At 34.6% G+C, this 72,089-nt stretch overlaps 1 pseudogene; it reads left to right on the top strand.

The window, feature by feature from the left end:
- Positions 1–49,525: 49,525 nt before the first annotated feature.
- Positions 49,526–50,445, top strand: LOC147820590 (high mobility group protein B1 pseudogene; annotated as a pseudogene).
- The last annotated feature ends 21,644 nt before the right edge of the window (positions 50,446–72,089 follow it).

Genomic DNA, 72,089 nt, shown 5'->3' with positions numbered 1-72,089 from the left:
TGGTGTGTTAATAAGCTTTCGGCCACTATACAAATACCTCAGGTAATGAATTTATAAGGAGAAAAAGTTCATTTTCACTCACTGTTTTTGAGGTTCTTACTCATGGTGGATTGGCCCTGTTTTGGGGGAATTCTGGTAAGGCACTACATCTTGGTGGAAGCATATAGTGCACTCAAACCACTCACCTGAAGGCTGGGGAGCCAAAGACAGTGACTAAGGGGAGAAGGTCCAACTCTACTCTTCAAAGAAACACCCCAAATGGTTTGAGTATCCCCATTAGCTCCTATCTCTTAAAGGTTCCAGCACCTTCCAGTAGTGCCAAGCTAGGGACCAAGTTTTTAGCAATAGGCCTTTGAGGGCACATTCCAGATCCAAAGTGTAAGACATGGTGAAGATAGACCTTCCTAGTAAAAAGTTTGTTCTAAAGGGATGGTAAGAATAACCAATAACTAGAGAAAGAAAAAAAGAACATGAGAAGGTGGTTTTTGTTTTTTTTTCAAATTGTAAGTTAAATAACAGTTTATTGGTATGTTTATGGGATATTTTTCAATATAAGGTGTAAAATGACAATGCAAGATGTGAGACTTCTAGTGCAATGTCTTTGAGAAGCAAAAAGAGACAATCTAATGGGAAGTTTGCCTTTTTCTTGGTTCATCAAGAATTTATCCTTAATATTAGAAGAAACTGCAGGTGAGCAGGCAGATGGTAATGAAAGTAGATAAAAATTAATTTCTAATTGAATTGATTTTCTATGTAAATTGACATGCAGTATTAAGAATGGAGCATGAAAATGAGGGAGAAGTTACTGGAGATTTGAAAATGGAAGAGCAATAGAAATAATTACCTTTCAGAATTAGGGTAATGGTTCAGAATTCTGGCTGGTTGAAAAAATAGGATTACTGGTGAAGATGTCTGAGACATAAAATTTAATCTAGATGCCTTTAAGAAGAGAGAAAAAAATATAAAAGTGGTATTAGGTTCAAGGTCATCTTTGCCATATGAGATATCTGGAAAGAAAACATCCACCATTTGACAAGCCTGCAGGGTCTTCAGGAGATAGCCATACAAGAGACAGTTATTTCATTAAAAATTTTGAAAAAAATCTAGTTAGCTATTTACTTTTACTATGTTAGCAAATAAACTTTATAGAAATAAGTGAATGAAAAATCTCCAAGAACATAAATATAGTTTAATTTTTAGCTAAGGTTTCAATAGGTAAGAACTTTCCTAGAGAAAAAGCAATGAAAATAAATACACAGAAAACATTAACATGATTATCTAAAAGACCCAGAACTAATATTTACTATAGGAATGGCAATGGATTAATACTCATAACATATATAAAATCCTTATATATCAATACAAAAGAACAAGTCCTCATAGAAAATTTTTACAGAAAATTTCAAGGATTTTTCCAAAGTATTTCATTTTTTTAAAGTAGAGCTGCAGTGTTATAGCTAATTTAAAACTTTAAAGTAAATAACATAAAGTTAAGAGTATGGTTTTGGAATCAAACTTACAATGAGTAAAAGTACCAATCTGCTACTTATCTTTCAAATAATTACAGGCAACTTTTTAAATTTTTCTCATTTTATTTTATTTTTAAATTTTTTTCAGTTTTTATTTTTATTAACATATATGGAGTACATAATGGTTATATTCCTCCTGGCAAGTTGGTACCTGTGCCCACCTCTTAACTCTTCTTCATGCCCTTCCCCTCCTCCCTCCTCCCTTCCCACTTACAAAAGATCTATCTCTCCTTTGTCTATTATCTGTCTATTATTTTACACTTTATATATACTCTCATTTTCTCATGTAGGAGAAACCCTGTGATATTTAAGCTTTTCTGGCTAATTTATTTCATTATTAATTTCTCAAAATGCATCCATTATGCTACAAATGACTCAAGTTCAAATGCCTTATCAAAGAAAGATAACATATGAATATGTTATGTACAAATAAGCTTAAAGCACAATACTTGGCACAAAGAAAAAATGTGGTGTTAGCTGTGATTCTTATAATAGTTGTTGATGTTATCATTATTATTATAAGTAGATGTGTTGATATTAGATACCTAAGCACCTTACTCATCTAGAGTCCTTATGTGATGTTTTATTACTGTAGTTATTAAGGTTTTGTTAATTGAATAAAATGGTGTCCTATTCAATTGTGAAGTACAGTAGATTAAACAGTGTGATTATTCAACTCTATTCATTGCTTAGTCAGGTATTGATGGCTCCTAACCTAAACACTATGCAATTGTGACTAAAGTAGTTCACTATCAACCATACAAAGTTAGAACAAGGATGACAATTATAATCCAAACATGCACTAGACATACAGAAATAAAATAATTTGAAATATAACATCATAAATGTTTATCATTTGTTTCAGAGAAATCTAAAATGTAAAGACAAATGAAACAAATCTAAAGAAGCAAACAGGAGATGCTGAAGCCCCTCCAGATTCGTGGCCAAAGGAAACTGATCTTACTCTCAGGGTTTAGAGGACAAGAAAAAAAGTGGTCCTCAAACCCAAAAAGAGTTGGGTCACAGAAGGGTTGTGCACTCATGCAGAGACAGGGCACAAGTTATGGTGTGAAAACAGCAAGGGAGTGGAGAAAAACAACTTCAATTTCCCTTTCCCTCCTTATATTTTGCCAGTATTTTTTATTGACTACACCTAACTGTATGTCAACCACCAAGGTTATTCCTCTGGAGCTAAAAAGAGAATGGGAAGGCCAGAGAGTGGTCTGGGAGTATGAATGTATTGGGATGGAGTAGGAAGAAGAGCATAACAGATGAACAACACTTAACATTTATTGTTTCCACTATGTTTGTTTTCTTTTCCTATGTTTTTCATTCATTCAGCTTAACCTCAGCACATGGATATTTTTCTGTTATTTTGGAAATATGAAGAATGGTAACTTGAGATGTAAATAAACAGTAACTCAGGTCATATTGAGTGGGACTAATACAAATTTATATTTATTCCAAATTTTAAGACATCAAAATTATGTTGACTTCATTTTTCAGGGTGTTGAATTTTAATATTCAACTTTATCAGGCATGGTCAGTAATGATGTGTTCATATCTGACATGAAAAATCCTCTGTCAGTCATATAACTTCTGTTTCTAATCATCTTGAATGCATTTAACAATGTTAGAATTCATGGAAGGGAAACAGACTCAATAACATTTATACTCGCATATTCTGAGCAAATTATGGGGAAAAATTATCTGCTTCTAACTTTCCAAGGTAGACAAAAAAAAAGACTGGACATAAGATCTGGGTATTTGTACCAGCACTTTATTCTCTTGGAATAGATGTAGACAAATCACTGTAGATGCTTCAGGTCCTGGGCCTGTCTGATTGAGAGACAGACAGAGGAGGGTTGTATGTTTTTAAATGTTTTCTGTGGATATTTTATATTTTTGACTAAAGTGGGTAATGACTATACAGTCCACACACCACTGTCTAATATATGTTTAATTAATATTACATAAAAGGATTATTGTGGTTTTTTATGCAAATAGGACTACAAGTATATCTGTAGGTTTTCTTTTCTTTTTTACCTCTCTCTTCTGGAGTTTTGCTCTCCTGAGGTAAAAAACCAAGCAACAAAATTACCGTAAAGAGGGTTTATGAATCACAAAGGAGAATTCTTTATGTACCTTGTTTCCATATGAAAGTAGCAACATTTGTGCATAAATGGCTTGCATCATTTTTTTTATGAATTGGGCCTTAAGTGCTCATAATGGTCCTTGGTATTCATTTTTTAGTCATTAGGTAGTGTTGAAACAACAGGAGGAGAAAAAAGGAAACATTTTGTACCTGTGGTACACACTTGGACAACACAGCTTTAGGAAAATGGCTACACTCTTATCCTTTTATATGTAAAAATTATGCAGGGACAAAGACAAGTATGAATTGATGAAAAGGCAAATAATATATTTCTGAAGCATTAATAGTCAAAGCCATACTCAGGATGAAAAATGCATTGATTTTCTTATTTGATTCAAGTGCACTCTCATATTTTGCCAATCTATATAGATCTGTTGACAGATCAGGTTGCTCTGGATAAAGAAAGGCATAAATCTCTTCCTAACTGTAGGTTAATGTGTCACCTCTCTTACAATATTACATAATAATCACCTTTAGTGACTGAACAAGGGTATGATGTGCAGATGTTTTTAAGGTTAGTTTTTTTGTGTTTTATTATTTTATATTACAGACAAAGCATGACAGCCTGGAAACAAGAGGGATATTTCTTCAGAACATTGGCAAAAACATTTAGAGATTTTTCTGTCTCTACTATGGGCTCAACTACATCCCCTCAAAATTCACATGTTGAAGTTTTAACCCTCAGTATCTCAACATGTGACTGTATTTGGAGATAAGGCTTTTAAAGCAATAACTAAGATAAATAAAATCATAGGAGTGGGTTCTAATCTGCCTCCTGCCCTTATAAGAAGAGATTATGACACATATACAAAGGCAAATATTTAAAGATATGGGAAATTGATAAGAAGAAATTTGCCTTCTTGAAACATTGATGTCAGATTTCTAGCCTATAGAATTGTGAGGAAACAAATTTATGTTGCTTACGGTACTCATTATGTTTATTTGTTATGACAATCCTAGAAAGCACATTCAGTCTCCAATTCTATTTAACAGGATACTGCTATGAGTAACATTTCTTCTTCTCCATTGAGGTTAATGGAGGAACATGAGTTGGTGAAGGAGGAAACTTACCACTGACATCTACTGAATATTGAGCCCAGTTCTAACACACTCTAAACTTTCAGCTTGTATATTACAGTTTATTAAAACATTTTCTTATTATTCTACCTGCTATCACTAATAGTCTTACTTAGGTTTATTGTGTAAGGCTTTATTTTTATTTTAAAAGTATTAAAGCAAAAGTATAAATACTCATCTCTATTAAAGTCAAAATATCCACATTTGACATGTTTCCCCTTAGATCTGGCTGCTTCTTCATTACCTCAAACAAATGTTAGGAAAAGTCCAATTCTGTAAATATCAAACTGCCTTACTGCTTGCATTGAACTCCTTGCTGAAGTCTAGAAGACAATAACTAGGATACAATATGCATTTAATATATATTTGAAGAACACATGAGTGGAAGACTGGTTTTTCTATCAAGAAGATCCCAAATAAACAAAGCAGAAAATAAATTTAAGGGCACAATGCCAATGAATACTAAAGGGTGAACCTGTTCCCTGAAGAAAATTGTTTTGCAGTGTGAGGTGACCCAATTAGCTTTTGGACTTCATCTCCACTCCAGTTAATTTTCTGACTCTATCTTCACACTAAATTATCAGCACCAAATACATGTATAATCAACTCTATATTATTACATTTCCAACCTAGGGCCTCCTACATGCTAGGCAAATGCTCTACCACTGAGACCCCCATCCCTCAGTTTTTCCTATTAATTGATGTGAACAAATGTAGTAGTGGGTGATGAGAAACTGTTCTTGTACTTTCTCAACTACAAATAAAGCATGGGACTCCCAGAATCTGCCACACTGTCTAAGAAATGAAACACTAATAATATTTCAAATACTATAAAAATGTGTGGAAAACTTCAACCCATACCACAGAGATGGCTGCCAGCATACAGCCTCTGGAAAGGAGCCATTGTGTATGCAACAATGGACTAATAATGTCTATAATAATAATATAGTGGTCTCTAAGATTTTTTCCCAACTATGAAAAGAGGAAAAGTTAAGAAAATCATGCAATCTGGAGGTAATAAATAATGTAAATTAATTGCTAAAATTTAATAAAGCTGATTTAAACTTAAAAGTTCAGAAAAGGGTTGATTTTCACTAGATTTTTGAAAATTGAAGGGATGAGAAGTAGAAAAAAAGAGAAGCAAGATAATATCTGGGATATAACAAGGGTATTTTTCTCAAAAGTGTTTATTAGGAGTTCTTGATACATCTTTTCTATGTGTTTTAAATAAGGGCTAATATGTGGGTGCATGTTTGAGTTTTGGTATTCTATTATATGGAATAATCAGAAATATAGAATCAGAAACTAATTTTTGTGATCTTAATTATGGTTAACCTGTCACTATCTTTTATTATGAAATCATTTTTTGAATTTAAAATGTCTCTCCTGGAACTGTGACCAATAATAGTAGCACTAGTAACAAAAATAAGAATCCATAATGGCTTAATTTTACAGAGAAGTTACTCTAGGTTGCATGCTAATGCAAATTCTGCACATGTTATGTCTTAATTTTCACAAATGCTATTATTTTCTTTGCTTTACATATGGGCATGATTACACATGTAACATACAGCTTGCTTTTGTTATGTGATGTAGCTAAATTTCACATTTTATGTTGAAAATGTAGAAGAGCTGCAGTAGATAAAAAACAACTTGTGTTAGAAAAGTGGACATTGGGCCAGGGATTTAGCTCAGTGGTTCCGGTGCCTGCCTTGCAAGTGAAAGGTCCCGAGTTTGATCCCCGGTACCCCCCGCCAAATAAAAAAAGAAAAGTGGACTCATTTTTAGATTTCACCATAAACATAGGGAATAAAGAGATTAGTTTTCATATTTTGAGTATGTTCTTTCTGAAATTTCTTTTAGGAAGAAATTCCGCAAAGTGACAAAACTAATAAAAACCAGACCCATGACTTAGATCAAATTATTCAATTTCAAATATAACTAATTTTCCCATTTCATGATCCATGGCAATAGAAAAGGCTTGGAGAAAACCATAGTCAATGACAAAAAAATTAGGTCATACAATTAATGAGATAAATTAGTCAAAACATTGATAACAAAACGAGTTAATACAAACATTGTGTTTAATTAGTTGAAGATTGAACTTCTATGCTAAATATCCCAAACTGTATATTCCTATCATACTTAGTTCTATATTGTTCCTTCAAGTTGACAACAAATAGATCTGCAAGACTTCAAATAGTAATTGTTTTAAGAAGAGCCTTCTTTTGGTAGATGATTTTAATTGACATACTTTTCATTAAAATGTCAATGAATCTTGTGTTTCAACTTTTATTATTTAAAATAGATACTGAATGATTTTGTTGCAGATATAAAACTGTCAAACTTTAATGAGGTAAATTGCTTATGGAGCTCCTGCTTAATTAGTTCAGTCACTTGCTGTCACTTCTAATTAGATAACTAAATTTCCTACATTTGTAAAATATTATACTTAGTACAAACCTAACACTGACAGCCATTAGTTTAATGATATAACATAGCTACAGTTGTGGGTTCATTTGTGAAAATGCAGTTTTGTAAACATTTATATTTTACTCGCATTTTAATTTTAATATGTATTGCATTATTTTTCTTTATATTTTTGTTAACTTAGAGCTTATTTAAAATAATGATTTTGAAATATGATTTTCTAAAAAATAAATACAATTGAGGGTTATGAGTGTTATTTTGATTTATCATGCAATCAAAAAGCTTATAGAATCTTATACATTTTTTAAGAAATCTGAGATGTTCATATCATCCTTGTTAAGCAAATCTCCTGCCCATTTCCTCTGGTTTCTCCCCAGCAAGTTGTTTCTCTCTCCTTTGTATGTGGACTAGATTGATTCCAATCTGAGCCTACCAGCTCTCTTCAACTTCTTACTCCATAACCTACTCCAATGTTGTGTGTGTATATATATACATATATATACACATATATATGTATATATATTTCACATTTTAAATAAAATTTATTTTCTAGTACCAGAGATCGAACTCAGGACCTTGCATTTGTCATGCAGGCATGGTGCAACTGAGCTAAATCCATGGCCACATATTTTACATTTTAGATCCAAAAGGAAGAAGAGCTACAGTGAATTAAAAACAACTCATTAGGAAGTATAGATGTTACTCTCATATTTTTAATCTTTGGATTAAATCATCAGCATCAGGAATAAAAAGATTTCTTTTCATACTTTGAGGGTTTTTTTCTTACACAAACAAAAAATGTAGCCTAAGGATAATGCTTTTATTCACATGATATAATTAGGAGTTCTGAAGATTCAGCCTATTCTCTGGCTGTCACTGGTTCTTGAGACCTTAAAACACTATTCCTATTCACTGTAATATTAAAAAATCAACCATTTACTTAGATGTTTGACCTTTGATGCTATGCCATTTATCTACTTAGAAAAACAAAAGGCATGTTTCATTGCTTAGAAATCCTCATTCCCCCATTACCATGCAGATATAATAGAGAATGGAAAATATTCTGCAACATGAATATGATGCATAGCTTATAAATTAGATAACAAATTTTATTTATTTATTTATTTTTAAATATTATTTTATTGGTACATATTAGGTATAAAACATAATGACATTCATCATTGGAAATTTGCACCTTTACATAATCTCTCTTGGTTCTTATTTTCCCCCTTCCCCTGCCCTCCTGACAACCCCTCCATCCCTCCCTATTTACAAAAACATTGGATCCTTTTTTCCATTTGTTCATATTAATTCCATTCCCTTCTTTCCTTTCCCCTACCCCTCCAACTTCCCCTTCCCCTTTGCCCCTTTTCTTCCTATTTCACATTATCAATTATACCTTTTAGTCCTTATTTACACTTTTGGTTTCTCACACTAGAGAAACCATTTGGTATTTATGCATATGTGTCCTATTTATTTCTCTTAAGAGGATCGCCTCAAAGTACATCCATTCAGCTATAAATACCTCTAATTTCTCATTTTTTATGGCTGAGTAGTACTCCTTTTTATTTAAAAAAAATACACATTTTCTTTATCCAGTGTCCAGTTGACGGGCAATTGGGCTGTTTCCAAGTATTAGCTATTACAAATTGCACTGCTATGAACATGGGTGCACATATATCACTGTGGCATGATTCTTTTAATTCTTTGAAGAAGATACCCAGAAGGGGAAGAGCTGGATCAAATGAAACTTCTGTTCCTATTTCTTTGAGGTATCTCCATACTGATTTCTACAGTGGTTGTACAAGTCTACACTCCCACCAGCAGTGGAGCAGGGCTCCTCTTTCCCAAAAGCCCCCCCTAGCATTTGTTATTGGTTGATTTCATGTTAGCAGCCATTCTTTCTGGAGTGAGGTGGAATCTCAGTGTTGTTTTTCATTTGCATCTCTCGAATGACCAGTGATGTTGAACATTTTTTCATATGTTTATTTGCTATACCTATTTCTTTGTCTGAGAAATATCTGTTCATTTCAGATGCCCATTTTTGGATTGGGTCTTTAAATTTGGGAGGTCTGATTTTTTTAAGTTCTTTGTACATTCTAGATAGTAGACCTTTGTCTGAGGAACAGCAGGTGAGGATATTTTCCCACATTGTGGGTTGTCTCTTCACACTGCTGGTAGTTTCTCACTGTCCAGAAGCTTTTTAATAAGAAGAGATCCTATTTGTTGATTGTTTGTGTTACTTCACGGGCAACTAAGGTTTTGTTCAAAAAATCTTTTCCCACAAAACTGGCTTCAAGAGTTCTACCTAACCTATCTTCCAGCTGGTACAGTGTTTCTATTTTAATATTTGGAACTTTAATCCATTTCTATTTTAGTTTAGTGCATGGTGAGAGATATAGGTCTAGTTTGAATCTTTGACAAGTTGAAAGCCAATTTTTCCAGCACCATTTATTAAAGAGGCTATCTTTCCTCCAGTGAGAGTGTTTGGCTCCTTTGTCGAAGATGAGATGGCTGAGTGTGTCTGGCATTGTTTCTGCATCTTCTAATCTGTTCCACTGCTCCTCAGGTCTGTTTCTTTGCCAGTACCATAATGTTTTTATCACAGTGACTTTGTAGTACAGTTTCAAGTTGGGGATTGTGATATTCCCTGCCATATCTCTGTTACCTAGAATTGCTTTTGCTATTCTGAGTTTCTTCTTGTTGAAAATGAATTTTTGGATTGTTTTCTCAAGGTCTGTGAAAAATGGTGCTCGCATTTCAATTGGGATTCCATTGAATCTATACAGCAGTTTTGGAAGTATGACCATTTTCACTATGTTGATTCTTCCTACACAGGAGCAGGGAATGTCTTTCCATTTTCTCAAATCATCTTTAATCTCTCTTTTGAGAGTGCTATAGTTTTCAGACAAGGGGTCTTTGATTTCTTTTGTTAGGTTGATTCCAAGGCATTTCAGTTTTTTGGATGCTATTATGAAAGGAATTGTTTGCCCTATTTCTGTCTCAGTCAGTCTATTGTTCATGTAGAGGAAAGCTATTGCTTTTTGTGTGTTGATCATGTATCCAGCTACTATACTAATAATTTGGTTATTAAGTCTAGAAGACTTTTGGTGGCGTTCTTGAGGTCTTCTATATAAAGTATCATGTCATCTGGAAATAATGACAATTTGACTTCTTCATTTCCTATCTTTATTCCTTTTATTTGTTACTCTTGTCTAATTGCTGTGGCTAATGTTTCCAAAACTATATTGAACAGGAGTGGTGATAGTGGACATCCTTGTCTTGTTCCTGATTTTAGTGTGAAAGATTTCAGTTTTTGACCATTCAGTATGATATTGGCTGTTGGTTTCTCATAGATGGCTTTTATCAGATTGAGGTAGAGACCATCTATTCCAATTATTGTAGGGATTTTTGTCATCAGTGTGTGTTGGATTTTGTCAAATGCTTTTTCTGTATCTATTGAGATGATCATATGGTTTTTGTCCTTGGCTCTTTTGATATAATGGATTACATTGATTGATTTGCATATGTTGAACCATCCCTGCATCCCTGGGATGAATCTCACTTGGTCAGGGTATATGATATTCTTGATGATCTTCTTCATCCTATTTGCCAGTATCTTATTAAGGATTTTTGCATCTATGTTCATTAGGGAGATTGGCCTATAGTTCTCTTTTTCATTTGGGTTTTTCTCTGCTTTGGGGATCAAGGTGATGCTTGCTTCCTGGAATGAATTTGGGAGTATTGCTTCCCTTTCAATTTCATTGAAGAGTTTAAACAGTAGTGGCAGTAGTTCCTCTCTAAATGTCTTGTAGAATTCAGCAGTGAAGCCATCAGAACTCGGGCTTTTCTTAGTTGGTAAGCTTTTAACTACGTTTTCAATTTCATTGATTGATATTGTGTTGTTTAGAATTTTTAGGTCTACTTCATTCAACTTTGGTAATTCATATGTATCTAGGAATCTGTCCATTTCTTCTGTGTTTTCCATCTTATTGGCATATAGGTTCTGGCAGTAGGTATTGATGATTCTCTGGATTTCTGCTGGTTCTGTTGTAATTTCACCCTTTTCATTACTAATTGCATGGTTTGGGGCCTTTTCTTTCCTTTTTCTAATAAGGTTGACTAAGTGTTTGTCAATTTTGGCTATTCTTTCTAAGAACAAACTCTTGTCTTCATTAATTTATTTTATCATTCTCTTAGTCTCCATTGAATTGATTTCTGCTCTTATCTTTATAATTTCCTCCCTTGTATGAGCTTTGGGTTTGTTCTGCTCTTCTTTTTCTAGAAGCTTGAGGTTCAGCAACAGATTGTTTAATTGGGCTCACTCTGTTTTTCTACTACGAGTGTTCAGTGTTATGAATTTCCCTTGTAAGATTGCTTTCATTGTTTCCCATAGATTCTGATATGTTGTATTGTCATTTTAATTTAATTGAAGGAACTGTCTGATTTCTTTTTTAGTTTCTTCTGTGACCCATTGGTTATTCAGAAGTGTATTGTTCAATTTCTGTGTGTTTATGATGTTTTGAGGTTCCTTTTGCTGTTGAGCTCCAATTTCATCACACTATGGTCTGATAATATACAGATGATTACTTCAATTCCTTTGCACTTAAGCACATTCTATGAGTAAATATGTGGCTATTTTGGAGAATGACCCGTGTACAGCTGAAAAGAATGTGTATTCTGATTTTGTGTGGTGGAACACTCTGTAAACAACTGTTAAGTTCATTTGTTCAAGAGGTTGGTTGAGTTCTAGTATTTCATTACTTATTTTTTGTCTAGTTGATCTATCTATTTATGACAGTGGGGTATTGAGGTCTCCCACTACTATTATATTGTACATATGACTTTTCATGTCTGTTAGTATTTGTATTATATAGTTGGGCACACTATTGTTTGGTTCATATATATTTATGATTGTCATCTCTTCCTCCTGGATTGTTCCCTTTACAAGTATGTAGTGTCCTTCTTTGTCTCTCTTAATCAGTGTTGGTTTGAAATCCACTTGATCTGCAAAGAGGATAGCTACTCCTGCTTTTTTTGTGGGTTCCTGTCACATGGAATATTGTTTTCCACCCTTTAACTTTCAGTCTTTGAGTTTTCTTTTGAATTAAGTATGTTTCTTGTGTGCAACATATTGTTGGATCTTGCTTCTTGACCCATTCTGCCAGTCTATTTCTTATGATTGGTGAATTGAGACCATTAACATTGATGGTTATAACTGAAACATATTGACTTATCATTGTCATGCCTTTTTCTTTTTGTTGCATCCCCCATTTACATTTAATTTCTTGTCGCTCCTGACAGATTCATTCTCCTGTGCTTCCTGGGCTTGTAATCCTTATTTTCTTTTCCTAGGATATTGTCTAAAATTTTTTGGAGTGTTGGTTTTGTATTCATGAAGTTCCTAAGGTGCTGTTTGTCATGAAAGTATCTTACTTCTCCATCAATTTTGAAAGATAGTTTTGCAGGGTACATCTACCTGGGTTGGAGGCTGTTTTCCTTTAGGGCTTGGAATATATCACTCCAAGCTCTTCTTGCCTTGAGGGTTTATGTTGAGAAGTCTGGTGTGATTCTGATGGGCTTTCCTTTGTGTGTGATTTGTTTCTTTTGTCTAACTGCTTGTAGAACTTTGTCTTCTGTTGGGTTTCTGGAATCTTAACAATTATAAGCCTAGCTGGAGATTTTTTTGATCAAGGCTATTTGGAATCCTATGTCGCTCACTTATCTTTATGTCAAGTTTTTTTTTCCCTGGTTGGTAGGTTTTCTGCCATTAATTCTGCGAAAAGTGTTTTTATGTCATCTGTATTCTCTCCTGTTTCTTCATTGACTCCAATCAACCTTATGTTGCTCTTCTTTGCATTGTCTAGTAGCTGCTGGATTGATTTCTCATGGTCCCTTACAATTTTGAAGCAATTTTTCTTTCCCTGGTCACCAATTGCAATCTTATCTTCTGTATCTGAAATTCTGTCCTCACATTGGCTCATTCTGCTGTGTAGACTTTCAATGGAGTTTTTAATCTCTTGGAAATCTGTTTGCATCTGTTTTATGGATTTTATTTGTTTCCTATGTTGGGATTACATCATGTTCCTCAGCTCCTCTCTAGATTTATTAATCAAGTCTTGCACTATGAGCACAATCTCTGTTGTTATCTGAGAAATTACTTCTGATTTCATATTTTCCAGATCCTCTTTTGTTGCCAGTTCAGGGAGTCAAGGTGGTTGAGTTTCAGAGTGTTCCATCCCATTTCCTTTTCGGGTTGCTGTAGATGATCTGGAAATTTGGTTTTGAGACTTGTTTATGTGTCTTTTCATTTTGACAGAGGGGGGCAAGGGGGGTTGTCTGCTGTTGGCGCCCACATGGCTCACCTTCTCTGCTCTGGTAGCCATGGTATGGCTGCTGGGAAGCCCCTTTCTATGCACTGGGAGCAGTGGTACCGTGGCCTGGAAGCCTCTTCCTCTTCACTAGGAGTGGTGGTATGGCCAAAAAATTTCATTTAATGTTCTTAATTATTGGTCTTTTAGACTGTTTGGCATCGTTATTTATTTAAGGGGAAATAGTAAAGATTTATTTCAGAATTAAATTTGCAAGTTTTCAGATAAAGAACAAATACACATTCTTTTTATTCCACATCATATAATGTCATAAAAATTCAAATTCATGTGTGTCAAGAATGTGACATATTGACTTTTAAAGTAAATAAAGAAATACCTTAATATGATGTAAACTGATGCCATTTGTATTTCTTAGTACAATTCGAAACAGAAAAGAATATTCAAAATTACTTGGATGGATTGTTTATAATGAAAGCACAGAAATTAAAATTTAATTTTACTTTTCTATGTAAAACAGAGTCTTATCAATTTTTGCATATTGTATTTGCCCCTGCACATTCATACTTACAATTAATCCTTTGGTTAACTATATCTCCCTCTGTAATTGCATCAGGATGACCACTGTCTAATATTAGCATGAAATGCCATTAGATTCAGAATTATAGACTGTTCCCAGGAAAAATATTCACTATGCTTGGATCAACCATTAGTAAAAATGAAGGATAAAACTTCTGACTTAGGAAACAATATTTTTACATAACATCACATATGTGCATATAAATTTTGTTATAGATTTTCCCCCAAATAATAAACTCTAATCAGGAATATTGGTAAGCACACATGGAAAGAACTGAATTATGTTATGAAATTGTTTTTGAGGACAAAAAGAAGCCAGGTTAGAGTCATGTTTATGAGGAAAGTGTACTGTAAAAGTTACTTGATAAAAGAAAGGGACTGATGATATTGGTCAACAGTTTCCATTAGAAGATTTTTCATAAGAGTTGCTAAAAAAAGTATTTAAAACAATAATAATTTTTAAAAGGAAATAATGAAAACATAACCAGCTATTCTTAGAATTTCACACACCATGTCTGTGGCAGCATTTTCTTTGAAAGTTATGTGTGAAACAACCACAATCTTGTATCTTGACCGACCATTACCTGTCAGGCTCCATTCCAAGATCAGCCACTTACACCTGGTTTTTATAAGAACAAAAAGATTCATTATGAGCATTTCTTCCCCCTGTCCTTGGTTTTATGCTCCCTTTTCTTATAAATGGAACTCCTCAGTAAATAGATTGATTTTACAGAAACAATGGGTATTCAATGGACTCAGATTTTAATCCAAGTATGAGAAAATAAAAATACAATTACAAATAATGATTATCCTGATATGTGAAATAAAATTTCTGTAAGAGAAGACAACATACAGCCCTTTTATTTTCAGAAATTGTTCTGATAATATGTCTTTACCTTCTTCATGATTATTTTTCAAAAAAAATCATGCATATTTTTGAAACATTTGTGCAAAAGCAACACTATCAGTTAGAGTATATAATGTACATAAAATATCTATAGACTTTACATAAAAATACCTAAGGCACATTTTTTAATATTAGTGTCAATGAAAACTACTGATAATCGGCCTAATATTTAAAGTGAACATAATAAAGTCATACGGTATTGGTATCAGAATTTTGATTATGATCCCTACTAGATGAAGGTGATTGCCATTCTATCTTATTTCTAACCACCTTCAGATCTCTTTGGGCCACACTGGTGCACTACAAAACAATTGGTTTATTTTAAATAAAAGTTTTGTCTTTTTATTTAAAAAATAATTTAGCCATATTTTTTCCTCAATCTACAATACCATTAAGGTTTTCTCATTTTAAAAAGATAATAGTCTTTATAAATTAGAACTACTCAGCACCTATCATATTCTAAATATTTTTACATATCATTTGGCATCTTTAAAAAAAGCCTTTTAGGTAAGTGTTAAACTGTTTTTCTTAGACACTTCTACAAAAGAACAGAACATATTTGACAATAGTAAATTACTTGTGTAAGTTTAAAATGTCTAAAGAACTTTCATGCATGCATATGTATGCCATATATGACAAATATCTTGTCATTTTTGTTAAATGAGAAAAATGTTTTGAAAAGAAACTGTGTATGAAAAGATGCACATTGAAATGTTACAAATCATTATTTGGGGCCATATAATTATAGAAAATATTTATTTACATCCCTGCTTCTTTGTACTTTGAATATTTCTCATATTTTGTGAACTACTCTTCTTGGAGAAAAAGATTGGAAAGCACATAACTAGAGCATAAATGGTTGTGAAAAGGGCAGCACAGGATTACTATTATGGGATGAGGGACAAGTGACTTTTCTGGGATATTGAGGCTCTTGCCATGAACTACAGAATTTATTATAACACCACAATGCTGAAGGCAAGATAGAATTGAAAGATCCCAAAAGTGAGGAAGCGAGATGAGAACTGAATTCCCATGAGATATATTGGGAGCTTTGCTTGATGACCATGCATAACAGGGTTTCCTCCAAAGGTCTATGAATGCACCATGGGAAATGCATTTCAGTTTCACACTGGGAGGTTTTGGCTTAAGAATGTGGTTGTTGTGGTTATTTTGTATCCCCATGTGTGGTAAAACACCTATGTGGAAGTATAGTACATTTGTACTTCTACAGGTCCTCAATGGTACTTGAATATGGCGGGAAGAGAATAACAAGGCAAAACGTAAGTTTTAATTCCTTAAATTATTTAAATAATTGTGCAGGAATTTCTTACCAATTTGACATTATTACAGCTATGAAAAACAGACACAGTTTTCTTACTTTAATGAAAATTCACTACAGGTTTACTATGAAATAAAAATATAAGATAACAATGCCTAATTGACAGAGTTCTATAGTATGATTAGTGTGTTATTTTGTTTGTCATCTCCAGCATCACAAAAAGATAAAGTCTAATTTAAACATTTATTAAGTTATTTATAAAATGACCTTTTAATGCTTTGGAGAACACCTTTTTCTTCTATTTTAAAGAGAAAATTCAGAAATTTAGTGTTACAACTTTTAGAAAAATGCATACATCATGTATATTTAAGATGTTTTCAGGCATGTGTAAACTACTTCAACATAAAATGACCATGACAAGACTGAAAGTAAATTGATGGCATAAAGGGAAGGCTATTCTGAGTTCTGCAAATATGTACCATGTGTCTGAGCTCAACTTTTGATCTAGTTTCTCTATACAAGTTGTATTTAACATCTTTGATCTCTGAGTTAGTGATCTAATCTGCTGTATAACAGCTCTTATTGATCTGTTCTCATGCTAAGCAAATCAAGTCTCACTTTTATGGGGTAGATTGAAAAACATAGCAAAACTGCCTCTAAGACAGCAGTTTAAATCTGTGCAATAACAGTGAAACCAAGAGATAAGACTTTTATTACACTGCCAAACTTCACATGAATGCAAAGTGTCATTAAATAGGTATGTGTCATTTGACACAGATATTTATTTTACTAGAGAGCATGGTTACTACCCATTTGGAAGAAATGTGGTATATTTTCTACTGCCACAGAATATATTATTTGTCCAGGTACTTACATTTATAGTGGCATTTGGTGCATAACAGCATTCTTTTGAATGAATTATTTATTCTGACAGAGGACTGTCTGCATATACTTGTTTTTTGTTCCTTTCAATGTGGAATGAACAACAACAATAAAGAGGTTTATGTTGGGTTGCCTTTGAAATATTGTATTTTAAAAAACCATATTCAAAAGAATAAAGCCAATAACATGCACTATCTACTTGTCACCTATAATATTATATTCTTGCTGTACCAGGTGATATTTTATTGCAAAATTGGGAGGAGTTGATGCAAATATTGAGGCTCAAGTAATACTGCCACATGACCCTGGTGCTGTAAAGGATACATTTTCCATAGGACCTGAAACTAAGAATTCAGAAAATGTGGATGAATCAGTTGTAGAAGTGTGAAGATATCATGGGCTATAATCATAGCAAAATAGGCATATTTAGATAACATGTTACATATGAGAATATTATAATGTGACATTAAATTATTTTTAAAAGTTTGTATATAAGTACCTGGTGTTCTATTGTATATGGAAAATTGCAAAAAAGAATAATTTTTTACTCTAGTTCCAAATTCTCAGTAAGCCATCCTTAATTTTAACATTTCAATTTCAGATAATTTCCCATAGATTTTTAAGATTAAAATTATCAGTGATAATAATATTAAATGTATCATACTTTCCAGTTTAATCTTTACTTCTTTAAGTTTATAACTTTTAATGCTCCATAATGTTCTATTACACAGACACTAAAATTTATCATTCACCCTTGTTAGACATGATAATTACTTTTTAAAAGTTAAATATTGCTACAAAAATATTGTCTTTTCAAAAATCTTTAGCTTGTACTTTTGGTTGTTACCTTAGCATAGATGGGTTTTTTTTAAAGAAATAATGTTATTGAACTGTGAAGTATAAACATTCTGATATATTTTTGCCAAACTGTTTCCCAAAAATGTTACATCAATTTTTAATACTTTCACCATTTTATGAGTGTCTGATTACCTTTTCCTGCACTATAGACAATTATTTAAGCTTTCTTAAGTTTCTTTCTACAGTTACTATTTATTAAATAAAATATTTAGCAGAACTTCAGTTGTAACATAGTAAAAGTATAATTTGTATATACCATTTGTGCATTACTTTTCCATTTACTATTATATCAAAAATTTCCATAGTTTAGTAGTCTTTGAAGCAACCAATTACACTCTTCAAGGTAGTATTGTAGAGGCTGTAACATGATTTTGATGTCTGAATATTTTTGTTCCTTTTTCTTTTTGGTGATACAAAGGTAGAACCTCAAGGCCTTTGCACTGAGCTACATCTCCAGCTATTTTCTTTTTCTTTTAAAAACTTATTTATTTATTTATTATTTGTTTTTGTTTTTGTTTTGAGCAGCGTCTTGCTAAGTCACTAAATTGTTCAACCTAGGCTCAACCTTGAAATCCTCTGTCTTCACCCTCCTAGCATATTAGGAATACAGGCATGGACCAGCATGTCTGGAACATTGCTTTTACAATTTTAACATTAAAAAAATGATTGATATTGGCGACTTTTAAATGTTCTTTTTACTCATGTTCTATTAGATTTGAATACAAGATTTCCAGAGATAGTTCAATAAGAATAAAGTAAAAGAAATATTTTTAGTATTGGAAAGATATTGATAAAATGTTCTTATAAAATGTTATATATATTGACAATGCCATCAACAGTAAGAGAAAATACTTTTCACTGTAACCTTTTGTTTTTCTTTCTAGGTTAAGTATATGGGTAAAACCTTGTGATTCCTTTTACTGTCTTCTTTCAATTATTAATGAGGGTTATAATTTTTTGGTACTTTCATTTTTGTTGCTGGCTGTGCTGAAAATGTAAAAAGTAATTATTTTTATTTTAAAGTGTTTTATTATATATTTTATTCAGGTATGTACATAATCTAGTTATTACTTATTTGATTATAATAGTTATAGTATGTTACACATACATTTTCCTTTTAGGTGATTAATTATAAAGATATATTCATTTTTGCATTTTCAAATATGTTTATCACTCTTTTGTATAGACTTTGACAATCTTCCAAAAAGGTTTAATAAATTCCATTTTCCATCTGTATTTCACAGATGGTTATTTAATTGTGTATTTTAAATTAATTTTTACTGTTAATTAAAAGTCAGCTTTAATACAAACTTTAAGCAGTGTTTATAATGTCTTTGATATGACAATAGTCATTTTTCAATCTTTGTGTTTAATTTTATGGTAACTAATTTTTAAAAACTGGTTTTATTTCAAAACTAATTTATACACACTCCTTTGTAGTTTAAAAGTTTTAAAGATAATTTATAGTTAATATAATTAGAAAGTCCAAAGGAATCAACTTGGATCCATGGCTGGATGCAACATTTAAACAAGGTTGTTCTCTAGCTCTTGAGTGGGCTTTTCTCTGTTTCTAAGGCACAGGACTATCCCGGGAAGATAACTGTACCCCGAAGGTAATAGCAACTCTCCTGCCCAACTAAGTAAAGTGTCTACATCTGTGGAAAGGAAGCAGATCACCTGATCCTTAGGGAAGGAGCAGTTTTGATAAGGACTCCCAAATACAGGATGTCTGCTTCCATTCCACATCTCAAGTTAAGTATCACTGCATTTCTCCAAGACAGTAAGAATTTAACTCCCTTGTTTCAGGTTGATGAAATAGTAAGTTTCACCACATTGACATGCCTTAGGAAACAGAATTCAAATTCCAGTTTACATTGTAAGCTTAAGCAGAAATAGCTGTCAAAATAATTTTGTGTTGTTTTTAGTAAAAGAACATTTCTGCATACCAATAAGTTAATTAGGCATTTCTATTTGAAAAATACTTAGTTTTATGTTAAAATTTCAAAAGTAGAAGTTTTCTCAAAATAACTTGTAGCTTAACACCAGTGTCCATAATGTTAAGGATGAGGCCTCAAAAGGGGTCTCTCTCTACGGTGAAAAATCCAATAATCCAACCTAAATAAATTCTTCTCCATCAATGAATGAAGTCCTGGTTCTCAATTTTTAAAAAAAAAATGCTTCAGATTTAGTCAAAATAACTTGGTTTTAGGTTTTTTTGTAAAGAAAATAGTATTCGAATATAAGAGTAAAAAGTGTAAATCACATTCAATTGTCCTACAGTATGTACAATCAAAAGAAATTAAGAGCTGACCAAACTGAGAAAGAGTAGTTGATGAGAAATGAAATTTTCTACTTTGAAGTATTAAAGGACATCAGAAATGGCGGAATATATACATTAGTATCATTTTACAAAGAAATTACTTTGATATTTTTTCCAATTATGTTAAAAACATTAATTACCTCTACTTCCTATGAAAAATGAAATCTATCCTCACTCCTTGAATCTGGTTTAACCATGAGACTTGTTTTGGAATAGCTAAACCAACAAATATTTGAAACAGCCCATTGGAGTTCCATTTTTTTCTCTTCAAATTCTGCTGCTTCTACACAGAGATTCTTAGCCTATTTACGGTTGATGCCTGAGTCAAAAGTGAGACAACTCCCAGACAAGTAAGTAGGCCCTATCTTACATTTTAGGTTTCCTAAGCCCTAAGTTGCCACTGGCCTGCAGATACATGAAGTAACCCAGCTAAAATGAGCTTCGTAGTCTTAGAAAATGTATTTCATTAAATTTTGGATACTTTGATATATATTTTCAAATAATTGATAAAATCCATCCTCTGCTTTGAGAAGTAATCCAGAACTATATTGCAACCAGGAATGTCTTTTCAATCATGAGGGGCTTCTTTACTCATTTGGAGACTAAATAAGTGCACAGAACTCCAGGGCAGAAATAATTTAATTTCCATTTCAGTAACTTTTAGTAAGATCTTACCTTCTAGGAAATGATCTACCTATTCCTATGGAAAGAATAATTTGCTTTTTCTACCAAATTTTCAAACATTTTCCTGTAATATTAATAATTTTTGTACCTTTGTGTTTAGTAACTACAGACTCATCTGTAGTTACAGGGTAAGACAGACAATATTTATAGCATATGAGTGCCATATATATATATATATATATAGAGAGAGAGAGAGAGAGAGAGAGAGAGAGTATGAGTAACCGTCTATTTCATACCTATGAAATATACCAAGGAAAGAGGCATTTATACCTAACAATAGAAAAAAGTAAAGAGGGAGGGTGAGTACTAATGACCGTTCACCTATTTGCAACATTGCCTAGTCCTGCAAGCAAAATACCTATATACACTTTAAACATGTTTTGTGATGACTGTTCAATTATAGAACACAGAAGTTTGAGGCTATGAAAGGACAACCAAGCAATATTTAAATTACTGAAGTGTGCTTATTATCTTCCCATTACTAACACTTCCAGCATACAATGGCACAGGGTAACATTTCCATTCCAAAAGGCAGAAATAGGGGATAGAAGGAAATTGAACCAAAGAAAGATGAAAGCCAGCAGCACAACTATTAAATCCTCTAGCTCCATATGCATCACCCAGGGCAAGCTGTGGTGAGATGTATGATCCAAAAAGCATGAGAAGCCCTACTTGTACAGCATTGCTGGATGTAGACCTCAGGAGCTCTCTCTTTAGTGGCTCCACTCACTGCCTGTGGCTTTTCTCAGCAGACATCCCACATTTCTGTCATCTTCAATTCCCTGAGGTCTACAAAGGATTTGGGGGTTCCTTCTCACAACTTCACAATTGCCCTGTCAGGGCCACATTGCCTCGCTTTCCAGGTCTTTCTCTGAAATCTGGGTGGGAGAGTCCATGACCTCATGACACTTGCATTCTGTATGCCTGTAAAACCAGCACCACGTGGACGATGCCAACATCTAGTGCCAGTTTGAGCAGTAGCCTGTCTCCCTTGGGCATTGGCTGCAATGGCCATTGAGTGCTGAATGACTGAGAAACGTGAAACAAGTCCTGGGGAGCAAATTCCCCACACAGCTGTTTTTGAGCAAGGGAGCCTGAGACCATCTTCTCAGATGAACACTTTACAGTTCTGTTCCTTTGAGCCTGTGAGTGTTGGCGTCTTGCTGATTCCTGAGATGTCTTCAAATCATCTTTAATATTATCCTGATGCAAAGTGCTTGCCTTCTTTTTGATGCTATTCTTTTCACCAACTACCCTTTCTGTTGTCCAAACTTTGTAGGCAATTTCTTTCTGATGAAAGAGCACACTTTCCACATTTGTCATTTGCTCCTGAGTTTTGCTGTAGATCTGGATAAAAGTTGCCTATATGACCCATGCTACACCCTGAATGTTGGTTGTCTTGAAATCTCTGCCAGATTAATTGGCCCACTGCCCTTAATCTCATTCTCCTGCAAAGTCTCGGGAGATGAGTAAAATTAAGACATTTTCTGCCAGAGTGTAACAGACATGGCCCCTAGTCCCACTGTCAATTGATTTCTTTTTCCCAAGTGAAATCTGCTGAGTCTGGCCTTTACTCTTTGCATGTCTTCTGGGATCTGACCAGTAGCACACATCAAACACTGTTCACAGCAGTCTAGGGCTTTTGTAGCCCGCTTCTTCAAATGTTTCTAAACACCTCCCACATACTGGTCCCCAAGGCTTGTAAGTCACATTGTCAGATACAGTAGCAGTAATGGCCCCACTCTGAGTAACTACTTCTATCTTAGTTATTTTCTTATTTCTTGGGTAAAATATAATACACCTGCAATTTAAAGGAGGAAAGGTACATTTTGACTCATGAATTCAGTCCGTGGTCAGCTGGCTCCAAAGCAGAAACAGGATGGGGAAGGTGTTGATCTGATGGCTGCTAGGAAGCAGAGAGAAAAGGGAGGAGCTAAGAATGAGAATACTCCCTTCCACATTGTATACCCACTGACCTGCCCCTTCCAACCACTCCCCATCTCATAACATGAAAATCTGGGGGGATATTTTAGATCTATACCATAACATATATTATGTCTTTACCCATTTGTTCACACCTAAGCATGAATGCCTGAAAATAGAAAGATTTTCTGTCTAATTCAATTCTGAAAGTGAATATCCAGTACATGGGTATCCAAAGCATGAAAGGAAAATGTTTCCATACGTTGAAAGTATAAATTATTTCTTTTTATTTGTCTGCTACTGTTAGCCAATAAAAGTGTATGATAATGGAATATAGCTACTAGTATTAATCAATCATGAAATATCTTTGGTGCCTTTGGAATTTTACAAAGCACTTATAGGCTATAAACTTAATTATACTTCATACTTTTCAAAGCAAATATTGTGTATTGTAAGACCCTATAAGTAGTTCAATTCCATAATTACTAAAATAGTAAGGTATAGATATGGCATAAAAGGCTGCATAATTTAAGACAAAAATGAAAATAATTCATTTTAATTGGGAAGTGGTGTTTGATTTCACATTTACAAAAGTTTTGAAAATAGCTACAGCTAGACTAATATAATAATATTAAGTACACATTAGGGTTCTTAATGAATTAATTGTCAAATCATTCTTCTGAAGCATAAAAACTACAATCAAGTTCCCAGGCACTGACAGAATACAATTACTTTAAACATGAAAACTGTACAATTTTCTCAAAATCTAGAATATTTATTAATTTATTTTTAACATTATTTTGTGATGACTTATAACCATCACTAACAAAGTATCTCAAAACTGGTAAGCTAACAAAGGACCAAGAATCTCTACACGAAGCACTGACAAATGAGAGGAAATGATTGTCCTTTCATCCACCCATCTACCCCCTATTGATCCATTCATCAATCATCTTTCTATCTCTGAAATAGGAAGACAAAATTCAAGTTAAAATTAACAGTCTTTTACCAAAATTGTATACACAGGAAACAAAAATAATCAATGTAATTTTCTCAACATTCGCCTAGTATATGGGTAAAGGCCGATAATCCCTGCTCAGTTATTTGATACCGATTCTAACTGACTCACATTCTTCATTGCAGGTGCCAGTGATCTTATTCACAGAGTGTGCAGCTATCCTACTCTTTTCCATCTCTATTCCATCTAGTATATTTTCCTATTCACCTCAACAATCTTTCTCTGGACATTTTTTATTTTATTTTATTTTATTTTGTTTTATTTTATTTTATTAGTACGTTTGCCATACATGAAATTTACATTCCCCTCGGGGAGTAGTTACGTGTATCTAAGACAGCTTGCTTCTTTTTAAAATCCCTTTTCCCTTCTCTCCCTCCACCTCTAATTCCTCTTCCCCATTTTCATTCTTGTTGTTATTATTAGTCTTAGCGCATGTTTATGACATATAATCTTTATATTCATTGAGGTTATTAGGTTCCTGTACCTAGCACAGGTCAATTCTTACTTCCTCTTCTCCCCCTCCTTGCACCCTCAGTCTCTTGGAAACATTCTCATTTGCAAAGATCTATTCCCTTGTTTACATATTTTAAGTGAAGTAGAATTCATATTTAGAAACATGCATGGATTCTAATAAGTATGCAATTTGCGTCTTAAATAATTAAATGTTTGGCTAAGCAAAAACTAAATCATTTTCTACATCAGGTTTATAATACTCATGAATTTTAAAATGCCTTCTTTCATAGACTGTTCTAATTTGGATCATCATAGGCAATTTTGCCTGATTTGATTTTATTTACATGAAATCAATCAGTATGTACAGTTTGGAGTTTGTCTTCTTTCATTAGTCATAAATTTTTGGAAATTTTTTCATGATGTTATGTGTATCTGGAGTTAATTGTTTTAATTTTAGAAAAGTATTTCATGATATATATATATATATGTATATATTGCTTTTTTTCATTTTTATACCGCCATTTGGGTTTTTTATGGACACTTGAGTTCTAAATTCTGTATATTGCACACAAAACTGTTATAAATATTCTTGTACAAATCTATTTTTAATGAGGATATATTTTGATTTTTCTTGATAAATAGGAGTAGAATTGCTAACCCACTTATGTTATCTTAAAGTATTGTATCAGTCACTGATCCTTAGAGAAATAGATTTAATGCAAGATATATATATATATGCCCCAGGATTTACAAGGTAGGCTTACCATGCCCACCCACAGTCAGTTGTGGGAGAGTGCAAAGGGGCTGTGTGCATATTAGAGATCTGTATGATCCAGTCGGAGGCCTAGAGCTCACTGTAGTTTCCTATGCAAGTCCGCGTCAGGAGGCCGAAGGATCTGCTATGAAGGTCAGAGTGTCAGAGCTGGAAGCGGGGAGAATACATCCAAGGTGAGGGTGAAGTCTGGCCCTCCTCCATACAGACAAAAGTGAGCCTTGCTTCTTCAATTTCCTTTTATTCCATTCCGGCGACAAGCCAATTGGTTGGTTTCATTCACACCCAGAGTGGCTCTTCTGTCTTTAGTAAATCCCTTCAGCCACAACCAGAACTATGTGGATCCAGTTTAGCTGGGTGTTTCTTAGTAAAGTTGACGCAAGAGTTAACTATCACAACTAAGAAGTTCTACTGAGTGGATGTACCATTCACACTACCATCAAAAATGCACAAAATTATCAGTTTTCCACGTAGCATCGTTTCATGGCAGTCTTTTTAAAAAATTTTATTTTAGCCATTGATGATGCATGCATAGAGGCCAAAGGTAACTTGTATGAATCTCAGGATGTCTCAATAACTATAGTATTAAAATATATTTTGTTTTCCTGAAATGTATATACATGTTTTGGTGGACTCCCTACATTTAAATATATATATATATAAACCCTCAAATGATATGATTGGGGATTTTTTGGACTCTTGTAACTGATTTAAAAGTTAAATCATAAATGAAATTGGTCCAATATTAATCTTTCACTACATATTGTACCTTTGTAAATGGCTATCATATACTCTAAGAGTGATTGAATTTTTACATTTTAAGAAAGTATATTCTTCATTTAGGGATGCAATATTTTATAACTTTTATTGTGCTAGGTCGGTTGATACAGTTGTTCAAATGTTTCAATTCTTATTTTTTTTGTATGTAAAGTTTCTCTCAATTACTAAGGTGTAGGGGACAGGGGAAGGGGACGTTACCAGAACCTCTGCAGTGAGTCCTGGTCTCCTGCGAGCCACGGCAGCACACGGCGAATGACAGGAAAGGTAGAAAAATGAGACCGAGAAGAAGCTGAGCTTTGGGTCTGATCAGTGCTGCTCTGGGCAGCAAAGACAAAGCCCCCAGCTTACCACACCTTTTATTCAGTACATCGGGAGAAACAAATGTAACAAATGACTTGCAGAGCGTTCAATAGTTCACATTGGGATAAACAAGGTGTAACGGAAGGCTTGCAGAGAGTTCAGTACATCTCCGGCAAACAAGATGTTAATCAGTCCTAGAACAGTGAGGAACTGAGCAGATGTTTGTTCTCCCAGGATGTTTCTTGTCCTGGAGAATCACAGCATCACTGGATCACTGAAGTCTCAGTTGTGACCGGAGGCCAAACTGGAGTTATTCTGTAGCTGGGCTGTAGGCAAGAGAACTAGGCTAACCAAATGATTTTTCCCTAGAATTATGTAGCATTGCTCCCAACACTAAGGGAGGATGTAAAAATCTCTATTTTTGACTTATGTTTCATTATTTTGAGGTTTTTTTAATGGATAAAAAATTAGGATTATTATATTTCCCAAATAATGATTATTTTTAATTGAGAGACTTTTTAAAAATATGTTTGCATGTGATGAGTTCCTGATATGTTGCCCTGGTTGGCCTGAAACTTCTGATCCTCTTGCCTTGCCCTTATGAGTTGCTGGGATTATAGACCCGAGGCAGCAAGCCCAGCTGAGATTTTGCTTCTCCAGTAATTCCTGTTCTCTTGTTCTCTTGATGTTCTCTCGGCCATTGTGTGTGTCTCTGTCTTTGTCTTTGTCTCTGTCTCTCTCTGTCTCACTGTCTCTCTCATTAATGTAGTCATGCTAGCTTTGTTAAACTTACTGATTATACATGATACCTTTTAAATATTAATATTTATTTTTAATTTTTAACGTGTTTTATATTTCGAGTTTATCTCTTACAAGAGTCATATACTTGCCGAGCGTGGTGGCACATGCCTGTAATCCCAGCACTCTGGAAGCTGAGGCAAAAGGATTGCTGTGCATTTGATGCCAGCCTAAAGTACAATGACACCTTGTCTGAGAAAAAACAAGACAAAACAAAAAAAGAAACTTGTACTTGGTCTTGTTCTTATATTTAATCTGATAATCTTTGCCACTTAATTGGAATGTTAAGTCATTTGCATTTAATTCATTTGTTGATATAATTGAGTCCCAGAGGCACGAATGTTCTGAGTAGAGGGTGTAGTGTAGCATAGATGCTTAGTTAATGGCAGCAATCACAGAGAGATATGGCCATGATAGATTCTTTGTCCAGGTCTCTATGAGCTACCAAGAAATGTATGCCAAAATCCCCAGGGCTGGTTTCAAAGTCAAGCAAGTTGAAGTGCTATGCTAGCTGCCATGATAATCTGTCAACCTATAATTAGAAATAAACTAATTTAAAAGCTGCCATTTATTCTCCCATCCATTGTGCCATAAATGATGTTATTATATAGCTGTATTTCTACCTGTTATCATTTAACTAATTTTAAAGAAGTTATAGAAAATTAAACTTAAATCTTATTTTCACAGACATATTTGCCTTTCTTTTATTTAATCTTTTGATTGATCCTAACATTTTTGTTAGTACATGTTTACAGCACATGATTGTATTTATTGTAGTTTTTATGTGGTATGTTTTCTACTTTAGCTTACAGATCTGTAGCATTTCTTATAGTTTGAGTCTTTTACTGATGATTCCCACCACTTTAATTATGAGACATATTTTCACCTAGTATTCAATATTATACTGTCAATTGTACTAGCTTTACATTAAGGCAGTTAGCATAAGTTTTCCATGTTGTTGCTCTTCTTGAATATCATGTTAGTTATTTCAGATCTTTTGTCTCAATATATGAACTCTAAAATCAACATAACTTGTACAACATAGTTTGCTAGGCTTTTGACCTGGATTGAATGAAATTTATACATAAAGTTGGAAAGAAGTGACACACTGACAAGATTTGATCTTCCTATACATGATCATGGTAATTCCACTTATTTAGTTCATATATGATTTTTGTCAGAATTTTGTAGTTTCCCTTGTATATACGTCTTATGCGCACATGCTTACATTTATTCATGTTTTGTATATCTAGCGGGTTCTAATGTAAATGGTATTGTGTTTTTAATTTCAAATCCCTTTTTTTCATAGCTGGTGAACAGAAAAGTGACCAACTGTTGTATATTAACTTCTTATTCCTCAATAATTTTATAAATTTTTTTGTTTAAGGTATTTTTCAGATCTTTTATATGGATAAACATCATTTTGAACAAAGTTTTATTTTTTCCTTCCCAACATATGTGTATTTTATTTTATTAACATATGTTAATTTTTATTTTTTTGGTTCCGGGGATCAAACACAGGACCTTGTGCTTATGAGGCAGGCAGCGGCACCACTGAGCTAAATCCCCAGCCCTAACATATGTTATTTTATTAGGTAGGATTTTCAATACAATGTTGAAAAGTTGTTGTAAAGAAGGTATCTTTGTCTTGTTATCAAAGCAGGAAAATTTCAAGTTTCTCACTATTAAGTATGTTGTAAACCATACATTTTTATAGATATTCTTTATCAAATAGAAGTTCTACCTCTATTCCTTGTTTACTGTCATTTTTTTTAAAAAAGTTTAAATGTCATGAATGGGTGTTATATTTTGTCAAATGCTTTTTGTGCATCTATAGATATGATGATGTTTCTTTATTAGCTTGTTGATGTAATCAACAATTGATTTTTAAATGTAAAACTAGGCTTGCAGGTCTGATATAAAGCCTATTTTGTTGATATATATGCTTTTTTATATGTTGCTGAATTTCATTTGCTAATACTTTGTTGCAGACTCACATGTATATTCATGAATGATGAAAGTCTGTACTTATCTTGATTGTTTTTCATGTCTGAGTACAAGCATAGTGCTGGTCCCATAGCACAAGTTAAAAAGTGTTTCTTATATTTCTAGTCTCAGTAAGGTGATGGTAGAGAGTTGGTATAATTTCTTTCTTAGGTGATCAGTAGAATTCATCAGTGAATCCATCTGGACCTGGTGTAGATTGTGTCTTTTAAGGGATTAGCCCATTTCATTAAATTTATAAAATGTATGGAACAAACTTATTTATACAATTATTAATTATTGTTTTAATATCCATAGTATAGTGATCCATTGTATAGTAATCCATTGTATAGTGATCTTCTTATTTCTGATATTAGTAATTTGTAAACTTTTTTATTATTTTTATTTAGCCTAGCTAGAAATATTGATTTTATTGCTTCTTTTTAAAAAGCATCTTTGACTTTTGTTGTTTTTTGTTATTGATGTATTCTATAATTTTATTGATTTCTAGTCTAATTTTAAAATTTATTTTACTGTGTGTTTTTAGGATGTAATTTGATCTCTCTTTTCTTGTTTCCTAAGGTGAAAGCAGATGATTCACTTGAGTTTTTTTCTTTTCTAATATATACATCTAAATAGTATAATTTTTCTTCTACATTTTCTGCATACTACAAATTTTGTAAATTATGTTTATATTTTTATTTGCTTCAAAATAGTTTTAGCTTTTCTTAAGCTTTTTTTCTGGCTCATATGTTATTTACATGTTTAGATCTCTAATTCTGTATTGATACTTTATTATTTTGTGAGTTTTCTTGGTTTCCAGAAAGCCATTTAAACATGTAATACTATTTTAAGGCTTTCATTGCTTCAGATGAGAAGTCAGCTTTTATTTGTGCTCTTTATTTTCTTTATATAACGTGCCATTTCTTCCTGCTCTTTTAAGGCATCTCTTATTATATTTTTCATCTATTTTACTCTGATACATTAGGTGTATACCTTCTTTGTATTTATATTGCTTCATGTTTCCTCAGTTTGTTGCATCTATGAATTGACATGTTGTATACCATTATTGCTTCAAATATTGTTTCCTGCACAAATGGTTTTTTTCCTCTGATATTTCAATTAATAATACACATACTATATACCGATTATATATGCAACCGCCATCAATATTACACATTTGTTCTAAGGCTCTGTTGATTTTCCTCAATCTTCTACAACTGTTATTCAGCAGTATATTTCAAAGGTATCTTTCGGTTCTCTAAATCTTTAGTAAAGTTTAATTTGTTAAGCTTATAAACCGGTTTTTTTAATAAATAGATTTTACTTTTCAGTTTTTATGTTTTCCATTACACTGTAGCTATCTCTTAATTGATCATCAAAGAATAACATGGGTCATATTACAAGCTTTCAGTGAGCTACTATTTTGGGCTTGGTTTAGTCAAATTCTTCTTTTCGTAGTATGTTGTTATATTTTGGTGTGTGCATTATATTGTATTAAGTGATTAAAAAAAACTTTTGCTTGTGTTATGTTCCTTTACATATATCTACTAATACACTCTAGAATACACTAAACAACATTCTTGCTCTACTATTTGAAAAGTAGAATTGTTTATTCCTTAACTGCATTTGGATGACTATGAGATGATGGACTTATATGTATATAAATGTGTATACTGTATCTGTACACATGTGTGTATTTTTGTGGAACGTACAGTGACCCCATTCGATGTTATTTTTGACTAAAATTAGTTCATATTATATTTATCTCCACAGTTAGTACTAATATAACTGATTATTTTCTTGGAAGCAACATATATTACTTAAACATTAAGGAGAATAAAACACAAAGGAAAAACATGTGCCCTCAATAGAGGTAGCTGCGTGGAAAAGAAATCATCATATTTAAAATGTATATTTATTGATTTTGTCCCTATAAATATTGGTATCAACAGGAAGGAATTACATGTTTTTAAAAGTTTTCATCTCAACCCATTTGAATAAAATAAAATGAAACTATTAAGGCTACTTCATGTTTTACCACCTGGTCTCATTAAAGAACCCCATGTAGAGTATGGCAATGGAAACTTTAAAAGGTTTTGAGATTACTTAGTTTAACCTCTCAAAATATTTTTTTAAATGGGATGCCTGATGACCGAAGTGTTTAGTGACATGTCTTAAACCATACACTAGCTAAATATTCTGAGTTCATTCAACAGTTCTAATTCATTAATTCTATTCAAAATATATTCTAAGGTACATAATAAAACACATAATATAAAATGGATTTACTGATGAGTGGGAAGTATAAATCAGTATTTAATAATCTTTCTTCTTTTCATGTGGCAAACCTGAATAAAATGATCTGGGACTATCTGTTATAATTAAGTTTATAATTTGTTGACCTCTTTTCTTCAGGCTTATTTTTTAAAACAATTGTTTCTTCTGTGTTAGGGGAAAGAGAGGAAGACTCAGGTCTGGAACAGAAAAGAGGGCGCTGTTAAATGTTCATTTGCTAAATTAAGCACAAGAAATATTTCAAGTCTTAAATAGATAACCTCTTTACTTAAAATCACAATTATCTCAGATAATGTAAATCAACTAATTCCTATTCTGAATGAAACCTTATTTATTTATTTTGTTCACCTATAAGCTAATCTCTCTTCATGAATGGGAGTTTGAGAATGGCATTATTAATGTATGGTTAGGATCATTTGAGCTAGGAGTTTATACTTCAAGAAAATCATAGATGAATGGCATACTTTGGAGATACATGCAAGTTTCAGAGTTTAAGAAATGTCTGTAGTCATACTTGTTTTAGGGATCTTATGATAAGGTGGCTGCAGCCATTTTTGTTATTGTTGTTCAATCTCCAGAGAAAACCATACTATTAAGTCCATTAATACTGAGAATGTTACAAGCTGAAAGCTTTCTCAGAAACAACATATTATTCACAGTAAGTAATCTGCTACATTTCATTTATAAATTCTGATTAATTTACAACCTTGAGTCAGTTATTATTGCTAAATTGATTTCTTGTAACATTGCTGTGCCTAAAGGAGTTCTTCTTTATTTATTAAAAAAAAGTTTGTAAGTTTCAGGAGTAAGTTAAAAAGGAAAAGTCAGAGTGGGATTGAAATTTAGGAGACTGGGTCATTTAAAATAGATCAATAGAATCTTGATTGTCAGAAGCACTACAATACTTTAAGAAAGAGAAGTTGGGTGGGGAGGTGAAAAACTTGTGAAATAATATCCAAAAATGTACATCTAAACACAACATGATGATCTCTCATATTCAGAAAATGATTTTAGGATACTGAATGGTTTTGCTAGCAAAGAAGCATAGTTCATCAATTGAGAAATGTAAGCTGTTAATGAGTTTAACCAGAATTTAAAATAAATTAGGAAAGCTAGTATTTCCTGATGAATATTTACTTTTTTTGCCTAATCCCCAGTTTACAATGTCTATTATTTTTATCTGGAATGCTTGCTTTCTTCTTTTTCTTTTCTTTTTTCTTTATTTCTGGCTGTAAGATCATATCTCTGTACTCTGAATCTGGTAAATAGGTCCGGAAGTACTATTTAAAATACCCTTGATCCTGCCCTGAGACAGCCCTGAAAATTTAAATGAATGGTGTTTGGGAATTTCAGTTCAGTCCCCAATAAATGTCCACATCACAAAACCACAACATTTAATTGTAGGTGATTGATTTATCTCTGCTTAAACTCAGGCTTGAGTCAGCCAGAGGAGTTTATTACCCTTCATTCCTGTGAGGATGGTCCCACCAGGTCAAAGTTGAGGTCAACAATAGGGCAGGAAGGTACTGGCTTTGCCTGTAATCCAGTCTCCTCTCCACCAGAACAAAGAGATGTTTGCACAAACAGTTGTAGTGTCCATTAATACTGAACTGCTACACTGAATGTAAATATCATATTTGATCAAGAGAAAATCTTTTCTTTATCAAGGATTTATTTCTTACTATGAAAAGCAATATATTCAAATTGTTTATCTTACTGAATGTTCTGCAAATATTAGAATCACATGAATTGAACATTAATTAAAATATCTACCTAAAATTTAAATTGAAAGTATTTTGTACAGTAACTTTTAAAAGAAAGACTTTTAATGATCTTTAAATTTTTTAATAATAGACTTTCACATTTAAACTTGTACAGTAATGCATGGTAAAACATTTCATGAATTGGATCATTTTTACAAAAAGAATTATGTATGTATATTTACAATTAAGATTCAAAACATCTATACATTTCTAACAGTCACATTTTAAAGTAGAGCCAAAGGCTACTCATTGTAGAGGATTTAGTATTTTACAGTTGCAGCAAAATAAGAGCCCATTATCACCAACATATATAATTACTTTATGTGACTATAATGGAAAATTATGACAAGAGAAATATTGATTAGAATAGTAACATCCAAAAATCAGACACTAAAATATATATAGCAAATTATCTGAAACTATAAATTTGGCTTTTAAATATTAGTAATTTAAAAAAAAGAAACTTTCACAATAAATATCCCATTAAATTATAAAGACTGAGTGCTAAATGCTTCAGTGTATTTTTGGAGTCAGTCATTTTTTAAATAAATCAAACTGGATGATAATGAGGACAATAACAGACCTAAATAGATATGGTAAAGTTTTAGTGGTTAGCCAAATAGGTCTTTATTTAAACATTACTGTTATCTTTCATCAGAAAGTGATTTGGAGAAATTATTCATCCTGGAAACATGGAGTTATGTGTTGTAATAGAGGGAGGATGACCAATGATTTCTACTATATGGTTTTGTTATAAATAATCAAATTATTTCATTTATATAGAAACATATAGTCTTCAGTTTTTTTCAGTAGTTTCTATTTTGATATAAAACACAAACAAATATGACTTTAAACAAAAAGATCCAAAGACTATAAATTAAAACTGTGTGATTGTTTTTCAAGTTTATAATCTTATTTAAAAATTTAATAATCTTAATTTTCTACAATATTTCAGTTTCTAGGTAACATGTAATTGAGTGGTTATAATTTTAATCTGGGCCATTAATTCATTTAAAATTTATTTTAATAACATATTGTATAATGGCAATAGAAATTCCCTTTTGCTGTCATGATGTGAGGTAGTATGGACATGTCCAAGTACCTAAAATAAGTGACTCCACAAAAGTCTTCTCAGTTTTTGTGAACATCTTAAGAGTCAGTAAGACTGCCGAAGAAATAGGGAGGCTGAAATTTTGGAGATGGAAAAAAACATCATGGGAAGGGGGTGTGGGAGAGAAGGGAGAGGGTAAAGCTATGAAAACTGATGATAGATAAATTGATTGGTTTCCCCAAATGAATGTAAATATGATGCATACAAACATTGTTTTTCAAAAGAAACCTATGAATAGTATTTTTAATAGTCATATTGGTTTGAAAAGAAAATGTTACTTTCTTCCAAAGTCCATTTAAATATTTAATTTCATTAGATATCAAAAATTCTTTTTTCTCTCGTTTTACATTTCTAAACATAAAATTAAATTATGCTGGTAATAATAAAAGTTAAACACATTACAGAAACACATAAAATAAAAAGTGAGAATCCTATGAATGCCCATTCTTTCTTAGATAAACATACCATGTATTTAATATTTATCCTTCAGTTTTATGTGTAATACAATACATACTCATATATTTTGAACAAAAAATATGTTTGTGTGCTTCTATATATATGTGACTATGTATTGTATTACAGATCCTTAAATATTCAGGACTATTTAATGTAAGGCTAAGACTCTAAATTGAAATTCACATGTCTCCTTGTGATTTTGGAAAGTCACTCAGATCTTCTGTATGACAGTTTATATATCATTATGATGGATTGGTCCTGATAAATATCCTAGAATATTTGTATAGTGTCTAACACAGTGTGAATGCTTAGTAATATCAGTGATTGTTATTCCATGTCAGAATGTATAGTTTTTATTATTTTTGTTTTGTTTTATTTTGTTTTGGTACCGGGGATCGAACTCAGGTCCTTGCGCTTGCACAGCAGGTGGCGAAAAAACTGAACTAAATCCCTGGCCCAATTTTTATTATTTTTAAACTGTGTAGCCCTGAATAGATGTACCATATTTATGTATCCAATTTCCTATTGATGGGCTTTAACATTATCTTCACTTTTTTGTTATTATAAACACAGCAATCATCATGTAGGAGAGGCAACCCTGGTTTTCTTACATCTACATATTTCCATTTCAAGTGTTTGTCATCTTGTCCGTTTGGATGGATTATGTCCTTCTTCCTTCTGTTCTGTTAAATTTTATTCATTATTGAGATCATAACTTAAATACTCTTTCTTTTACCATCCAACAATGCTCTTTTATTATTTTACATCCTACTATTTCCATGTTCTTTTTATTAGTACACGTTTTGAGGGTTTTTTTTCGAGGATTCTTTGAGGATTCTTGACCCATATCTGCCCCTGCTAATTTTTGTTGGTAGCAGACTATGATTGCTGTGCTTCACACTTGAATCCTCATAATCTATCACTGTACTTGACATATACTGAGCCTATTGTACGTAGGCTAATATAAATATTATAAGTAAACATAAATGACAAGAGTGAATAAATAAGTCTTCCCCAAGAGTTTACTCACTAATTTGAAAGTCAAATCTAAGCTCAAGAGTCAATTCTTGGGTAAAGCCTTTGTGACTTCCTCTTCTTCCTCAGACTCTTGGATGCTTCCATTTTTAATTTGATTTGATTTGATTTGATTTCATTTCATTTAAGCTGTGTGAGACAGGATCTTGCTATGCAGTTCAAGCTGGGCTTGAACTCACTGTGTAGCCCACACTGACCTTGAACTCAAGTTGATCCTAGTGCCTCAGGCTCCCAAAGTGCTGGGATTCCAAGGAAGTGACACCACAGTGGGCTTGGATAGCTCTTTTTCGGGGCCTATTTGGTGTTCTCCATTCTGATATTATATTTTGTACTTGGTTTTCACCAGTTGTTTATCCTTTTTCTCTTTTTCCATGAGAGAAGAGCTCTCTCACATTTTATCCCCAGTGATTGGAGGAGGGGTTGCTATTATAAATTTATGAATTAAAGAAAATGAATTTAAGCCGTTCTACCATAAACTTGTTGTAAAACCTTGGAAATTAACTTCCCTGTATTTCAGTTTGATCACTTATAAAATGAAAGTAGGTCGGGGGAACCTTTCGGAGGAAGATAGTCTATATTTGATTGCATGCATGGTGGTTACCTAATGGTAAAAGATGGACCAAATCATGAAATGACAGTTACATTTTTATTTGTGTAAATTGTGACTCTATGACATTAAAGAATAAACAAAGGCATAGTATTAAATCATGAAACAGCTGTCTAATCGATATAGTAGGTTTGGGCTGAGAGCGGCTCTTTATTTTCACGACTGATTTTACATCTGAGCACTCCAAACCCCACCGCTCACTTCCATCACCCGCAGCCACGTCTCCGGTTAGGACGGATTGGATTGTCTCAGGTTTACTCAGCTCTCAGACTTGAAGCCCTTTATTTCCAAACTTGAATCTATTTTGGGACTAAAAGTTATAATCCTGCTTTCACAAAAAGTGAAATAATCAAATGTTATTGCTGAATGCAGTAACCTAAGGTTGATGGGAATCCTTCATTTTTTGAACTGAGGGACTTTAGTAAGGATTGTTTGTGTTTAGTCACTGTAGTCCAAGAACAATTTGTAATAAATTTATTTTAAAATTTAGCTGCATCTTCACAGTGTCTTTATACATTATAAGAAGATCATTAAGATTCCTTGCCTGTGGTGATTAAAGAACAATATCATATTAGAACAAGAATATCTCATGAAAATATATTTTAATTCTTAACACGATTCAACATCTATTTTCAAGTCATATGCATCATTAACATAATAAATTATTTCATATCTAATATGCTGTTTGATAAGTGCCATTATTTAAAACTCAGGAGACACCTGTCTGGCTTTGCGGGTGAGTTATTTTTAATTGTATTATGCCAGGAAATTGTCTTTCCTTCCCATGTGTTTGTGCTCTTATCACTCATCCCATCTCACACTTCCAAATCCATCCTGACTCTGATAGGCTGAGATGATTAATCATTATAGAAGCAGACATGTAGAGCACAGAGCAATAAAGGAAAAGGGAGACTGAGTGCTGCACAGCCACCTTTGATAAACCCAAGAAGATGCCTCACATTTTCAGTTACAAAAGAATAATTTTGTTGTAATCTTATCAAAGGACATGTTCCCCCTTGTTTATCTCTTCATGGAAAAGCATCCCCCACAGTCTAAAATATCTGGATGAAAACAAATTGCATTCATTATATATTTTTAAAATATTATATATTTTTAAATATTAATAAAATTGGTTAATCATATTTCCATTCATAGAAAAACCAGAGTAATTTATTTTGTTAATAATATAAAATATTCACTTCACATTAAAGATAGATTATTTTTCAATTTTACTAAGGGTAATATAAAAATTGAATTTATCTCATAAATTGTCATGAAATATTTTCCTAAGTTATTGATGTTAAGCAAGAAAACAATACAGGCTTTCTCTTAACTGTCCATAGATTCAATTCTCAGTATCAAAGATAAATGTTACTTTAGTCTATTCAATAACAGGTAAGATCACTTCTGAGTAGCTTTATGTTACTGTTCTGGAAAAATGCGAATACTGTGCTGCTCTCTCTGTGAGTATCCTATTTGCTTCTTATTCTGCTTTTCAGATGGAGTACAAGCTAAAACCGTAATGTTCTTCAACCTGACAGCATACCAGAATCAGGTGGGAAGTTATGAAGAATGTATATTTCTGGGTTCTCTCAGACTCACAGTCAGTATTTTAATGCAGTAACACTTTTGTAATAAGCCCAGGATGTGATAATGATGTATCTTAACTTCAAACTAAAACTTATAAACCCTTTAATATTTTGAGATACTAAAAAATATAAAGGTCTGTTCTTGATCATCAAATTTTAAAGATGTCAACACTCAAATGTAGAGGAGAGATAAAATGATGATATTTAGGCAACCAAAATTTAAATTGTTTGTGTAGAGACAAGGATACTTTATAGTAGCTATTTTCAAATGAGTATACTTAATTCACATGGCTGTTTTGCACTCAGTGATGATAATCTGTTATGTAGTGGGCACCAGTAAAAAGCCATTACCTAATCCGTCTTTGTTCCTAATGATTCACATAAATTTGTTGTCATTTTTTCCTTTCTATTTTTGTGTATGATAAGGACACTTGGGCTGAACCTTATTGATCATGACAATTTTCAGTATGGTTAGTTAACATATTCAACAAATACTTATTGAGTATTTACTAATTGTCAGGAGCTCTGTAAAGTACTTGGATAAGTTATGAAGTTATGAAGAGCAAAGGATCAGTTCCTGCCCTCCTATGAAAGTAAACTGAACAGTACATAGTGCTAGGAATCCAAAAGGCTTTTGCCAGATAGTACACATTCTAGAACTTTCATTGAGTTGTGTATTTTTTCAAGGTTTAAAATAATACTCTATCATTCAAACCACAAGTCATAGATATACACTGTCCTACTCTATACAAGAAAACTGCATTTCATAAATCTCATATTACAAAAAGATATTAATTATTGTCTAAGAGAAATCACAGGATAAAATATAATGTGAATGTGAGCATTCAGAGAAAAATTAAACTATAGAGAGGGAAAGCACAAATATAGGATTCAGTGTAGTATTTCTCCTTGGGACACAAAGGCTGTAAGTGGGAAGTTTATGAAATCCTAAGGATGGAGTCATTTACTGACAAGGAATAAATTCTCCTAATGCTGCAACTTACATTGAAACACTTGTATAACTCATTTTCTATGACACTGAACACTCTTAATTTTGGGTCCTAATAAAAGCATAATGTTTACTGAACATGCTTCGTTCTTTAAATTCTTTGAACAATGGAGATTATTATCTTCATTTTAGAGATGTGGAAACTGAAATTCAATTATACAATAATTTGCCCAAGTCAGGTAGCTAGGAGCCATCACAGATGAAATTCAAACTGAGATCTGAGTTCATAGTCTGAGTTCATTCTCTTACGTTAACCTCTTTCTGATCAAATGAATCAAAAAGGTAAGATGTTGATGAACATCCTTAGATACTGAGGGTTTGTATTTCATGCTCATGTGGCATCATAGTGCTATATATAGCTGGTGATCAATACTTAACAAGTTGTATGTCTGTGAAATTGTTTGGTAAGTTTAACAGAACTATTTGTCATCTGTCATTTAAATAGCTTATTAAATTATTAAAACTAAATTCCAAGTATTCCAAATAAATGATGATGTATCAAATAATCATGTGTTTAAGAAAAATCAGGTCAATAATACTATTATCTGTTTATTATTATTGTTTTATGTGTGCTGATAACATTGTCTCACATAAATTTAAACATTGCTTAGAAAAGTTTAAGGGAAAAAAGCTTTCAAATATTTCACACATTTAGCTTTTGATTTCAAAATTTCAAAATCCCATTTCTAGTGGGCCAGGACTATTATCTTGCGAAACAAATTATAGATCATCTCTTAGATATAAAATCTTTTGTATTGCTAAGCCAGTGTTAATTTTAGCCTCAGCAAATAAGACTAAATATCAAAACATTAATCAATATTTGATATTTGCCAGTAAATACCAAAATATTTACTAACTTTAATACAATAGTTATCTTTCTGAATCAATTCATAGACAAAATTACTCAGATGAGGAAGTATTATCACAGAGTTATATAAGAGGGTTGAACTGTAGTGAAGATCACCTTCTGTGCCTTCAGCCTTTGAAATGTTGAAGAACAAACAAATGTTTGATAGTCTTTATGATACAATCTCTCTTTTGAAAAGGAATTCCAGCAAACATATAAGAATCATGTTTACAAAGTTAATTTTTTAATCCAAGTATTTAGGAATGTATTTCACCCATAATTAACCAAGTGCCAGTGTCTTTCTTAGATTTGTTAACATCATTTTGTTGTTTTTTTCAAAATTATTTTAATGCTAGCCAACATGGGAGAATTTATGAACTGAATTTTTGCATTTCAAAGTCAATATGAAAGGCTGAGGATGCATCTCATTAGGTAGAATGGATGCCTAAGAAGCATGAGAACCTGAGTTTAATCACCAGGATCACACAAAACAAAAAGAAAGCCAATATGAAATCTGTGTAAAATTATATGATTAGCTTCTATTTTCTGTTTTGCAAAATTGTATTTTAGGATAAGACTTTGATTCTGGTCTTGCTGCAAGACTTAAGTACCCCTAGATTTTACTAGTCGGATTTAACTTAATAAACTCCGGTTGCTAGAAAGCATAAATAAATTATCTTTGCTGTATTCAGTATTAAAAGACAGATTTTGATAACTTGTTATGCTATGTATAAAATACATCTTGGAATGTGGATTAAACTTCCTGAAGAAATGGTTTTAAGAATAAAGGTTTTAAATAATATAGCTTTAATTCTTTTGTCTCATCTGTTCTTTGCTTTAGTATCTAAAATACCTCATGCAGGGAGAGAAGTAAATTTCATTCAAATCATTTGTAGATTATAGTTGAATACCATAATGGTGGAGATGGGAGGAGGGAGAAATCTAAAATTTTATGGTCAGGCAAAACTTCCAGAAGGGGTGACATATATGTCGGCAGAGGGTGGGAGAGCAAACCATTGGTTTGAAATAAGTTTTGACAATCAGTGGTTTAATAATTTTACATTTAATGTTTGATACATACAAAGTTGCAGGTTTTTCTTTCTTTAAAGGGGTAATGTATTTTGATTTTTTGTGTGTTTTACAAAGACTACAGAAGAAGTCCATGTGCCCTTATAGGAATGTCTATCTTTTCCATCTCCTATAAATACTTTCAGTGCTTTTGATTTTTTGTAGATTTTTAATATTACAACTAGATTGTTTGCTAGTTACAGTTTACCTAGAGCATCCATTCCTCACAGACTCACCACTTTCTTCTATTCTGGAAAATTCGTAGCCATTGTCACTTTGAATAGTTTCTTACATGCATTTTCTTCTATAAGAAATTGTATTTTATGTTTATAACTTATTTTTAGATCTCAAATTCTTTTGGAGACAATAAGCTTTCCCAATTCATTTTTCCAATAGTGGGAGAAGCTTTCATGTTTTTTCCTAGAATGAAGATCATTTCAAGACCTCAGAAGTTATGGCTTCCACTTATAACTTTCCCATATTTACATCTGTGTCCATTTTTTCTTATTCTGTGTGGTCCCCAGAACCCGAGATTTTAGACCCAAACTCTGGGCCTTTATCTAATCCAGTCTGAAGCTGCTTCTGTAGTTTCAGTCTTCTCTTTACTATTCTGGCTCTTTTTCCCCTTTGTATTTAATATCAGTATCTTTTCATGTTTTCTTTAGAATTCATAAATGTAAATCTTTTTTATTATATTTTATCCAGGATCTCTGTATGCCTGTGTGTGAGTTTGTGTGTGTGTGTGTGTGTGTGTGTGTGTGTGTGTGTGATGGCCCATTTATACCAGCTCAGTCCATCATGATGATGGAAAACATCTCAAATATTTATAAAGATTGGGAATATTTTTAGATAAAAATTAGACTGTAGATCTACAGAAGGTAGGAGAATATTTTATATTGCAGTTATTTCTTTATTACCCACACATAGAAACTTGATGTTTTTCTACTTTTAAGAACTTATAATCAGAGGTACTTAATAGTTTTTCATTGAATAATTTATGAATGAAGATATCTAAAATATTCTATACAACTGGATGAAGTAATTGTGTTCAGAGGTTAACCATTTTTATTTATGTTGGAACAATTACTTTCATTCTTTATTCAAACAAATAATTATGTTTAATTATTGCTATTTGTCAAAAGTATCCCTAAATTCACAAGTTTTCAATCTATTGCAATTTTTATTTGTGTGAATATGTTTGTTGACAAATAATTCCATTAATATGATGCATACATTCTAAAAGTCAAAGGTTTAGTAACAGTCATTATGGAAATGAAGAATAAAAATATCCTTACCTTATCAGAGAACATTAATGAAGATTTCTTATAGGCTATTACATTTGTAGTGAGAATAGATAAATAGAATTCTGATGTCAGGGTGACAAGTAACAAGGGAAAAATATTTCAGCTAAAGAAACAACAGCTAATGCAAATGCAAAAGGGGATTAAATGAGGAAAAAATAAGTAAACACTAGTGGAAACTTGCTTTATTATTATTATTTATTTATTTATTTATTTATTTATTTATTGCTGTGGAATAGATCCTAAGAAGGCATCCTGGGAGGTTAATGTAGAAATATTGGCAGAGAAATATCATGAAACTTGTGTTATGTCATCCTAAAATGTTTGCCTTTTATTGTGTAGGAGACACAGTGTCCTTAAGGGATTTTAATAGGGAAATGATATTATCAAATTAGGGATTTAGATGGCATGTTCTTGGAGCAATAAGGAAATGGTTTGCAAGTGAAAAAGACCACTTAAGTGCCTGTCAAGAAACTGTTAAGCCCTCACCTAAGGCAGTATAAGAAGACTAGTCTGAAGGTGAGAGATTACAGAAATAAGTAGGAGGTCAAATCTACATGGTTTTGTAAATCCTGGAGTATGTGAATGGATTGAAAATAGTGCTTCCATCAACACAAAGTAGAAGCTGATTATTCATTCTGAATAGGATGTAAAGATTAGAATTTTTTATTCTCTAATGAGAAGGATTTAAACTATTCCTCCAAGATCTAAGAAAGAAATTAGGTCTACAGGCAATATTCATTGTTTGTAAATGACCTGAAAATGGTTCTGAAATTTTAATTTAAAAGTCTGCATTGCTAAGTTTGTAAGCACCCAACAAAGTTCCTTTCTACTATATGTAGTTTTAAAATCCTAATCCAAATGTGGATTGTAAACATACTTGCTTTCACCAAATTCAGGCAACCTCATTAACAGTCACATCATCTGCAGACAATGTTTAATTGCTTCTTCTTCTTAATCTAATCAAAACTAGCAGGTATAATTTTTTTCAAGGAATTAAAAAACTCCCAAAGAGTCAAAAGCAAGACATAGAATTTTAAAGTGAAACTTTTGTAGTAACATTTTGAGCAATTTCTAGCAGTTGAAAAATGCTGATTGGTTGCCTAGAGGGTTATGCTAAAGAAAACAAGACAGAAATCCAAGCTGTAGAATTCATGAAAACCTTTGTCCTGGCAAACAATAGTGAAACCCAACATTGCCTGGAAGGGGAAATTTGAGTCTGCAATCTGTTAGACTTTATGCACTGAAAAGTGAAAAGGTTCTGTGCTGCATTTTGAAAAGAATACAGTAAACACGATTCTAGACAGACCTGCCTCAGCACACTTAAGTGCTCTGAAAGCAAAAAGAAAGACAAATCTGGACACATTGCAAACTACTTTTATTTTCTAGCATTAAAGCTAGAACATCAAGTAATGTTTATTACCAATAAATAAGTCCTCTGTCCTGTGTTTCATCTAATCTATATACACTTTAATCTGAAGGGAAAAAGTATTTAGACTTTAAATAAGAAGGATATATGTGAATGTTTGAAAATTGTATCATGATGCTTTTTAGTTTTTTAATGTTACCACTCCAAAATTGATCAAGGCAATCGTAGTAGAATAAGTAAATAGTCCCAAATAAGTCATAGTTGAAATTCACTTCTAAAATGGAAAAATAGTAACTATTATGTGCTTACCAGCTTTTATGACTGTACATCTTTGGAACATAGGAGATCCCAAGACAGAAGAAATAAGCAATAACATTGTCTTTTATATTGAGCCAAGCATTTCATGACCTAACATAAAAATTAGCAGTTTCCAGAAACAAAGCATTCTACCAGTATCTTCAAAGTAGGATATTCTATGCAACTATACATGATGACACTTACTTAAAAATTAAATGAAATAGACTATTTTATAGACATGTACTAAAATATTCTTCACTATAATATGAAAGAAATATGATTTCTTATAAAATTATGGAGGATTTGGTATTGGAAAACAAAATTAATTCTATAATTTGATACAAATGTACTTTTCCTAACAATCCTAATATATGAGATTACCTATACAATTTACTATTACATGTATACAATGTAAATAACATGAAGAGAAATGTGTGAACTATGTGTTGCATTGACAAAACATAGAATTAAAATTTTTCCTCTTATCATTTTTAATTATGTAAGTTTTAACTTACTTTTCTACTGGCTCTAATAGCACATTTCCTAATTATTAAAGGACTTAAATTTTGTTTTTTGGCATCTTCAAAGTAAGACTTAGAAATATATGATAAAATCCTTACAAAAGAGATTGTAAAGGTCTACACAATTATTAAAAGTTATTATTGGGGTTTCTTTTAATTCAAAAACTTTCTAATTACTTTATGATTTAGTCTAATTACAAGTGACTAAAATTTTAACATCAAGGCAATACATCTATGATTTCCCTAAAAACAAAACCAGAATTTAAAATTTTCATTATTTTATCAAAGTTTAGAGCAGAAATTTCCCTTATAGTATTCTAAGAAAAACTGTGGGGGATATTTGACGTTAAAAAAGACTTGGGAATAAATCTGAATTCTACTACCAATGGCTTTATGGCCTTGAGAAAATTAATCAATATTTTATAAATGAAAATTTTCACTAATCTCATTTTTCTAAAGTATAAAATGAAAAATTTTAATTTTGAAATGAGTAATTAGAAACAAGAATAATATTGGAAAATTCTTTTCTTCCCTAGAGATAATACATATAAAGTAATCATCAAAGTACTCAATATTCAGTAGATTTTTAATAAAAAATGTAGGATGAGTAGAAGTAATAATTAGTAGTGATATTACCATAACTGTAGAGAAATGCAAAATAGTTATATTTAAAATTCTAAGTCAATAGTTACTTTAATGGGAAAGATTGGGTTTTTGGGGGGGGAGATTGTTTTAATAAAAAGCAACATTTAAACTACACTTTTCTAAATTCCAACTTGACAACATACCCATCCTTCATGGTAGTTTATCACTTGTGAAAAATATTATGTCAAATTTTATTCATAATCAAGAAATACTGTGTTATGGCTTATATCTAGATGTCCTCCAAAAGCCTCATGCACTCATAGGTTTTGGGGCTTTTGGGAGTGATGGAATCATAGGTCTATGATACTAGATTAGTCTCCTGATTGGTTTACCATAGCTCTGGGTATGGACAACGGATTTAGTAAAAGCAGGAAGACCCACCCTGGGTGTGAGTAGAACCAACCAATAGGATGTTAACCTGGACAGAATAATAAGGAAAAGAAAGAAGGTGCTGCTTGCTGCTTGCCATGCCACCCTGCCTTGGAGCCAGCTAAGGACTGAAACCTCTGTAAACTGTGAACTAAAAGAAATATTTCCTCTTTTAACTTGTGGGTATTGGGTATTTTGTCCCAGCAACAGAAAAGTAACTGAGACATACTGCTTCAGATGTCATCCAAAGTCATAGGCATATAAAAGTAAAAAAAGTCTTTCCTACAAAAAATCAAAAACAAAAACAAGGCACTGTAGATAGTATTAAGGAAATGAACATGCATATAAATAAGTACTGAAATATTGAAAATGCCAGTGAGAGTGGGGAAAGATCAAGGATTGAGAGGAAATCTATGTCAAATACTGGAGGGATTATTCAATTCTTTAGGTAGAAATTAGCAGATGGAACTAGAATTTAAAGAAGAGTAAAAGTAAAATAGATAATAAAGTGTCTTTCATGACAAAGCCAAAGTCTATTAATTATCTGGCTTTTTGAAGAAATTTGCTTAATGTGATATTGTAATATTTGATAAGAATGAAGATGTTATGCAGAAGAGGTCTAGAAGAATCATAAAGCCAGACTTGCTTTATAGTGCTAGGAATTTGAGATGATTTTTCTTTGATGGTGATGGAACAGGAAGGAATAGCATAGCCAAATTTCCACTTGAGAGAAATGGAAGTTTATTTTGAAGTATGAAAGACAAATCTAAGGATATGAGTTGCAGAATAAATAAAACAATTAATTTTATATATGAAAATGTTAGGGGCCTAATTTTATTTAGACAAGAGCTAAGGTCATAAGTTGCAGACTTATGACTTGAACATTAGAGGTCTATTTTTAAGTAAGGGACATGGTAGTCACCATAAAGACCTACAAATTAACTTGAGAGTTTTTTCAATGTCAATATTGTAAGATCTTGATTATCTGTTAGATATAATGTCTTCATAATTGAAGAGAAAATACTATACCTGTTTGAAATAGACTTTATTTTATTCAACTTAATCAAAATGTTAGTACTTGATATAATTTGGTTAATTCACCACTACTTAGTTAATTTTCTTTTGGTTTGTAAGTTTCTAATTAGAAAATGAATTTTTTGGAAATATTTTAATGTAAATTAAAGTAAGTCAAATAAAGAAATTCAAAACCCATAATTACTTCATCTTAATAAATGACCACTGTTTTTGACTTGAAATTTTTCAACGTGTACTTGGTTCACAGATGTGTACAGATTTGTGTTTCTGGAGCACACATTGTTTAAACAATCTGGATTTGTTGCATTAAAATTCATTTTCATGTTTTGAAAATTTTCACAAAAACATACTGAACATTCTTGTGTAAAATCACTGGAAACATCTTGAATAAATTCTTGATGATAAACTGTACATCAATGGGCAAAGCCATTTTCAAGACTCAGTAGAAATGAAGCTGCCCTAAGGAAAGGCTGTGTCAAGTTCATCGCTCATTTTTATCATTCATGCTGAGCATCATCAAGTTTTTCTTCTGATTTAATAGAAAGCAACCATTTTATCATTATTATTTTATTTATATCCCTTTAATTAATAATATTGGTGAAAATGCTTTCTCTTAAAATTTGGAGAAAGGTCTTCTTCATTCAACTTTCATAATTCATACGTATCTAGGAATCTGTCCATTTATTCTGTGTTTTCTATATTAATGGTATATAGGTTCTCAAAGTAGGTATTGATGATCCTCTGGATTTCTGCTGGGTCTGTTGTAATTTCACCCTTTTCATTCCTAATTGCATGGATTTGGGCCTTGTCTTTCCTTTTTCTGATAAGTCTGGCTAAGGGTTTGTCAATTTTGTCGATTCTTTTAAAGAACCAACTCTTGGCTTCATTGATTTTTTTTGTATCATTCTCTTAGTCTCCATTGCATTGATTTTTGCCCTGATCTTTAAAATTTCCTCTCTTGTATGGGCTTTAGGTTTGTCCTGCTTTTCTTTTTCTAGAAGCTTGAGGCTCAGTGTCAGGTTGTTTAATTGGGCTCGTTCTGTTTTCCTAATATGAGTATTCACTGCTATGAATTTCCCTGTAAGACTGCTTTCATTGTGTCCCATAGATTCTGATATGTTGTATGGTCATTGTCATTTAATTGTAGGAGCTGTCTGATTTCTTCTTTAATTTCCTCTGTGACTCATTGGTTATTCAGAACTGTGTTGTTCAGTTTCCATATTTTTTTGAAATTCTTGTGGTTTCTTTTGCTATTGATCTCCAATTTCATCGCACTGTAGTCTGATAATATACAGGGGATAACTTTAATTCCTTTTCACTTAAACATGTTCTATGAGCGAGTATGTGATCTATTTTGGAGAACAACCCTTGTGCAGCTGAAAAGAATGTGTATTAAAACAGAAAGGCTGAACCGGCTGGAAGAGAGGTTAGGTAGAACTCTTGAAGACATTGGGTTAGGAAAATATTTTATGAACAAAACCCCAGTTGCCCATGAACTAGCACAAAGAGTCAACAAGTGGGATCTCTTCTTATTGAAAAACTTCTGCACAGCAAGAGAAAGCATCAACAGTGTGAGAGACAACACAAATGTGGGAAAAAATTTTCACCAGCTGTTCCTCAAAGATCTACTATCTAGAATATATAAAGAACTTAAAAAACTCAGACCTCCCAAATTTAAAGACCCAATCCAAAAATGGACATCTGAAATGAACAGACATTTCTCAGACAAAGAAGTAGAAATAGCAAATAACCATATGAAAAGATGTTCAACATCACTGTTCATTTGAGAGATGTAAATGATAACAATGCTGAAATTCAACCTCAGCCCAGAAAGAATGGCTGCTATCAAGAAATCAACCAATAACAAATGCGGGAGGGGCTGTGGAGAAAGAGGAACCCTGCTCCACTGCTGGTGGGAGTGTCCACTGGTGCAACCACTTTGGATATCTGTATGGCCATACCTCAAAGAACTAGGACTGGAAGTCCCATTTGACCCAGCTATTCCCTTGCTGGGTATCTCTCCCAAAGAATTAAAAGAATCATACCACAGTGATATATGTGCACCCATATTCATAGCAGCACAATTTGTAATAGCTAAAATTTGGAAGCAGCCCAAATGACCATCAACTGGAGACTGTATAAAGAAAATGTGTTTTTCTATAATATGGAGTACTACTCAGCAATAAAAAATGAGAATTTAGAGACATTTATAGCTAAATGGAAGCACATTGAGGTGATCCTCTTAAGTGAAATAAATAGGACACACATGTGCAAACACTGAACAGTTTCTCTGGTGTGATAAACTAAAAGTGTAAATGAAGATCAAAATGTACAATAGATAATGTGAAATAGGAAGCAAAGGGGCAAAGGGGAAGGAGAAGTAAGAGGAGTAGGGGAAAGAAGGGAATGTAATTAATATGAGAAAATGAAAAAAATGGAAACACAGTGTTTGTAAATAGGGAGGGGTGGAGTGGTTGAAGAGAGGGCAGGGGAATGGGGAAAAAATAAGAACCATGAGAGATTATGCAAAGGTGCAAATTTCCAGTGATGAATGAGATTATATTGTATACCTAAAATGTGCCAATAAAATTAATTAAAAATTTTTTTGGAGAAATGAGAATTTATTATTTTTTCAAAACTTGTACATAAGCAATATAATTTCTTCCACCTGCACAAAACAACAAAATAAAACATTGCCAATACACATACAGAATTATGAAGCACACATTTTTCCTCCTTCAATGTATTAAAATTCAAATATATATATTTATTTTTTAATTTAAAAAATTGTATTTACTTAGAAACATTCAGAATGTCAATAAAACAGCTGCAACATTTTTTTTGCAATTACAGAGTGGTATTCAGTTAACAGAACAACATTTCGTATAAGCTCCATCAGAGACAACTGAAGATGAAAAACTACCATCCCCATATATAACTAATTTGTGCTGTGCACCAACAAGAACCTGCTTTAAATTTCCATGCCAATTTACAACCCCCGTACTGTACCAGGCAAGGTTAGTAGCTATTGAAATACAGCCAGGACAGGGATATCTAAAGACACATTTGGTAGTGTGTTAACGCTACAAAAAAAGAGATACTGTTAAAAACAAATCTTATACAGCCTTACATTTCAATTTTTTTTCTTTAAAAGGAGTGAGTTGTGTACAGGGGGGTTAAATGCTTTATAGACAAGAAAAAAAACTGCACTAGAACCAAATTATTCATCATCATTATCATGTTCTTCTTCATCTTCATCCTCTTCAGCGCCGGGGCAAGTGAGAGCCAGATGGGCACTGGGTGACTCTGTGCCTCGCTGCGGAAAACAAGTAAACATGGGCAAAGGAGATCCTAAGAAGCCGAGAGGCAAAATGTCATCATATGCATTCTTTGTGCAAACTTGCCGAGAGAAGCACAAGAAGAAGCACCCAGATGCTTCCGTTAACTTCTCAGAGTTTTCTAAGAAGTGCTCAGAGAGGTGGAAGACCATTTCTGCTAAAGAGAAAGGAAAATTTGAAGACATGGCAAAGGCAGACAAGGCCCATTATGAAAGAGAAATGAAAACCTATATTCCTCCTAAAGGAGAAGCAAAAAAGAAGTTCAAGGATCCCAATGCACCCAAGAGGCCTCCTTCAGCCTTCTTCTTGTTCTGTTCTGAGTATAGCCCAAAAATCAAAGGAGAACATCCTGGCCTTGCCATTGGTGATGTTGCAAAGAAACCGGGAGAAATATGGAATAATACTGCAGCAGATGACAAGCAGCCTTATGAGAAGAAGGCTGCCAAGCTGAAGGAAAAGTATGAAAAGGACATCGCTGCTTACCCGGCTAAAGGAAAACCTGATGCAGCAAAAAGGGAGTTGTCAAGGCTGAAAAAAGCAGGGAAAAGAAGGAAGAGGAAGAAGATGTGGAAGATGAAGAGGATGAGGAGGAGGAAAAAGATGCAGAGGATGAAGATGAACAAATATATATTTATATATATTTAGAGATACATCCTTTTAAAATCATAGAATTAAAAACAGGAGGAATATTATCTAAGTACAGTCACCACTTATAAGAACAAGAGACAGACTTTTGGAACTAGAAAGAAACCAAGAAGGCAGTGTTCCATATACTTCGTCTATTCTTAATAAACAGGATTGTGAGGAAACTTCTAATACAGACATTATTAAGAAACAGAAGTAGCTATTTATCATAGATCTAATATTTAAGTTGCTATGACCCAGTTTAAAAAGCACTATGAGAGGAATATGCTTACTCGATTAATGACCCATCACGCTGTGTGTCCAGACACACTTAGACTACACACTAACCTCAAGAAATTAAAATATAAAATTTCCATTTTACAAATTGGCTTGAGATATCATGCTTGTCTGTATTTTGCCAATAAGATTATGGTAAGGTAATAATAACATTTAGATTCCAAAGACAGAGGAAGTAGAGAGTAAAAATTAAGTGCCAAGGAAAATTGTTGACAAACAGTGTCATTACATCAACTATCTGAAGATTCACAAAGTCCTGAAGATGTTATAATTTAAAAATGTCAAATGTGACATTTATTAATGGCAAATGAGGATGTATCAAAGAATTTCAGTACAGTTAGAGCCACTTTCATGTCAATAAGCTTTCCGAAACTATGCACTTAATTAATCTGTATCAGTGGAACAAAAGAGCAGCAATCCATTCCTTCGTGGTTCCTGCCATCAAATGTAGAAATGATAGAATTAACTAATTTTTCACAATTTCTGACTCTGAAGAAGTTTATATTTAAATATACTGTCTTTCATTTAAAAGCTGTTCAGGAAATATTTTTGAACGGAATTAAATTTAAAGGCTTATTATTTTTTTCTAAAAGTCTAAGCTTGCATTTTCTGCTGTGCAAGAGGGAAAATTTAGGGTTCATTTAGTAGCATATTTCCAACATTTAGATTAACTCCTAGGGTATCCAATTAGTATTAAAGAGATTATATTATTGTTCTACCCTAGCAAATTTTCATATAAAATATAATTTTTTTAAAAACGGAATCAAACAATAATTGCTACCATCTATATGTTAGACTTAATTGGAATATAATTGAAAAAATGAATTACCAGGCTTGTTAACTAGCAAAGTTCATAAATCGCTTGTCTTAATGCAACCTTAATGTAGTTCTTAGACTGAAGTGCATACACACACACACTCCTCACACACAAATAGAAGCTTCAGGGAATTTTTAAACTGTCCTGGTTATCAGCTTATCCTTGTAAGCTTCTGCTTATCTTATCAACATAAGGCATCACTGTTGCTTCCTTCTGCTAATAAGGTCTGGAGAGAGCTTTCCTCTAGCAAGCTTAGTAATTCTTTTTGCAGACAGAAGTGTTCAGTCTGTTGCCTTTCTCCTCACTTACCTTACGACTTAGGTTTTTTTCAGGACAACCAAAGATTCAAATGCATTTTTTCTCATTGCTAGAATTTTACAATTTAAAGCAAAAATTCTTTTTTTCCTTCATAACATTGATTCCAAGGAGATCTCATTTTCTTTTTCTTTTTTTAAAATGTCTAAACTATTATACAGAAATGTAGATTCTGGGGTGAGTCGTGAATCATGCTTGAGGCAAACAAGAGTCATGTTTCTGGCACTTTTACACAAGGCAATGGGCAAATTACTTAGTTCTCATTTCCTCTTTTTGCAACCTCGTGGTGCAAATGAGAAATTCACAGGGTAATATCAAAAATTAATGAGTTAATATAATCATTACATATCTGCAAGGTTCATTTTTACTACTACTATTAATACTAATGAAATAATCTATTATAGAGGGTCTGATGTGATTGCTATGTAAGTTCATCATATTATCACTTATGTTCACTATTCTAATTAAAGAACAGTTGTTATCAATTTACAAACAGCAGCCTTTGAAGATAGATTTTAATTTTAATATTGCTTCAGTAAATATGAATGACAGATATAAACAAATTATAGCTTCATTGGGATAAAACACTTGAAGAGTATGGAAGCAAAAGAAGAAGTGATTCATTGCTGAGATTTGGGAGTCATGGAAAAAATATCAGTGTTCAAATAGAAATCAAATACAGCAAAGTTAGCAAGTAAGCATTACAGTTTGAAAGACAAAGTTAATGCTATGGAACAAAATAAAGGACACAGTTTGTAAGAACTATGAGGTAATCTTCTCAATGAACAGCTAACTTGTCAAATCCTTCCTGGAATTCTGCAGCTTGTCAAAGACTTTCAATCTTAAGAAGAATGTGAAAACTTGTAGAGAGTTCAGAGGACAGGCACAAAGATAATGAATTGGTTGTAAAGTAAGACCTACAAGAGAAGGTGAAAAGATCTGGAATTATTCAACTTGGAGCCATGAGCAGAGAAGTTATTTAAATTCTCATGGCAAAAATATATGGTGCCCATCTCCTGATTCTCCATGAATTAAAAGGAGGAAATCACTTTAAATCTTGGGATAGAAAATTTATGGAATTTAAACAATAATTTAACAAGTAAGTTCATTACACATCATTAAGGGCTCTGGAGCATGGTTTACAAAATGTACATGGTCCTTTAAATTGTATAATTTATTTAGATATTCATTTTAATTAGCTGTGAGGGTGCAGACTTTGATGAAGAAGAGAAATGGCCTAGATGACCTAGCAGGGTCTTTGCAACCCTAAATTTCACTGAAATCCAGAGTTAAGTATTAATTGTCCACTAAATCTTTGCCACATTTTGAGTCTTGCCTCTCACTCATTTGTTTCAGGATTGTAGGAGTGGTAGGAAGCTGAGGTGATTTGAACCAAGATGAGTCTGGGAGAAGGGATGGGTTTGGGCATAAAGAGGAGGCAAGATAGTAGCACACTTGAGAAAAACTGAAGAGAGAAACAGCTTTTCTAAGGCATAAAAGTTTGAAAGGTAGAATAGGACTCATTCAGGCTATATAATGTATTTGAGTGTGGTTGACATGTATTGTAGTTGGACAGAATAGAAGCTGATGGAAGATACTGGAAAGATTCCTGGCATCACAAATGAGGTATTTTAGTTTCAAAATAAAGCTAGTCTTCAACTCAGGTGTGAAGTCTGGAAGTGTGTTTAAGAGAGGAATGCTCTGGTCAGATTTCTTTTTTCAGGAAAATCACAATGACAATAATGTGAATGACAGATTACAGGCATGGGGACATGGTCAGCCCATATATGGCTAGTTCATCTGTGAAATAGCAAGGATCCAAAGTAAGTCCTAATAGGTATAGGGAAGAGGAACAAAAGTTAGGCTACTAGGAAGTGTGGGGTTCCAGATAATATCTAGTTTGATATTTCTCATAGCTAGAAGAAAAATGTAATTCATCGGCAGGATCCTCAATGATACAGAGATTATATTGAGTCATTTTTTCTTAGCAAATTTTAAGCAAAGGAGTGATTTTTAAATGGGATTAGATATTGTATTAGGTAGTAACAAATACCAGGATGTTTCTTAGTGTCTCAGTGTGGAGACATATAGCTTGATTTTCTTGAGACAATCCTGGCTTACACTTGCTATCCTTTGATGGAGGAATGAATAAGCAAAATGAGTATAAATACATACAATGGAATATTAGCATTAAAATGAGGGAAATGACACATACTACAACATAGATGTATGATTTCACTCTCATGAGATATTTAGAGGAGTCATCCTATGGAGATAGAAAGAAGAAACATGGTTGTCAAGAAGCAAGGGGGAGAAAGAAATAGGGAATTGTTGATGGGTACATAGTTTTAGTTTTTTAATATTGAAAAGTTCTGGATATTGACCGAATAGCAATGTGAATGTACTTAACACTATTGAACTATACCCTTTAAAATGGAAAGAGTGGCTAAATTTTATATGAATTTCACCACAATTATTTTTTTAAAGCTCATGATTAAGGCTGTTGCATTTAGTAATGACATGAAATCCTTTTTAAATTTTTGAGATAAAAATAATGAATGAATGATTCTGTGTATATTGAAGATTCCATGTACTTTGCTGCAGTGTTTGGGGTTAATAGTGGGAAGTTATTTGATGTTCTAATAAGCTGTAATGTCCTAAGGGATTCAGAAGTTGTTTTATCTTGTTGTCATTTTCTGAAATCAGGCCTCTGTGCTAAGAAGGAATTTCTTTCCTTTTTGAGGATGAGGACAGCAAATACAAACCAGAACTGTCCCAAGAAAATCAGGTCACATGTCATTTATCTTTGGAAAAAGCCACCTGAGACTCACAATCATAAACTTAAGAAAAGTACATTAAATCTCCACAATGCTTGGTCATATATGTCTGTTAAATGAATAACATCAAGGAGGACAGTTAGGTCTCAGTGTTACGATTAGCCAGAGTTAAGACTCTATGGGGGTAGTTTATGAATTCTTATTAGGCTAGATCTAATGGTCATGAACACTAATAGCAAAGCATTTGGACTAAAGTTTCTCAGATAATTTTGACAGTTTAAAGAGAGAGAATTTTAATGAGCCATTCATTCTACTTTAGGTAGAATGAATGTTGAGGTAATGAAGCTTCTGGTTGACACAGTTCCTTAGGTACTCTTCTATCATAGAGCATAGTCTTCTCTAAGTTGAAAATATAAGGGATAAAGCATCTTTTCATTATCAGATGAGTTTTATTTTTACAGAGCTTAGAGAAAGACTAGAAGGAGCAAGAACAGACAATGAGAAAGCAGAAAATGGTAACATATCTCTGACCATAACAAAGGGAGAGCTGGAATAAGCATTATTTCTAGATAATCTAATAAAACAAAATTTTAACTTATATGTTTATCTCAATTTTAAATTTTCTTAGGATTGTGGCCTTAAGTTACATAAAATAGACTCTTGGGGGCAATCTCATTAAAATTTTTCTGAAAAAATCCATTTAAGATAGTTATGAACCGTCCCTATCCACAGTGAGTTATAGCATATAACATTTTCATACACTCTGATGGACAAATTATATTAGTACCACCAGAAATCTTCTGGGTAAAACAAAAAATGTGATTTGAACATAGTTGTTTCCTCACTGAATTCCCAGAGTTGGCTGTCTGATGCTGGCATTGAGGGAAGACTTGATGACAACAGTAAAATTTAGTTTTGACTTTTCATTTTTGAACTCACTGGAGAATCTATTGTTTTATAAAGTAGCACAGTTTGTATTTTAATTTGCTAAGATGATATTTTTGATTGTCCAGTGTGCTTTTTAGTATGTGATTTAATCTTCATATAACTAATTCCTTAACTCAGTCTAAATAATATAATATAACTTAGTATAATTATATCCAAAAAGCAAGAAATTTAGCTGGGTTTTGATATGGTTGTTATGCTTACCAGTAGCACCACTTCCAGTCAAAACTCTATGTTGCTGGGGAGAGGGATTTAGCAGTGTTTCCACTGCTTGCCTGGCAAGTGCAGGATCCCAAATTCAATCCCCAGTACAAGAAAAAAAAAAAAAAAAAGCTATGTTGTTTCCAAAACACCAAAAATCATTAAGGAGCAAAATAACTATTTAAACAGATATTTCTTTTCCTATCTGTGCCTACTTGACAGTGCTTAGTAACTGGAGCACTAATTAGACATGAAATGTTCTGGTTTTTGCCATTGTGTATAATCCTCTTATTTTGTGAAGGACAATTTTAACCAAACATTTCCATCATCTGGCAAAGGTTTATTTTATTTCTGTCTGTATTTTATCTTTCAAACTAATGCAGAACAATTGTTCTTTTTATATCCATTGCCCATAATAACAGGTATGTGTTTTGTTGCTTCTGTTATTAATTTATTTATTTTTCTTTCCAAAAGTAATTTTAGATAAGTACTTGTTCTTAGATTTATCTAAGGGGTTAATCTGGAGGATTTTTTTGGGTCAAATTATCTTCAAAATGCTCAGAAGAACATTGTGGAGAAGGAAGTTTATCATCTTAGAACCTTTGTAGTTCTTATTAAGTCTACCATCTCAAATTTATGACAATCAACAATTAAGTTGAGTTGAACAGTAGTAATATATTCTCCCTTATTGGACCAGGATAATTTATGAAAGTGTTAGTGAGATAGTCTCTAAGAGTAAGACATTCTTTTCCTTTGTATGCAGAAAGTATTTTTCTATTTTTATAATCTTTTTACAACTCTCTTTGGACACATTTTGATTCAATGTCATTACATTGATAATCAATTCACTCCCATTTTTCCAACCAAGTTTTAGCATCCTTTGCTCCTAAGAAGACATTTCTGGAACAAATTTACCAATTTACTTGTGAGGATTAGGAAAGCTTTTTTAATTAGATAAAACAAACCTAATGTTGACTAAGTCAGAAGTCAGCAAGGCTAGTCATTGTCTCCAAATATGTTGTAAAACACTGTGAAAAATTCCTACTCAACAGGACTGTATATGGGAAAGATTGGTGTAGACGTAGGAAGAGAGTCTGGAGAAGGGGCACAATAGAAAGAAACTACAAAAAACAAGGGTGTGGGACTGCATAACCTTTGCCCCTTTTTCTCCAGCCCCATTGTGATTAAAATGTGAGTTAATAGATGGAGATGCTTGTTAGTCTAAGGACGCTTAGATCCTCCAGCCCCATTGTGATTAAAATGTGAGTTAATGGATGGAGATGCTTGTTAGTCTAGAGATGCTAGATAGGGACAGAACTGATATTCCAGGCACCACAATTGTTAGAACAAGCTGCAGACTTCTGCTGACCATCAATATGTGACAGTGGAACACTAACCTTTGTCCCCTTTTCTTTGATATGTTAACTTCCCCCTCCACCCCCTATAAGAACAGCCTAGGATTCTGAGCCAGTGGCCTCTCTAAGCTATTTTGCTTTGAGAGTGCCCTCTGGCCAGACTAATAAAGGTCTGTTTCCCAATTTGGCTGGTGTGTTCCTTCCCGGGTGGTCTTCCCTGTAGCCAGCTCCTTGGAGAGTTTGGTAAGGCCTTGGTCTTACATTCTGGAGGCACCGCTGGGATCCCTGGGTGTGCTTCACTATAGTCAGCTCCTCTGAGCATTTGGTAAGGCCTTGGTCTTACAAGGGTACTAGGTAGGAGGTGGGACTCAGAGTACAGGAGAAGCCAGGAGAGCCAGGGTAAAGTTGCATCTTGAGTTGTGTCTGAAGGAGGTACAGGTGAAGAGTGAACATTAGATCCTCCGCATAGTGGATATACCTCTTTCTTTTCTCAGGGTAGCAATTTTAGAATTTTCTTGAAGTGTAAGGTCCTTTTTTACCAATCAAAATATATATTTTATCAAATTATTCTGTTAGAATCCTTTGATTCCCAAGATGTTACAGAGGTAAATTATTCTATTCATATCCAACCTCTCCAGATAGGCTCCTGAATCCTACCTGGCCTTTACTAAAATATTACAAAACTTGCAAGTATTTGGATCCTTTGTTTCTCTAATACTTCTACATATAACTCAAACAGTGATCCCCCAGGCTTTTTAAATAAATGATGATTATTTTCAAATGATGAAAACAGGAAGCACATTATAATCTCAAGAACCACTGCATCTGTAAGAACTTTGAGTAGTGAAACAAACCCATCTCAACCTCTTGTGAATAGAAATTAAAAGTAAAACAGGGTGTGATTGATGCTCAGTATAAAGCTGAGAGCAGGGCCTAGATGTGCAGAGTTTGGGAGTCTCAGAAGTTGAGAAATCAATGGCCTCCTGCAAACTCTGTTCTTGTTAAAGCAGCCTGTTCCCAGAATCACAAGGGGCCATACTCATTTACCAGACAATTTTGTTTTTAGAAGGTACGAAGTTCAGTTTCTGAATATAGGTTCTATACTCTTTTATTAACCCATATTAATTATATGGAATAATGGGTTTCATTGTGAAATTTTTATACTTTGATAATACCTGTATCCCTTTTGATAATATCTGTATCCCCTTTACCCTCACATTAGCTCCCTCTCTGCTCCCCTGATCCCTTTCTTTAATAATGTTCTGTCTACTTTTGTGTCATTGTTTTCTCTCATTTCCACATATAAACAAAAACCATGAGATATTTGTCTTTTGAGCCTGACTCATTTTGCTTAATATGTTCATTTCAAGTTCCATCCATTTTCCTGCAAGGGACGTGAATTTGCTCTTCTTTATGATTGACTAATATTCTATCCTGTGTATATACCACATTTTCTTCACTTAGTAATCCATTGACAGGCACTTAGGCTGGCCCCATAACTTGACTATTATGAGTGGTGTGGTGATAAGCATGGATGTGCAGGGACTTCTAGAGTATACTGACCTTCATTCCTGTAGGTATACAAGGAGTGGTGCAACTGTATCCAATGGTAGCTCTATTTTTAGAAAAATCTCTGTACAGTATCTAGAATGGCTGCACTAATTTACACTACCACCAACAGTGTAGAAAGGCTACTTTTTCTCTCATTGACTATTGCACTTATTGTTTTTTGTGTTCTTGATGATAGCCATTCTGACTAGGGTGAGGTAGAATCTCAATGTAGTTTTGATTTACATTTCTCTGATGGTTAAAGATGTTGAACATATTTTCATATAGCTATTGGCCATTTGCTCTTATTCTTTTGAGAAGTGTCTATTCCATTCATTTGTTCATTGATTGATTAGATTATTTGATTTTTTGGAATGTTAAGTTCTTTAAGTTCTACAAGTATTCTGGATAATAATCCTCTGTCAGAAGAGTAGCTGGCAAAGATTTACTGCCATTTTGTAGGCTGTCTCTCCATTTTTAAAAAATTACTTCTTTTGCAGTGCAGAAGTTTTAAAACTTTGATTCAATTGTAATTGACAAATCTAGCATCTATACACTTTTAAACATAGGTACATTTTATTTGTTCATCAAACATAAAACATAAATGTAGGCTATTTAAATTTTTCTATCATTGGTTTACAAATGATGAGTTCAAAGCTGCCTAAATGAAAGAAGACAGAATCTCACCATTCCTTGATTTAAAAGGCAGCATCAGAAGACTATGGCAGCTAATGACACCTAATAATTGTTAGCTCTTGTCTTAGGTTCTCTTTTAAATATAGGCAAAAAAGAAAATTTGTCCACTGGGATAATAGAAAGGAACATAGTTTAAAATATATATGCCTTAAGACTTTTGCTTTCAGAAGAATATTTGAGTGACAGTATTCCATTTCATGATTCTCATATAAACAACTAAAATATTAAATTTTACATTAGTTTGTTCTATATTAATTTCATAGTATAAATTAAAAGTGAATGTCAATAAAATAAAATTTAATATATATTTTAAAATTTCAAGAAATCTTTATGAGCAATAGGATTGTAACAAAATTTTAAAGGAGAAAATTTGATATTGATATTTTTCAAAAACATCCTATTAATAAGGTGAAAAATCTGATCTGTGATATGAAAAGATAATATAAAATAATGCTTCATAAGCATGTCTATATTTATTATACACTCATCTAAAAGAATCTAAAAGGAAATAATTTAATGTCTTTTTTTCCTTGAATTGGGAAAGAATATATTTTAACTGTAAAAGAAAAGAAAACTCATTAGTTTCTTTTTGCTTTTATTTCCTATCAAACATTATAGTCACCATAAAAAACTATAATGTACTGTGGATTAAAAAACCAGAAGAAAATCCTTTGAATGTTTTATCCAGAAAGAAATGATCAATGATTCAGATCTGAGTCAGAAAGCCAGAATTGTCTGACACTATCAAATATTATAGAGAAAAACAAAGTTCTTTGCTAAATAGCAGATAATATGTTTTAGCTCCTTATGGGGAAAAAAACCTTAAAGAAGTTCTGGTAGCAAAAAATAATTTAGCCAATATCCTTCACAACAGAAAGAATCCTCAGGCAGTTTTCTTTATTAATTACCTGTAGCACACATATTCATAATCTACTGTTAATTTTTCAGTGGCCGAATTAACTTGGCTGTGACATATTCCTTAGTACTTCCCTAGCAGTAGGATGAATTGTGGAGCCAGAGTGACTCCATTTTGGAGCTGTCTCCTTTGTTCTCTCAAATTTGTGCTTATCCACTCAAAATTCCTAAGTTTATTACCCAGCCATCTGTGTACTCAGGAAGGACATTCCGGACACACTATCTATAGGGTAAGCAGTTAATGGCTAACTGCCCACAAAAGATAGATGTGACCATCAGTCAGTGGATCTGCTAACCATCAGCTTATGACAGTCGACCACTAACCTTTGCCCCCTTCTCCCTTGCAAAAATCTATACGTAACCCCCTTAACCCCCCCTGAGCCTAACCAATCAAAACCCTACACTTCATATGTATTTAGTATTAACCAATCACCTGGCTACTAACAACCAAAGCTTGTTGTATACTCAATAAAAACCCTGCTAGTTTCGAGGCTCGGGGCTCTCAATCTCGATCCGCTGCGTCGGTGACAATTGAGAGTCCCTGCTTAAGCTTAAATAAACGACCCTCGTGTGCTTACATCGGAAACGGTCTCCTGGTGGTCTTTGGGACATCGCGATCTGGGCACAACATTTGGGGGCTCGTCCGGGATCCCAAGACCTTCAGGACTCCCGTACCGGAGGGTCAACGCCGGCTGGTGAGTGTTTTTTTTTGTGCTTGTAAAGTCTGGGCCTATTTTCTGGGAAGGTCGGCAGACGGTCTAGGCGGACGCGCTGCAAGGGCCGCCGACCCGGGATCCTGAAAGACGTTCCGGATTCCCCTGGTGGGGACGGAGTGCCCCAAGAGTACGGGTCAGTGAGACTCCTGGAGGGACGGTGCGGGTCGCTCCCGCGGCACGGCAGGAGGCCGTCGTCCCATTTGCATTGCCTCCGATCGCGCAGAGGACAGTTTTGTCTCACCTTGTGCTTCTCTGTTGCGTTTGTGTGTCTGTTTGTGCTGACTTGGACCGAGACGATGGGACAGACTGTGACTACCCCTCTTTCCCTTGTAACAGACCATTTCAAAGAAGTTAGGGAGAGCGCTCATAACTTAAGTTTAGAAATTAAGAAGACTAAGTTCATCACCCTCTGTGGCTCAGAGTGGCCCTCCCTCGGGGTAGGATGGCCCCCCGAGGGAACTTTTGATTTGCAGATAATTCGCAGAGTTCGTAAAGCCATCCTCCCCCCCGATCAGATACCCTACATCGCCGTTTGGGAATTTCTGATTTCTAACCCGCCCCCATGGGTTAAGCTCTTTTTGCCTTCACAACAGCAGCAACCGGAGTTAATCCTGACGGCCAAAGAAAAGGCTCCTAAAAAGCGCGCGGATAAAAAACAAACCGAAACCAAGCCAACCGCGCCACTTTACCCTGTCCTCCAGGGAGGGACCGAGGAAGATCTTATATTTCCTCCCCCCTATTCCCTCCCCTTTCTTCCGCCACAGCAGGCTGGAGGAGGTGACCCAGTCCCAGCCGGGGCTGGGGAGCCCGCCCCGGGCGCCGCCAACAACCGTGATGGTCCCGCCCAAAATACTCGTCACCGGCGCGCCGCCTCGCCGGCAGGACCAGCAGACTCTACTGTCTGCCCGCTGCGAGCAATAGGGCCCCCTGATGAACATGGAAACCAGCCTCATCATTACTGGCCCTTTGCTACCAGTGATCTTTATAATTGGCGCCGACAACACGCCAATTTTTCTGATAACCCTAGAGATTTAATTAACCTGTTAGAAACCGTTTTGTTTACCCATCAGCCCACTTGGGATGACTGTCAACAGCTTCTGCAGGTCCTGTTCACCACTGAGGAACGAGAAAAAATCCAGAATGAGGCCAGAAAATTGGTTCCTGGTGACAGTGGTCAGCCCACCACCAATGCAGACACCATCAACACTTCTTTTCCTCTGTCCCGACCTAACTGGGACTTCAACACGGCAGAAGGTAAGGAGAGACTCCGAGTCTATCGCCAGACTTTATTAAGAGGTCTCAGAGCAGCGGCGAGAAAGCCCACCAATTTGGCTAAGGTAGGAGATGTACAACAAAAGTTAGATAAAAGCCCTGCTGCTTTCCTAGAAAGAATTCAGGAAGCTTTTCGTAGGTACACTCCTATGGACCCAGAAGCAGTTGAGACAAAGGCAGCTGTAATAATACATTTTGTCAACCAGGCGGCGCCAGACATTAAGAAAAAGTTACAGAAAGTAGATAGGTTAGGAGAAAAGAGTATTCAGGACTTAGTGGCAGTGGCAGAGAAAGTGTATAACAATAGAGAAACCGCAGAGGAGAAACGAGAAAAAGCTGATGACCGCCAGACCCGAAACTTAGCTCGGATCCTTCTGGCTGCCACTGCGGGAGAGCAGAAAAAATGTGAACGTAGACTAAAAAAGATTGTGATAGAAGGAAAAAACAAAGAGAGACGCAGAGAGCGCCCCCAGTTGGGAAAAAATCAATGTGCTTATTGCAAAGAATACGGACACTGGGCCAGGGACTGTCCTAAAAAGAAACAGCGAGAAAGACGCCCCAAGACCCCTATTCTGGCTGCAGATAAATCAAATGATTAGGGGGGACGGGGTTCGGCACCCCTCCCCGAGCCCAGGGTAACCCTAAAAGTGGAGGGGAGACCTATTGAGTTCCTGGTGGATACAGGGGCTCAACATTCAGTCCTACTCAAACCGTGTGGCCATATTTCTGATAAAACATCCTGGGTCCAAGGAGCTACAGGCATGAAAAAGTATTCATGGACAACCCACAGAACAGTAGACTTGGGAGTGGGCCAAGTAACCCACTCATTTATGGTTATACCAGACTGCCCCTACCCCTTATTGAGAAGGGACTTACTTACTAAATTAGGGGCTCAAATTCATTTCCAACCCGGGGGCACAAGAGTCCTTAATCAAGAGGGAAGGCCCATTCAGGTACTAACCATAAACCTGGAAGATAAATATCTACTACATCAAAAGAGGGCCCCTCCTGATCCTGATATGGAACAATGGCTCTCCATGTTCCCACAAGCATGGGCGGAAACTGGAGGCATGGGGCTAGCTATACACAGGGCACCGGTGTTTATAAAAATAAAACCTGGAGCAGATCCGGTACGAGTTCGCCAATATCCTATGCCCCTGGAGGCCCAGAAAGAAATAACTCCACACATCAGGAGGTTGCTTGCTCAGGGGATTCTCAGACCCTGCCAATCGGCCTAGAACACCCCCTTGTTGCCAGTACGAAAACCTCATTCTAATGACTATCGGCCAGTGCAGGACCTCCGGGAGGTAAACAAGAGGGTTATAGACATCCACCCCACAGTGCCTAATCCATACACCCTATTGAGTTCTCTTCCCCCGAGCCATCGCTGGTACACGGTCTTAGATCTCAAAGATGCTTTTTTTAGCCTTCCACTGGCACCTAAAAGCCAACACATCTTTGCGTTTGAATGGAGTGATCCAGAACAAGGCATCAACGGACAGCTGACGTGGACCCGATTACCTCAAGGATTCAAAAACTCTCCCACCATCTTCGACGAGGCCTTACATAAAGACCTGGGTAAGTTTCGCCTCCAGAACCCCCAACTAACTCTGTTACAATATGTAGATGACCTTCTTGTGGCAGCTGAGACACAGGAAGACTGCTTAAATGAAACCAAGAGACTCTTGATGGTCATAGGAGAGCTGGGGTATCGGGTGTCCGCTAAAAAGGCCCAGATCTGCAAACCCGAGGTAAGCTACCTGGGGTACGTGCTTAGAGAAGGGCAGAGATGGCTGTCGGATGCTAGAAAAGAGACAGTTCTTAAGATACCCACACCAGATTCCCCTCGAAAAGTCAGAAAATTCTTGAGATCGGCGGGCTTCTGCCGCCTATGGATACCAGGGTTCGCAGAGCTCGCAAAGCCCCTCTACGAGGCAACTAGAGACAGTCAGGCTTTTCAATGGACAGAAAAGCTACAAAAATCTTTCGATCAAATTAAAACAGCCTTGCTGACGACACCAGCCTTGGGCTTGCCTGATATTACTAAGCCATTCCACCTTTACATTGATAAAAACAAAGGAGTCGCTAAGGGCGTCCTGATCCAGTATCTAGGGCCATGGCACCGCCCAGTGGCGTACTTATCAAAAAGACTTGATCCAGTTGCGTCAGGATGGCCCCCGTGCCTAAGAATGATTGCAGCAGTAGCTCTAATGGTCAAAGACGCTGACAAGTTGACATTAGGCCAAGAACTATGCGTGACCACCCCTCACGCCATTGAGGGAGTCCTAAAACAGCCTCCGGATCGATGGCTCAGTAATGCTCGCCTGACCCACTACCAGAGCTTACTCCTAAATCCAACCCGAGTTGTCTTTCAGGCCCCGGCTGCTTTAAACCCAGCCACACTGTTGCCAGACCCGAACTTAGAGGCTCCGCTTCACGACTACACAGACATCCTGGCCCAGGTACACGAAATTCGAGCAGATCTGAGTGACCAACCATGGCCAGACGCAGACAACACCTGGTACACTGATGGGAGCAGCTTTGTTCGTGAGGGCCACAGGTATGCTGGGGCAGCTGTGGTGACAGAAACTGAGGTCATTTGGGCAGAACCATTGCCCACCGGGACCTCAGCACAACGGGCAGAGCTCGTAGCCCTGACCAAGACATTGACTTTAGGACGGGGCCTAAAGTTAAATGTATACACAGATAGCCGGTATGCCTTTGCCACTGCGCACGTCCATGGGGCCATCTACAAAAAAAGGAGACTCTTGACAGCTGAAGGAAAGACTATTAAAAACAAAGAAGAGATCCTTGCCCTCTTAACAGCCCTCTGGCTACCGAAAAAATTAGCCATTATCCATTGCCCAGGACACCAGAAGGGCAACACTCCAATTGCCAGAAGAAATAATCTAGCTGACCAGACGGCCCGAAAAATAGCTTTAAAGGTTGATCTGACACTGGCCACTCAGCTGCCCGATCCAAAAAGTGCAGCCCTACCAGAAAAACCCCAGTACACTAAAAAGGACTTAAATTAGATAAAACAATTACCTACGCCCCAGTGCCTCAACGGGTGGTAAAAATCTTCTGATTATAAAGTCATCCTGCCTAAAACACTGGGAGAACAAGTTCTCTCCAAGATACACCGGACCACCCACATGGACACTCGGAAAATGCAAGATCTCCTGAGACATGCTGAAATTAAGATCCGTGATGCTAATTCTACAATTGAACATATTGTTGCTACCTGCAAAGCCTGTCAATTGACAAATGCCACCCACAATAGGGCCAACCCAGAAAATAGGCTGAGGGGAAACCGACCTGGAACCTATTGGAAATTGGACTTCACCGAGGTAAAACCTGAGAAGTACGGTTATAAATACTTGTTAGTTTTCGTAGATACTTTTTCAGGATGGACAGAAGCGTTTCCTACCAAACACGAGACAGCACAAAGTGTGACTAAAAAGCTGCTAGAAGACATCCTGCCAAGGTACGGTTTTCCAGTAATGCTAAGATCAGATAATGGACCCGCCTTCATTTCCAAGGTGAGTCAAACCTTAACACAGGTGTTGGGGACAGATTGAAAATTACATTGTGCATACAGACCCCAAAGCTCAGGACAGGTAAAAAAGATAAATAGAACCTTAAAAGAGACCTTAACTAAATTAACCTTAGAGACTGGCGGTGACTGGGTGACTCTCCTTCCCTTCGCCCTTTATAGGGTGCGCAATTCACCCTATAAAATGGGGTTGACCCCCTTTAAAATCATGTTTAAAATTCCCCCTCCCATTATCCCCAACCTTCACTCAAATGTACTTGTTGAATTTGATGACCAAAAGTTGTTACTTTCTTTAAAAAGCCTCCAAAGTGTACATAAAGACATCTGGCCTAAGTTAGAAGCCTTATACCAGACCGGACCACCTCCTGAGCCCCATCGCTACCGACCTGGAGACTGGGTCTTCGTTCAGAGACACCGGCAGAAAGACCTTGAGCCCCGTTGAAAAGGACCCTACGTCACAGTCCTGACCACGCCCACTGCTCTCAAGGTCGACGGGATTGCTTCGTGGGTACACTACACCCACGTTCGCCCTGCAGATCCTCACACTGTCCTAGAAGACTTCGTTCCATCATGGCAGGTGTCCAGAGACCAAGACAATCCCCTCAAACTCAAGCTACGTCGTCGACGATCGTGATTATGGTAACTGTACTTTTGACACCGACACTAGGAGGACAAAACCCATATGCTCCCTTAAATTTAACCTGGATGATCATTAGTACGTCTACGGGCAACATTGTTAACAGTTCATCCGAAGTGGCTCCACCACTTACCTGGTGGCCAGACCTAGACTTTGACCTGTGTTCGCTCGCCACAGAGACTTGAAACACTGAAAACTAAAAAATCGGGCCTAGAGGAGAGCCAATATGTAAAAAAGGCATAGGCCAATGTAATACTAATAAAACATCCCTGCCCATGGCTCCAGTACCCATGGCCCCTCCTAGACTTGACCCTGGGTGTAGCCATTCTCTTGATAAAAACATCCTACAAAGCACCCCCTTTTATGTTTGTCCGGGAAAAAGGCACACACAGTCTCAGATAAACAAGTGCGGGAGACCTGACCAGTTCTATTGTGCCAAATGGAGATGTGAGTCCACGGGCACCATCTCCTGGGCCCCGCCTGTCAAGGACGATTTTATTTCTTTAAAAAGAGTCCCTGGGCCCCCTGGCCTGCAGACAAATCAAAAGGGTGATAATTTCTTAGTTCTTAGTGGCCCCTGTACCGGGTTCCTCTGTAACCCGGTCAGACTTTCATTCACGGATTCAGGTAAAAGGTACACTAAATGGGAAACAGGCCAGACTTGGGGACTCCGTCTATATCAAGATGGTTATGATACCGGGTTGTTATTCACTATAAAACTGAAGGCAGAGCCGCTCACCATAGGGTCTCCCCAATTGATAGGGCCAAACTTGGCACTAGCTCCAATAGCCCCTTTCAGACCTATTAAGCCCCCTCCCCCAAAAAGCTCGCCTATGTCACCAAAACCAAACGCCTCCGTACGGCCATCAGACTTAACCTCCGCTTCCACATCCCCGCCCTTGATTCAGATGATCACCCAGATTGATAAAGTCGATCATAACCGGGACCAGGACCCCCTTTGGGAACTGATGGTTCACACCTTTAAAGCCCTAAATACATCTAGGCCAGACCTCACTCAGTCCTGCTGGCTATGTTATGATACTAAGCCCCCATACTATAAAGCAGTAGCTTATCTAGACAATTTCACTAAGTCAGACAGCCCGACTCAATGTAGATGACAACAAAAAGGGACAGCTAGGCTGACCCTACAATCGGTAACTGGACAAGGAACTTGTGTCGGCAGTGTCCCGGCCTCCCACCAACACCTTTGTAACAAAACCATCCTTAGACCTAGGCCTAAATATCTCATTCCCCCTTATGACGGGTGGTGGGCCTGTTCCTCTGGACTTACCCCTTGTGTACATGGGCTAGTGTTAAAACAAACAAGAGATTTCTGTGTACTTGTACAATTAGTCCCCCGGTTGTTATATCACTCAGAAAAAGACATCCCCAGCCGCCTGGCTGAAACCCAGGTCAGAGTTAAGCGAGAACCTGTAACGGCCATTACTTTGACCGTTCTCTTAGGATTAAGACTAGCTGGGACAGGAACGGGAGTTTCATCGCTACTAATACACAATAAATATTATAATGACTTAAGGACAGCCATAGATATAGATATTGAAAGGCTAAAAAGCTCCATCTCCCACCTCCAAGAGTCTTTAACTTCACTAGCAGAGGTGGTCCTCCAAAACCGAAGGGGGCTGGACTTAATTTTCCTTCAACAAGGAGGACTCTGTGTTACACTAGGTAAAAAATGCTGTTTCTATATAGATCATTCAGGAGTAGTCAAAGAATCCATGGCTAAAGTTAGAAAAGACATCGCCAAACATAAACGAGAAAAAAAACAATCTCAAACCTGGTTCAAATCTTGGTTTAATTCTTCCCCTTGGCTCACCACCCTAATTTCTACCCTGTTGGGCCCCTTGCTTATCGTGTTGCTACTATTAACCTTTGGACCTTGTATACTTAATAGACTAGTTTCGTTCATTAAAAAGCAAATTAACGCTGTTCAGTTAATGGTACTCAGGTCCCAATACCAGCCAATACCTATTGATTTGACAGAATTAACCCCCAGAGGCCCATGATTGGCCCTCTATAACACCATGAGAAGGGGGGAATGTGGAGCCAGAGTGACTCCATTTTGGAGCTGTCTCCTTTGTTCTCTCAAATTTGTGCTTATCCACTCAAAATTCCTAAGTTTATTACCCAGCCATCTGTGTACTCAGGAAGGACATTCCGGACACACTATCTATAGGGTAAGCAGTTAATGGCTAACTGCCCACAAAAGATAGATGTGACCATTAGTCAGTGGATCTGCTAACCATCAGCTTATGACAGTCAACCACTAACCTTTGCCCCCTTCTCCCTTGCAAAAATCTATACGTAACCCCCTTAACCCCCCCTAAGCCTAACCAATCAAAACCCTACACTTCATATGTATTTAGTATTAACCAATCACCTGGCTACTAACAACCAAAGCTTGTTGTATACTCAATAAAAACCCTGCTAGTTTCGAGGCTCGGGGCTCTCAATCTCGATCCGCTGCGTCGGTGACAATTGAGAGTCCCTGCTTAAGCTTAAATAAACGACCCTCGTGTGCTTACATCGGAAACGGTCTCCTGGTGGTCTTTGGGACATCGCGATCTGGGCACAACAGAATTACTCTGTTCATGCTGTGTCAAAGAACTACTAAAGTATTTATATACATACTGCATGCAACACCTGTCTTAAACACACATTGTTTTCCTTTTTATTTTCATCCACAGTGGAAAGTATAAAATTTCTTATTATAAGAACATGAAAGGAATAAAAACATACAGATAGGTAATTTCTAATAGTGATAAAGATTACAATGTTTTGGAGAAGCACAGTCTCCAACATAAAAACCATAACATTAAAAAAGCAATTTCTTTTCTTCATCCACTATTTTTCTGTATTTCCAAGACTTACATGGCTAGAAATTTCCATTAGTTTTTCTTCCAATGTTTTGCCTCAATCTGTGCCTTGATGTAAAAATAAAACTAATATAGTATTTATATACATATAAGTAAATAGATTCTGGATTTTTAATGAATAAAGTAATTGACACTCAGGAATGATCCCAAAGAATGTATGATTATAATGAGGCTTTAATAATATTTCAGATTCAAACATTATTTTCCTAAGAATAAAAACACCACTCATATACATGATCTAAATTTATTTGCATTAGTTTGAACTTTAAAGTAATTTGAAAATAAATTTTAATTCAACTTTAAATATGTTTATATGAAAAAAGGCATTTATACTCTATATTTTTTGAAAGACAAACATCGGCTGCAAAAAAGCTAAGACTTTACTTGTACTAATTGTGTTTAAGTTGCCATTCATTTTCTTGCAATTTAATAGTTTATGATGAAAGTTATAACAAACACATTCCTTAAAGTGTTACAAAGATAATTAGGATTTGATAAATGTCAGTGCGTTTTCCATCTGAACAAGGTTATGCTGAAGCTTAAAATAAATTGTACATTTATGAATTAAACTGCGTAAAACGAAGTAGGTAAGAAGTTCTTTAAAATAAAGAACGAATGCATAAATAAATTGTTTTTATTTGATATCTTGATATATATATGAGACAAGTTGGAGATTGAGACAAAATGATACATTTACACAGGGACGTACATGCGCTACACTTCATAGCAGGCGTATGCTTCTGGGTCAGAGCTTGGCCCAGAATAAGGGTTAAAGGGCTGCCAGGTGGAGCCTAAAGTACTGCAGAGCAGGGTTTCAATTGTAAGTGCTACCATGGGGCTCATAGTAACCTTCATTGTTGAAAAGTCACCAGCTGGATCAAGATTTGTAAACACATTAGAAGCAAGTTTTCTAGTTGTCAGTGCTTGAGGCAAAAGATTGTAAGAAGTGAACATCTGCCTCCTTAGAGAAAAGAGATCAGCTCTGGAGAATTCGGTGACAAATCTGTCGCTGACGGGAGGGTTGATAAGGGTCACACAGAGGAGGATCTTACAATGTAGCATTAAAGTCAAAGGGAAAATGAAACTAAATTTTGAATATTGCAAGGGTTATATGTTTAAAGGCAACTAATATAAAAATAATTCTTATAGCATGTGTTTAAGAAAAGGTACAGTTTTGTCACTATTAGTTTAGGCAGAATGCAAGATATTGTTAGGTACATCTAGGTATGTTTCTAGTATGTTCAAATATGACTTTAAATAATTAATTTATCATTTCTGGCCTAAAAGTTCAACTCAATATTCTTTGTGCTGTGTCAAAAATGTTTGTTTTTCTACTTAATGGAAGGACAAGATTCTAAAGGCAGAACTTTTTAAAGTATATATTATATGTACTATGCTATTTTCAGAGGCGTTCCCTCATCCATAAACACCTGAAAGAGTAGTCATTAGTTTGGCATGGGGGTCAACAAACACACAGCATTTTAGGCAACTAACCTCATGTAGATCACACAAGTTTTTCTTTATGTATTGCCAAATTCATGCCCTAAAAGAAGAGCATGAAAATGTATATTCAAGTGAGAATAAAGTGTAAGAGTTCCTATGGAGCAAGTCAGAAATAATATGCAAAGTCAGAGCAGAGAGCGGGACATATGTTGGTTAATGAAACTGAGAAATGCTAAAAGCTAAAATTAATGAAAGATGGAACAACTGCTACCACATGGTTGGTCAGTTTTATTCTATGAGCCACTGATTAACAATAAAGAGTGTGCTAAAGGGACCTTGCTGAACATTTTTTTTTGTCAAGAACACTATATTCCACCTACATTAAGCAGAAGTTATTTTTGTGACAAAATGTTCCATCAGCACTGATGAGGTGCTGAGTGTCTATATTGCTGGTATCCAATAAATGCTTAATAATAGTAATGATATCATAGATAACATGTAGTTTAAGGAATAAAATTGGCCTTCGTGTATTTGTCTCTTCTCTAAAGAATAAAATGTCTTCCTTGGCTTGTTTTCATATGATATGTGAACATTTTCCCATTAATGTGAGGGTAGCCCTACTTTGATAAATGCTTCTGGTGAACTTAGGAAGACAATAAATAGACTAGGCCATAATCACTTCAGTTGCACTCATGGAAAGAAACACAGGATCCTCAAACATTTTATCATCATGTCTAATGTACTTAGTTGGTTTTTATGGACATTCTTTTAGTCCTTGATGCTAGATGAAATATTTGCTACCCTGAATCATGAGGCTAATTTCAGATTATAAGAGAGAGCAATGGAATAGAACAAATTATATGTAGTAGTATTACTGCTTTGATAAACACATTTTAAAATAAAGATATGACAATAATCTGTAAAATAGTGAAATGATGTCAATTAGAAACCTGAGAAGTTGAATATATTACATGTAAATGTAGAAGGTAGTGATAAAATTAAGAAATTAAGTGCACGTATATAATAAACATTTTACACTTTCAAAAAGTACACATGAAAATTATATACATACAAACAAACTGGTTAAATGATATATATTCATTTTGGATACTTAAAAGTTTGCTAAATTATGTGTATTATCAAGTGTATAATTATGAAATCAATTGACATTCTGTAAAGTTCTGTCAAATTTTTTCACAGTCTTGTAAGAAAATTTAAGCTAAAACTATTAGTAGTGTCAAACTGACTTCTTCAAGGGTCTAGTACATTCTTATTGATGTACTTGAGTCTATTTTATTTCTGTCTTACAGTTCTTTAACTTTCTTTATTACTTGCTTGATTCCCATCTTCAAATGTCCAAGTAACCT

The sequence above is a fragment of the Heterocephalus glaber genome, unplaced genomic scaffold (assembly GCF_053883595.1).
Source record: "Heterocephalus glaber isolate CG9 unplaced genomic scaffold, H.glaber_assembly_v1.0 deba00001845, whole genome shotgun sequence".
In the NCBI taxonomy this organism is placed as follows: domain Eukaryota; kingdom Metazoa; phylum Chordata; class Mammalia; order Rodentia; family Bathyergidae; genus Heterocephalus; species Heterocephalus glaber.
Note: the sequence above shows the minus strand (reverse complement) of the source record. Positions and strands in the feature narration are given on the sequence as shown.